General features: G+C 43.2%; 1 protein-coding gene across 2 annotated transcripts; it reads right to left on the reverse strand.

Annotated features, from left to right (window-relative positions):
• Positions 1 to 682: 682 nt before the first annotated feature.
• Positions 683 to 31,864, reverse strand: cdk4 (cyclin dependent kinase 4). 2 transcript variants are annotated; one of them, XM_072566936.1, is made up of 8 exons: positions 31,573 to 31,861; positions 22,410 to 22,652; positions 16,673 to 16,808; positions 15,061 to 15,228; positions 14,365 to 14,474; positions 10,988 to 11,038; positions 10,286 to 10,421; positions 683 to 2,871 (listed from the first exon to the last, which is right to left on the reverse strand). In XM_072566936.1, the coding sequence occupies exons 2-8, from the start codon at positions 22,610 to 22,612 to the stop codon at positions 2,782 to 2,784; spliced, it is 894 nt and encodes a 297-aa protein (XP_072423037.1). In that variant the 5' UTR covers positions 22,613 to 22,652; positions 31,573 to 31,861; the 3' UTR covers positions 683 to 2,781. The 2 variants fall into 2 exon arrangements, with proteins under 2 accessions (XP_072423037.1, XP_072423038.1); XM_072566937.1 differs by lacking the exon at positions 10,286 to 10,421 and having other exon boundaries at positions 31,573 to 31,864.
• Positions 31,865 to 72,089: the final 40,225 nt, after the last annotated feature.

The raw sequence follows: 72,089 nt of genomic DNA on the forward strand, positions 1-72,089 counted from the left end.
GGAAGAAGCAGTTCAAGTCTACAGTATTCTAGGATTTATTAACAGAGGCAGAATATAGGAGGCTATGCTAAATCTGTAGGAGACATTAGACAGACTTCAGCTGGACTACCAGTACAGTTCTGGCCACCACACCTCAGAAAGGAAGTGAGCACATCAGAAAGTGTGCAGAAGCAGTTTACAAGAATGGTTCCAGGAATGAGACACCTCAGTTTTAACAATGATAGATTGGAGAAATTCAGAGGTTTTTTCACGGAGAAAAGACCAACGGGAGATCGGATAAGTTTTGTTTTTAATAAAAGTGAGGATGCTAGGACAGAGCAGATATGAAGAAACTGTTGCCACTCAAATGGATTAAGAAAGCATTGCCTGGAAGTGTGCATGAGGCATGTTGAATTGAGGCAAAAAGAACATCATATGAATTAAATAGAAACCACATCCAGAGTTAGGAGGCAGAAAAAAAAAAGCGTAGAATAGCAGTCAGTCAATGCACACATAATCAGCTGAATTTCCTCCTCTGTGCCATAACAATTATAATACTATGCCATAGTTCTGAAAGGATCTTTACAAAGGCTAGAATCTACTTCACTGAAGTGCTGCTGTCCTTCAGCTGGACTTTTACTTCTGTGATTAGGTGACTATACAATATTGTGCAAAACTTCCATTGAGTAAACCACGGATTGGCTTTCAACGTTCGGACAAAGTTTTTATTCAGACTGTTAGTGCCTATAAATTGGAACAGTCAGGCATTGAGTACTACAAACAGGATCCTTTAATGTGGCCCAAAAGCAACTGATAAGCACCGCTCCCATGCACCAGTAAAAGGCAGAGATTTGGCAAGGTGGTTTTAGTGTGTAAGAATTTCAAAACCATATTGCACAGTCCTATAATCATGGGGAAACTGACCAGTTGATAGGCAAGGAAGAAATAAATGAGTATGGTTGAAAAATACACATCTTGCCAAAGCTTTTCATTTTGCATTCATCAGGACAATATCCTTGAAATACCAAAGCAAATGGAAACAACATTTATACTGTAGGAGAGAAGAATGCTGATTGGTTGACAAGTGGACTCCAATTGGTACAGACAGTATCATGGAGCACGTGCCAGTTAACGAAGACTTGCATTTAACTATCAAACTTTAAAATTTAAACAAAGTCAGGTTGACTGTTTCGCAGGATAATATGTTGATCAAACAAGAGAATGGTGTCAACTATTTTGATGCATTGAAGTAGGCATGTGTAAACACTGTGCTGTATGAATTTCAGGTTTTCACTCCAATTGGTATTCTTGCAAATTGTTCTGATGCGTGCAAGATAAAGAAATTTGACAATGAATACTTCTTCCCAGCAATACTAAACTTCCGTGCTGCCAAATGACAAGTGATCAACTAGTCATAATCAATTATTTCCAGTAGCAATAACCACCTTTAATTATGCTTGGTAAACATACCTCTTTGCTCCTTAGTGTGAAAGGGTTAGACAGCAAACAGAGCTGCAAACCTGCAGGTTTTCCCCAAGTTTTCAAGCCAAGCTACATGGAGGTGGATCAGCCAAAACAACAAATATAACACAAGGATACACTGGATTTACCATATACATCTTTCCACTGGCCGCATGTCCATAACTGCAGGCCATTGTGTGGTAGCATCCCTGTCTGGAAGTCAAAGGTAGCAAATTCAAGCCCCACTCAGATGAGAGTACAAAATCTAGGCTAACACTCCACCGAGGGAATGTTGTCCCAGAGATTGCAGCTTCCAAAAGAGGCTTTAACGGAAGGAGTCTGCCCTCTCAGGGATGCCAGGGCACAATCAGAAGAGGAGCAAGGGGAGTTCACCCTGGTGTCCTGGGGCCAACATTCATTCCCAATCACCGTCCAAGAACAGATGATCTCGTCATTTATCACATCACTATCTGCGGGAGCTTGCCGTGCCAAATTGGCTTGTGTTTCATACACTTCAATTTTTTTAAAAAACTGCAGTTCAAAAATACTTCATTGGATGCTGTAAAGCACTTCATAACCAAAGTTCAAATAGGATTTCAGGATTCATGGGACATGGCTCCTTTGAGAAAGTTTAATGCATTGGTCATTTGTTTTTGGCGGGTGGGGAGGACCATGCAGAACAGAGCAAGGGAGGAAGAGAAGAATTATTGCTGGGCAATGCGGAGCAACCTGCAATCATTTTAATAATAACCTCAGAGGAAGGTCTTTCATTCCTGCCAACATAGAAATGGAGTTGGTTGAAACAGTACTATTGTCTAACCATGCTTTTAAACAAAACCATTAGAGGAGTGGGGGGTTGGAGGGGGTGGAGAGAAGAAAGAAGCTGATAGACAGCATAACGACCTCCTCAAATGGCATGAAACATGTTCAGTGCCAGCTGGACTTCCATGTAAATGGACAGGCAAACTAGTGTACATCAAGAAAATGATGCCATGCATAGAGCAAAGATATGTCATTTTAACCAACTGAGGGCTGCATTGGGGGGGGGGGGGGGGGGGCAGGGAAAGAAGAGATGCCCCAAAAGAGCCACTCAATTATACATTTCAGGCTGCACACACTTTGCCAAAAGGAGTAGGGTTTTACAAATCAACATGAGAAGGAAAAACATTTTGCAGACTATGACAAGCCCTCAGTTGGTTAATGCTCAGTTTTCTGTGAAACACCCCTCCTCCCTCCCTATCCTGAGTGCAAGTCTGGAGGACAGTTGTAACAGTAGCACCCAAGTGATGATTTGCAGACAAAGGCACAGGCAGTTTCTTATCCTCAGCTCACTAATCGATCTTAAACTTCAGGACTTTGGCCTTGAAAATAAGGATGTCGCAGGGCGTCAAAAGCGGAGATTCTTTTATGAGGGCTGAATGCCAATAGCTCCTGAAAAGAAAGCAAAACATCAACGTTCTATCAGCAAGCTCCCGAATATTCACAGTACTAATCTCACTGATGATTTGTCACATGAAATTTGATTCAACAGTACAAAGTCATTTTTTCAAACTAAATATTTACAAGACTCACGATTTACAATAAAAATAAATAAATTTTAAGTGAGTAGGGGAGGGCATTTTTTAAATGCTTTACTGTGATCGGTCTCATGTTTTACATTTTAAAAATCTAATCAAAAGTATTAAGTTATCTTACAACAGTGTTTTTAGAGCAACAAGACTAGGTCTGTAGATTGTCATGGTGCAGAGATGGCCTTTAATGGAGTGATGTGCTCTTCCTGTTGAATGAGAGAGATTAGGGAGAATTTCAATGTTCTTGATCATTATGTCTGTAGGAAATGCATTTGATTGCAAATCCTAATCAGATTGCATGGTTTGGTTGGAGTAGCAGGTAGAGGCAATGAGGAATTTACAGGAACCAGGAGGTGGGATGAATGGCAGTTTCAGGAAGGTAGAAAAACTACAGATAAAGTCAGGTAGATAGGTTACCTCTAGGAAAGGAAGGATAGGCAGGTAGGTGTAGAAGTCTCCTGTGGCTATCCCCATCTTAAACGAGTATGCGGTTTTGGAAAACTGAGGGTGTAATGGACTCTCAGGTGTGACGGATGTAGCACTGACAGCCGGGTAACTGTAGAGACTTTCTACTGTAGTGAGGGGTTATGTCAGGTTCTAAGCGATCAACGGTGATCAGGAACTCTAGTTAAGAGCACAGAGACATTTCTGCAACCAATGAGACATCAGAATGGTGTGTTGCTTCCCAGGTGCCAGGGTCGAGCATTTTTGAGTCATTGGAATTTCTTCTAGGATATAAGTAAACTGTAGAAATGGGACAGAGGTTGCACCTAAATTGGAATGAGACCAATATTCTGGTGGAGAGAGATTTGCTAGCACTACTCAGGAAGCTTTAAACTAGTTTTTTTTTTAAGGGGGCAGAACCCAAAGAGTTAGTGAGAAAGGCAATAAGTCTGAGACTGCTACAGCTGAGAAATGGAACAAATCAAATAGTCAAGGCAAACAAGAACAAGGGAGAAAAATGAGGTAGAACTGATAAATTAAACTTTATTTCGTTGTGAGAGGCCTGCCAGGTAAGGCAGATGAACTCAGGGCATTGTTGGCAACATGGGTCTGGGATATCAGAGACTTGGCTCAGGGAAGGGCAAGACTGGCAGCTTAAATGTTCCAGGGTATAGATGTAATAGAAAGGGGGACAAGAGGGGAGGGGAGTGGCATTTTCAATTAGGGGTAATATTACAGCTGTACTTGGAGGATACATCCAGTGAAATTATTTAGGTGGAACTGAGAAATAACAGAGATGATCACCTTATTGGGATTGTACTGTAGACCCCCCAAATAGTCAGCAGGAAATAGAGAAGCAAAATTTGTAAATATCTCATATCTGTAAGAATAATAAAGCTGTAATGGTAGGGGATTTTAGCTTTCCAAACAGACTGGGACTGCCATGGTGTCAAGGGATTGGAGGGAGGGAATTTTTTAAGTGTGTGCAAGGAAAGTTTCTTACTCAGTATATGGCTGTACCTAACAGCTAAGGAGCAAAACTTGACTTTTGCTTGGTAAATAAGGCAGGGCAAGTGACTGAGGTCAGTAGTGGAGCCAGTGATCATAATTCTATTAGTTTTAAAATAGTAATGAAAAAAGGATCCTAGATCAGACAGTATCAGGCAAGAACTTTCAAAAATTGACTAGGAGAAGCTGTTCACAGGTTTTAAAAAAAAAGGGGAGTGTTGGAAAGTGGAATACTTTCAAAAATAAGATAACAAGAGTCCAGAAGCAGTATGTTCCTGTTAGGGTGAAGGGCAAGGCTGGTAAGGTGTAGGGAATGCTGGGCAACTAGAGAAACTGAGGCGTTGGTCAACAAAAAGGAGGCAACTGGCAGATGTAGACAGCTGGGATCAAACGAATCCCTCAAGTATAAGGCAGGAGGAGTATACTCAAGAGGGAAATCAGGAGGCCAAAAACAGGACATTAGATAGCTTTGACAAATAAGGTTAATGAGAATCTAAAGTGATTCTACAAATATATTAAAGGACAGAAGAGTAACTAGGGAGAGAATAGGGCCCCTTAAAAGATCAATAAGGCCGATTGTATGAAAGCGCAGGAGATATTGGGGAGCATACTAAACGAGTACTTCGCAGCACTATTTACTGTGAAGGAGGATTTGGAAACTATTTATTTACTTTCCCAAGTTCTCTAATGATATTGTGAAGAGTGTGTCCATATTACCGAGGTCATGCTGCTGGAGGTCTTAAAGCGATAAATCCAAGACCTGATCTGGTACATCCTAGAACTTTGTGGGAAGCTAGGGAAGTGATTGCTGAGTCCCTTGCTGAAATATTTGGATTAACAGCCACAGGCGAGGTGCCAGAAGACTGGAGGTTGGCTAGCGTGGTGCCATTATTTATGAAAAGGTGGCAAGAAAAAGTCAGGGAATTATAGACTGGTGAGCCTGACATCGGTGGTGGGCACTTTGTTTGAGGGAATCCTGAGGGACAGGATTTACGTGCATTTGGAAAGGTAAGGACTGATGAAGGACAATCAAAATGGCTTTGTGCATGGGACATGGTGTCTCACTTGTTTTGAGTTTTTTTTGAAATAGTGACAAAGATTGAAGACAACAGAGCAGCGGACATTGTCTATATGGACTTCAGCAAAGCGTTTGACAAGGTTCCACATAGTACACTGGTTATATCACAGAATTCAGAGAGAGCGCTAGCTATTTTGATACAACATTGGCTGGAAGGTAGGAGACAAGAGGTTGTGTAGAAGACTTTTTCAGACTGGTGGCCTGTGACCAGCAATATGCTGCAAGAATTGGTGCTGGGTCCACTGCTTTTTCCTCATTTGTAGAACGGATTTAGATGTGAATATCAGAGATATGGTTAGTAAGTTCACAGCTGACACCAAAATTGGAGATGTGCTGGACAGTGAAGGAAGTTACCTCAGAGTACAATGGATCTTGATCAGATGGGCCAAGGAGTGGCAGATAGAGTTTAAATTTAGGTAAATGTGAGGTGCTGCATTTTGGGAATGCAAATCTTAGCAGGACTTATACACTTAAATGGCAAGGTCCTGGGGAGTGGTTGCTGAACAAAGAGATCTTGGAGTGCAGGCTCATAGCTCCTTGAAGGTAGAGTTGCAGGTAGATAGGATAGAGAAGGCAGAGTTTTGTATGCTTTCCTTTATTGGTCAGAGCATGGAGTACAGAAATTGGGAGGATATGTTGAGGCTGTACAGGATGTTGGTTAGGCCACTTTTGGACTATCGCATGTAGTTCTGGTCTCCTTCCTATTGAAAGGATGCTGTGAAACCTGAAAGGGTTCAAAAAAAGATTTACAAGGATGTTGCCAGGGTTGGAGGATTTGAGCTATAGGGAGAGGCTGAACAGGCTGGGGCTGTTTTCCCTGGATTGGAGGTTTCTAAAAAGACAATGGGCATGGATAGGGTGAGTAACGAAGGTCTTTTTCTCCCCCAGAGTAGGGAAGTCCAGAACCAGAGGGCATAGGCTTAAGATGAGAGGGGAAAGATATAAAAGGGATGCAAAGAGCAGCTTTTTCAGAGTTTGGTGCATGTATGGAATGAGCTGCCAGAGGAAGTGATAGAGGCTGATACAATTACAGCATTTTAAAAAGGCATCTGGATGGCTACATGAATAGGAAGAGTTTGGAGAGATATGGGCCAAACGCTGGCAAATGGGACTAGATTAATTTAGGATATCTGGTCGGCATGGACAAATTGGATCGAGTGGTCTATTTCCATGTTGTACATCTAAATTAATTCATCCTCTGGGTAGCAGTACCACTAGCAAGTCTGGCATTTATTGCTCAGGATCGGTTGCCCTTATACAAATGAGGTAGTTTGCATGACTCACATCAAGGCCAGTTAGGTAACAAGTAGGTTAGACCAGGGGAACCCAGTGGATGTGGTCTATCTGGACTTTCAAAAGGCCTTTGATAAGGTGCCACACGGGAGACTGCTGAGCAAGGTGAGGGCCCATGGTGTTCGAGGTGAGCTGCTGGGATGGATTGAGGATTGGCTATCTAACAGAAGGCAGAGAGTTGGGATAAAAGGTTCTTTTTCAGAATGGCAGCCGGTGACGAGTGGTGTCCCGCAGGGTTCGGTGCTGGGGCCACAGCTGTTCGCATTATATATTAATGATTTGGATGAGGGAACCGGGGGCATTCTAGCGAAGTTTGCCGATGATACAAAGTTAGGTAGACAGGCAGGTAGTACTGAGGAAGTGGGGAGGCTACAGAAGGATCTAGACAGGTTGGGAGAGTGGTCCAGGAAATGGCTGATGGAATTTAACGTGAGCAAGTGCGAGGTCTTGCACTTTGGCAAAAAGAATATAGGAATGGACTACTTTCTAAATGGTGAGAAACTTAATAAAGCCAAAGCACAAAGGGATCTGGGAGTGCTAGTCGAGGATTCTCTAAAGGTAAACATGCAGGTTGAGTCTGTGATTAAGAAAGCGAATGCAATGTTGTCTCTTATCTCAAGAGGGTTGGAATATAAAAGCAGAGATGTACTACTAAGACTTTATAAAGCTCTGGTTAGGCCCCATTTGGAGTACTGTGTCCAGTTTTGGTCCCCACACCTCAGGAAGGACATACTGGCACTGGAACGTGTCCAGCGGAGATTCACACGGATGATCCCTGGAATGACAGGTCTAGCATATGAGGAACGGCTGAGGATACTGGGATTGTATTCGTTGGAGTTTAGAAGATTAAGGGGAGATCTAATAGAGACGTACAAAATAATACATGGCTTTGAAAAGGTGGATGCTAGAAAATTGTTTCTGTTAGGCGAGGAGACTAGGACCCGTGGACACAGCCTTAGAATTAGAGGGGGTCATTTCAGAACGGAAATGCGGAGACATTTCTTCAGCCAGAGAGTGGTGGGCCTGTGGAATTCATTGCCACGGAGTGCAGTGGAAGCCGGGACGCTAAATGTCTTCAAGGCCGAGATTGATAGGTTCTTGTTGTCTAGAGGAATTAAGGGCTACGGGGAGAACGCTGGCAAGTGGAGCTGAAATGCGCATCAGCCATGATTGAATGGCGGAGTGGACTCGATGGGCCGAATGGCCTTACTTCCACTCCTATGTCTTATGGTCTTATGGTCTTATATTTGCATCACATGGTTAAAAAAGGTATTTGGTACGCTTGCCTTCATTGTTTAGTCCTTTGAGTACAAACGTTGGGACAGCATGTTGAGGTTGTACAAGGTCAAAAATTCTCAACATCAGGTTGCAAGAGGGTTATTTGAAAACACTCTCTTTCAGAGCGCTGCTCCTTCATCAGATTCCAAAAGCTAATGTTTTCAAATAAACCTGTTAGACTAGAACCTGGTGTCATATAATTTTTGACCTTGTCCATCCCAGTCCAACACCAGCACCTCCACATCATAGTTGTACAAGACATTGGTGAGACCCTTTCTGGAATACTGTGTTCTGGTTGCCCTATAATAAGCAGCATATTAAGCTGGAGAGGGTTCAGAAGAGATTTACCAGGATGTTGCCAGGTATGGAGGTTTGAGTTATAAAGAAAGGCTGGATAGGCTGGGACTTTTTTTTCCATTGGAACATAGAAGGTGGAAAAGTGACCTGAAAAGGTTAGAAGGTAATGAGGGGTACAGATAAGGGTAGGTGTCTTTTCCCCAGGATGGGGGATTTCAAGACTAGAGGACACATTTTTAAAGTGGAGAGGACAGATTTAGAAGACGACACGAGGAACAATATTTTCTCTTCCAGAGCAGAAGGTTGTTCATGGGTGGAATAACTTAGAGGAAGTGGCAGATTTGGGTACAACTACAACATTTAAAAGACATTTTGATAAGTACAAGGAGGAAGGAAGGTTGAGGGATACAGACCAGGAGTAGGCAGGTGGGACTAGTTTATTTGAGATTATGGTCGACACAGACTGGTCGGATTGACTGGTCCGTTTCCGTGCTGTATGACTATTGGCCCAGACCAGGGAAGGATGGAAGATTGCCCTTCCCGAAGGGCAATCATAAATCAGCTGCATTTTAAAAAAAGTGACAACACAACAGCTTTGTGGTCACGTTTAAAAGGTGCTCACTTGCTTTTTTATGCGCAAAAATCTAAGATGTAGCCCCACCTTTTCTCTTCACTGCTAGCTGACTTGCTGTCTTTCCAGCACAGTCTGTCCCTCACTGGGGACATTCTGCATGAAAAAAAAACAACCAGAACAGAAAGCTCGATAAAAGGATAACCATTCATTGCCTCTCTTAGCTGCCTCTGAAAAACTCAGTATGTCCAGCAACTGGTGAGCTGCAAGCAACAAAGCCAATCAAATACAGAAGAAAACTAGCCAAAGAACAAAGCATAAATTGGAAGAAGCTATGCTCCAACTGTCGAGTGGTCTGGTCAGGCAGCAACCAAGAATTACCAGAATAAACAGGCAACATTCACGCCCTAGCTGCAGTTCAGGAGAAGTACAACGTTGATCTTTTGCACCAAGAGATTGATTTGCGAGGAATGACTGCAGAAACTTGTTTTTGTTTGCAGATGTTAATGACAAACATCAAAAAAAGGTGTATACCAAATGCAGCAGAGAAGGCAAAACAGCAGATAAGTAAACACTGACAATAGGTCAGTGGAAAAGGAATATGTACAGGTTCAAATTGGACAAAGAAACAAATTAAGATGGATCAAACCTATTTCCTCATTTGTATTTATCGTAAAATTATCTGGAGATATTCTATGACATACTTCAGATATCCAGAGTTATTACTGTACAACATAATTAGTGATCCTTATACCAACTGCTTCTCCTCTAAACAGGAGAGGATATTTAAGTAGTCAAAGATGCAGTGGTTTAAGAGACAGGTTAAAAAAAAAACAGACTGGCAAAGGAATCAAGTATTGCTGCACTAACTGAGCAGAGTAGAGTTGTTACACACGCACACACTCCACTGCTGCTCAAGCAAATCTTAGCAAATAGATGCTGTACAGTACCCAGGGAGTGGAAAGGTAATCAGTCTCATGTCAAAAATAGGAATGAGGGGAGCTTGGTTGTCAATATCCCCTCCACCCTCATCCACACTGACTGGCAGATACCACAAACTCTCAAAAATATTTAATTCTCAAAGCCACCTTAAGGTCCATTTGATTGTAAAGCTCAGGTCAACAGGGTCTACCCTCCCATGAACTGCTTTCCTGGGACACAGATTCCAGCTACATTGAGGCTGGAATGAATACTCAGCCAAAAGGTGACAAAATGAGCTGTCCTCTGGATTCCTATGCTTCAAATCCAGAAATTTCATTCTCAAATTGAGAGTTTGTGGATTTTCTGCCCAAGAGTCCTTCTCACCAATAGCAGCTCTGCTCCCAAATCATCGATTTCAGGTACATAGGACTTGACCAATTGCGGAGGATGGTTGGGGAATGCGCTTCGTGGAAGCGTCACATCTTCTGGCCAATCTTCCTCTGCCGGGAGCCCAGTCATGCTGAAAGCAGAGAAGTTCCCATTCTCAATTACCAGTGTACTATAGCCGAGCTAAAACCAGGAACAACCTGAAAATTCAATTTTATTTTAAGATTTGCGCCTTTAGCCAATGCAATGCACCAACTTTCCTAGATGCCAACAGTCAGTTATTTTTCAACAAATGGAGCCAGCAATCAATGAGGTGCAAAGGGCCAAATGTAAATCAGCCAAGATATTTTAAAAAAACTTGCATTTATATAGCGCCTTTCACAATCTCAAGACTTTTCAAAGAACTTTACAAGCATTTTTGAATTCTCGTCTTTATTGCAATATAGGAAATGCGACAGCCAATTTTGCGCATGCAATAATAATAATAAGTCAGTACCACCATACTCTATTCAGCCAGAATCTCCTGCTATCCTCCCCAAAGCACTTCCCCAGGTTGCACTATGAACCACCCCCCACCAACCTCCCTCCACCTGTACCCACCTTCCAGTGAACCTCAGCCTGGTTTAGGGCCCCATCTCTCAGTCCACCCACTGGAAATTGGAAGACCCCCCCCAGCCCGTACACATCAAATACACTTACTCAATAATCTTTCCTAGTTGGTCAAGTTCCGATTTCCCACAAAACAGAGGCCTGTAAAAAGACAGTTTGTCAGTTACACTTCATTTGAACAGTACAAGCCTAAATGGTTCAGCATATCTCCACTCGCAGTATGAAGCCTACAAGTAATGAACCATCTTTAGGAGGAGGAGTTAGAGGAAAAACACTAGCATTTATTTAGCACCTTTCACAAGTGCCCCAAAGCACTTTTCAGCAAAAGTACTACAGTACTTTTGAGGTCTTGTAATTGTTGCAATGCAGCAAAGCAGCAAATACAGCCAATATGCACACAGCAAGCTCCACCAAAAAAAACACAACCTGATAAGTGCTTTATGTTGCAAAAACATCTTTAAATTAATAGATTGGTTGAGATAGTGGGGATAACTCCCCTGGCTCTTCAAAAGTGCTTTTTATTCAATAGAGGGAGCTGATGAAGCCCGACTTAATATCACACCCAAAAGGCAACATTCCCTGATCAGGCATTGGGGTGTCAGTCTGGAGATTTGTGTGAACGAGTCCCTGGAGCAAGATGCAAACCCACAACTTTCTAACTCAGAATTGTCTCACTGACCCATATCTTTATTGAGGGTCATCACTAGAATTCAAAGTGGAGGACATCAGGGTAATAGGGGAAACTGACTTTTGAAACCCATGCAACACTCCACTCTGCTGGGTCCCTAGGACCACAAACAAATGGAAAAAGCGGATGGTTCTGGTTGATGCTTATAGTTGTACAAGGTGCACCACAGAATTTACTACGGCTCTTTCAATACTCCCTTTTCAACAGCACAGGTGTACCTATACCACAGTCTGCAGTTCAAGGTGGTGGCTCACTACCATCTTAGAGGGCAAAGCATGCTGGGCTTACCAGCAACATGCACACCTCATTAAATTAGGGCAAAGAGAAACTTACAGGTTGGGGAGGAAAACAAAGTATCTCATGCCAGTGCAGTAAACGTTTCTCTTGGAGGTTTCAATTATGGTAGTGTTGAGGCAGAGCAAAAAAAGGAGCCTGAACACCAAGCAAACACATGCTACAGTAAACAATTTACAAAAAGCTAGACAGCATGCAGTCAGACAACTTTAATAAATTGAACTAATTATAAAAAAAAGTATTAGTCGATTCAATTGACAGAAACAGTAGCTTTCTAAATGTAAAAGACTTTTTAAAAAAAAGCACTACAGTTATGCAGCCCCATTAACAAAAAAAAAGCAACTTGGCCTCATTTCAGAGATTAAGTAGGGACAACAGTTGCTGCCCTTGTTAAAGGGAAATACACTAGAATTCAGTAAATGACGCAGGTTTCAACAGAGAGTCTTGGCTTCTACACAATAAGGCTCAACATATGCAGCATTAGTTTCAAAACCAGCACAAACTGAAGACCACCCTTCAATGTCAGTCATGGCAAAGCCTAAGGCAGGTCTGTCTGTCTGTCTGTGGCTCCTGCAGACATACCATCATGAGTCAGAAAGGCCACCCAGCATGTCTGACAGTGTTACACTCCTCCTACAATAGTTCTTTTTCAAATTCAACTACAACTACAGCTGCCAAATACTTTTAATTCTCATTATTGGGAGTTCTTTGAATTTCCAGATAAATTTTACAATTTTGAAAAACCGGGTTCCTTCATTAACTAGCAACAGACAGGATCAAAGCATTACCTTGAGATAAGCTTGGGCATGAGCTCGGTGACTAAAAATTTTAAATCAACAACACACCAAATTTCTCCCAAGTTACAGACTATGTATTCCAAGACTGCATTGAAGTAATGGGTGACATCAATCCAAAACCCAAATGCAATAGAACTACAAAGTTTTAAACAAGAACAGAAATGGAGGGAAAAATCTCTGCAGATCTGGCAGCATCTGTGCAGAAAAATCAGAGTTAATATTTTGAATTCAGTGACCCTTCCTCAGAACTGCTTTTTTCAAACAAAGTCTTAAAATTCAATCAAAGCCATCAAAACCAAAATTACAAGACAGATCATACAGGAGCAGAAGACATGCTTACACCTGAACCCAAGTCACATCTGTGGATCTGCCCCCAAGAACCAAATGTAGTACATATATTCGAACTATGCTCTTCTCTATAAGAGCTCGGAGTATTTCTGGGTGGTAGCAGAATTAATCAATCAGACTCCTCCTCCACCCCCCACTAAAAACAGATGCTGCAATTAGCACACTGGAATCATACTGGGTTTGAAGTGGAGTGTGGCTCCTTTCTAGCGAGGCTAGAAAGGGAAAAAAAAAGGATTGATTGCACCAATTTGACATTCATTGTTCCATGTGTGCAGCACAGGTGGATTAATTGTTAGTTTCCTTAGTTCAACACCAAGCAACATGTTCAAAAACAATGCTTAAAATGAAAAGTTACAGCACTTACCTCACTTCCAAAAGTTTCCTGCAAGCTTCAAACAAAACACAAACATCCTCAGAAAATTGCAACCCTCCAGTACATGTGATTTGGAGTCTTCCAGTAAGAGGCAAGACAGTTGCTTGATTGAGATACAGACTAAAAGTACAGTATGGAATTCAACCTGGCTTTAAATGTGAATCTCCTATCCTGTTACACACACCTCCAATTCTCTCCCAGTCACTTGCTCCCTTCCTAAGGAAGGAAGTCCACAGCCGCCCAAGACAATCACCAATCATCATACACAAAGTGCTGGCTGGCTAGCTAGCTATTGAAGGGCTACCACCAACATATGGTCTCCAGGAGGTGTCACTGTTTAGCAACAATCTAAGAAGCTGACCAATTTCTCTCCATTCCCACCAAAGGGACACTGAACATGCAAGGGGAATAATGCCCTCTTTGACATTAACAAATCAGAGCAAGAAATCAATCCTGGCCTCATCTGATTGGTATAAAAACTGGGTGATGAGAATTTGGAGAGGGACAAGAGGGAGAGAGACATGGTCTAAATTCTGAAAGCTGAATCAGAATATAGAGTTCCATGGCCCTCTAATAATGCTCCCGATACAACATTCCTGTTTGCCAAGGCTGCAATACACTAGGGTCTCTGGTGGCAAAACAATCCAGTACTACTGGTGAGAGATACCAAACAACTCAGGACACATTGAGTGTAAATTACAAACCAGATGTGCTGATTCCAGAAGTTAGATAGAATACCATTTTTTTAAAAAATCCATACAGTGATAAATCCTTGCAATCTTGAACCAACTATTCCAAACTGAACACCATATTGCAGCACCAGGACAGTTAAAAATCGCCATTTCATACTAAGTCAATAAACCAAAAAAAAATTAATCTGTAGTGTTCTGATGGACAACATATAATAGTCTGTGCTGTAGCCATTGGCCCTATCTTTGGAATGAATGGTTTGGTTTTTAGTACTGACCTTCGTCGAAACATCTCAGCAAAGATACAGCCTGTACTCCACATGTCAACAGGAGTAGCGTATGTTGCCTGCAATAGTACCTCTGGGGCACGGTACCACAGGGTCACCACCTGAAGAGTTAAATACATCAGATTACAATCAATTATAAAGTAACTTAAACTTATGGGATCTTTCAGGATTCTCAATTCAATGCATTCTCAATTTTTGCTCCCCAACCCTCTCCTCAAAAAGATTGGTAGAAGCTGGGGATGAATTGAAGATTTTAAAAGATGGAAATTGATATTTCAAAATTAAGTAAGGATATGAATAGAATTTGGATAAATTGTGAATTTTGAATCAGAATGATTTAGCACTGAAGGGAGCCAGTCTGCTCATTGTGCCAGTGTCCTTCAAAGGAGCTATTCAACTGAATCCTAAATGGGGTACGCAGTTATGATCAGACTGAATCACAGAACAAGCTAGGGGGGCTCAGCAGCCTCCTCCTGTACTTAGAATTCATGCCAGGCTCTGGCTCCATGGACAAGGGATGCCTGAACAGTACCTTACACCAATAAGTTGCCACATACAGCAAACCATTATCACCAAGACCAGCTCACCTAGCCCAGTGGGAGCAATTGAACTGGTGGCTTTCTTGATCTGAACACCTCAGTGTCCACTCACCTCTTTACAAGGCCTACAGCCCTCAACTGTGCTTACCACTGGAGTGAGGGCCATCTGGCAGCTGTAGATACGAGCCAAGCCAAAGTCAGCCAGCTTCACCTGTCCCCGGCTGGTCACCAGGATGTTCTCTGGCTTAAGGTCCCGGTGCACCACACTCTGAGAATGAAGGAATGCCAAACCATTCAGCAACTGATTCATCAGATCCTGTCCACAAACAAAGAACAAAAAAATCCATGAGGAGACTTTGTATGAAAGGGCCAAGTACAACCTCCTTCCCCCAACCAGGTTATTAAACACTCTGCTGACTGAGTTACTGATGGGTGTTTTAACTCTGTTCTATGATGAAAACAAATCTTTTCTTGGTCACCCAATTTGGTGGTTTGGGATTTTCACTGAGAAATAGGATTAGAATACTAGAACTTTTCTCCCAAACTGCCCATGTACCAGAATTCAATGCTCAAATTTGTGTAGAGACACAATGATTCACACTGCTCATTTCTCTGCAACCTACCAGAGCTTGTTAGGGAATGTTAAGATAAAAAGAAAATCAGGTCAGTGACCAAAAACACCACAACTACTTGTACTTTTATATCATGTCAAAAGGTGCTATACAAGACCTTCAGGTACTTTACTGGAGCAATTACTAAGCAAGATTTGGAGATGCCGGTGTTGGACTGGAGTGTACAAAAGTTAAAAATCACAACACCAGGCTATAGTCCAACAGGTTTAATTGGAAGCACACTAGCTTTCGGAACACCACTCCATCAGGTGGTTGTGCCACCTGATGAAGGAGCGGCTTTCCATAAGCGAGCGTGCTTCCAATTAAACCAGTTGGACTATAACCTGGTGTTGTGTGAAATTACGAAGCAGTAGGAGACATTAGGGACAGGCAGCCAAAATGCAGTCAGAGAGGTTAGTTTTAAGGAGCCTTTAAAAGGGAGGGAACAAGAGCATGCCCAGATAGTTGAAGGCACAGCCACTGGTGGGGGAGTGATTGAAACATGGGAAGTGGCCAGAATGGAGGAGCGCAGGGATGTCAAAAGGGATGTGGAAGAAATTACAGACAATGGGAGGGGAGAGGGTATGGAACAATAAGAACATGAGGATAAAGAATTATAAAATACAGGCATCGTTGGAACAAGAACTAATCTTTACTTACCACAGATCCTAGGAGAAAGTGAAGACTGCAGATACTGGAGATCAGAATGGAGTGCAGTGCTGGAGAAGCACAGCAGGTCAGGCAGCGTTTGAGGAGCAGGAGAATAGATGTTTCGGGCATAAGCCCTTCAGGATGCTGCCTGACCTGCTGCGCTTTTCGAACACCACACACTCCACTCACCAGATGTTGACTGATTTGCTATGCATGTCCAATATTTCTGTTCATATTTCAGTTACTACTTTTTTTTAAAAAAACAAAAAGGAGAATTGGACATTTTTCATTTCAAGTCAATTCAGCAGTGACGTCAAAGTACACTCCCTGAACTCTCAACAGTATTTTTTTTAAAAAAGAAGTCACCTGTCCCATCGGTGGGTCAGCGAACATCACTATAGCCTCATCTGACACACCCTCTTTTCTAGTACATGGCTGAAATAAGGGTCAAAGAAACAGTAGGCCTGCCTCAAATAGTCAGACAGTTTTGCTTTTTACCTTGATCGTTTCAGCGGGTAGGCCAGGTGACGGTGCTTTCTCCAAATAAGTTTTCAGATCCTGGTCGACATGCTCAAACACCAAAGTGACTTTAGTTTCTCTGTCCGCTCTCATTGTCGCACACACATCAAACAACCTGCAGCAACAAGGAAGGACAGGCAGTTACAGCAAGGGGTGATGCATAAATATAGAAAACTCGAAGTCAGTATCGAAGGTAGAGTGTACATAGTCAGGTCAAGGCATAAGGGAGCAAGGCTTGGTGGCCATTTATTGTAATGCAAGGAGCCTTGTGAATAAGGGAGATGATTACACATGGGAATATGGTATCATTGCTATAACAGAAACATGGTTGACTAAGGACTGACAGTTCAATATTCCAGTGTATAGAATCTTCAGGCAAGGGGCGTTACAATATTGATCAAACGTCTTTTAGAATGTTGTAATCATACCAGCCTCCTCCACTTCCTCTGGCAACTTATTCCATACACACACCACCAAGAGACAGAAAAAGTTACCCCTCAGGTCCCTTTTATATCTTCACCCTCATGCTAAACTTATGCCCTCCTATAGCAGGTAGACCAGACTTGCATACAGTATTCCAAAAGTGGCCTAACCAATGTCCTGTATAGCTGCAACATGACATCCCAACTCCTATACTCAATGCTCTGACCAATAACAGCAAGCATACTAAACATGTTCTTCATTACCCTGCTATTCTGTGATGCCACTTTCAAGGAACTGCGTACACAAACCCCTAGCTCACTGTTTAAGAGCACTCCACACGGGCCTTACTATTAACTCTTTTTGGGGGGGGGGGGGGGGGGGGGGAGCGTGGAATGTGAGTGGACAGGGTCAGGGCAGGCAGGTTTGGGATGCAGATGCTTGCTCGCACACAGTATAATTTTTGCTTAGTCTCCTGAACAGGGAGCAGACCACAGAAAACTCCAAGCCCCAGAGGCGACCAATTAACCGAATGAAATATATATAGAGTCTGCCCATCTCGTTTGGGATAGTCGAGGTTCCTCTGTACTAGACTGCCATTTGGGGTACCATCAGCTTCGTCCTTTTCCAGCAGACCACAGAGAACATTCTAAGGGCTACCCCAAATTGCCATTTACCTGGATGATGTGCTAACAACCAGAAAGAGCAATGAAGAGAGAACTTGGACATAGTGCTTAAGCATTTCTCCCAAGTGGATGTATGCCTTAAAAATAAAAGGGAAAAGTGTGTGTTCCAGGCACCCCAAGTGACCTACTTTGGTTACAGTCACAAAACTAGGTTACACTTGTTGGAAGTTAAAGTGAGGGCAACCAAAGGAACCCTAGAATTATTATGGAAAATGCATACGTAACCCGACCTCCATCTTGGCACCCTTACACCTGCTATTGAAAAAGGGTCAGCCTTGGAAATGGTCACGTAGCCAAGTAGTAGCAGTCAGGGAAGTGAAGCAGCTGCCATCTGAGGCCCACTACAACCTGAAGCGAGAGGTAGTGCTGTACGATATTAGGGAGGTATTGACTCACCAGTGGCCCAACAGTATATGCTTCCCAGACTTCAGCTGATGCTGAATGTAAATATGCCCAGAGAAGGTAGATTTGGTAGTCATTTTGTTGTGAAGTAGTTCTAACAGTACCTTTACAGGCAGGAATTTATTACAGTAACAGATCACAAACCCCTGCTAGGGCTACTGAAGACAAAGCTGTGCCACCCACAGTTTCTGGTAGAATTCAGCGTTGGGCCCTTGTTCTCAGCACATAGAACTAAAGTTAGAACAGTCCAGGAAGTCAAGTGATGCCTTGAGCTGCCTCTCACTGACAGTTACTCCACTGGTGGTGTCATCACTCGAAGAGTCCATTCCAGTTTTAAACTTTCTGAACACTCTTCCAGTCATCACTGACAATATCAGACGGTGGACACAAAGATCCAATCTGAACAAAATTAAAATAGCTGGTTGTAATGGGGCAGGTAGCGGGCCATCACAACCAAGATTAAAAGTTTTCTGGATCTGGTGAAACCAGATCACCAGAGAGGTTGACATATTACTTTGGGGAGCAAGGGTGGTTATCCAAAGTGAAAGGGTCACTGCCAGATACTGGCTGAACTCCATCTTGGAAACCCCTGGTGAAGATGCTAGCAAGAAGCCATGTCTGGTGGCCAGAGTTGGATGCCAACATAGGTACATTGGTGGGGCAGTGCCCAGATTGTCAATAAAGGATAAAAATTGCCACCAGCAGTGGCCCCACATTTATGAGAATGGCCGGGTAAACCTTTGACTTGATTAGCTATACTGGTCCTTTCATGGGCTCAATGTTCCCAGTCATCATGAATGCCCAAAGTGATTAGATGTGCATAAGGTCCACTCAGCAAACTCAGGGATAACTATGGAGAAGCTGCAAGCATAATTGGCAATACACTGACTCCCGGAAGTATTGAGCATGGACAAAGGGATATCATTTGCCAGCAGGGAATTTGAGTATTTCCTGAAGTCGAATAGTTTTTGGCACAAAAAGGGCAGTTCCACACCATCCATCATCCAATAGTCTAGCAGAAAGAGCCGCCCAAACGTTGAAAGCAGGCTTAAAGCAACAGCCTATTGTGTCACTTGATACCAAACTGTCTTGGTTCCTGTTCAATTATAGGACCACCCTCACACAACAACAGGGATAGCTCCAGCAGAATTGTTGATGGAAAGACTACTCTGCACCAGAGTAAAGCTGATATTCCTAGAGCAGGGGGGTGGGTGGTGGTTGTGAAACAACATCAGGAACGCTAATACTGGCCACATGCCTCCTCTAAGCCTGAGAAACAATTTAATTCGGGGTGAACCAAGTTTGGTGCTGGAACCATGAAAACAGCCCTGTGTGGGTATGAGGCAAATGAGAATAATGCAAGTCAAAGAGTGCGGTGCTGGAAAAGCACCAGTCAGGCAGCATTTGAGGAGTGAGAGTCAACGTTTCAAGCATAACCCTTCAGAAATTATTCCTGATGAAGGGCTAATGCTCGAAATATTGACTTTCCAGCACTGCACTCTGATCTCCAGCATGTGCAGTCCTCACTGTCTCCAAGATTAATGAGGTCAGGTCCCATGACTTACAAAAATTCAGGTAGGCAAAGTAGTCCTAAACAAACTTTATGTATCACTTGAAAGCTGTTACCTCGCAAACTGTGCGGGAGCGAAACACATCTGCCCCCTCCGAACAGCCAGAAGGACTGTTGGAAGCCACAGGTTCTCCACCTCCATCTAGCGTCAAGGAAACTTCGGAGTCAGAGATGGATGCAGCCTCTATACGCTGCCAGGCAGGGGAGGAAACTCTGAGACACTCCAGACACAAGAGACAGACTACAGTCCAGCCAAGGCGGGCAAGAGGAGTGGAGAGAACTTAGTCGCCTGAACCAAGTGAATCGTGTTGATTACATGATCCTTGATTGGGGTTGTTAACCTGGGACAATCAGGAAGCCCTGGCTGAACAATGTTAACAGGGGACTGAGAATCTCTTCAATTCAGGGGGGTAACTCAGAGCTGGCTGACCACAGCTAGTATACTGTACACAAGTAAACAAAGGATGCCTCTGTGCCTAGTAGTACATCAGTTTACTTCAGGGGAAATTAGCTGGTAAGTAGCTAGCTAGCATAAAGTATAATTTGTGTAACAAGTGAGACTGTCAGTCAGACAATAAGCATTCTATCATTTCAGGCTGATGTACACTTAGGACTCAGGTTTTAGTCTTTAGTCAGCACACTGCTAGAACAAGACTGGAGTGCACCAAATAAAATCAGGAAGTCTTTGACACAGATTTCTTCTGTGTCAAAGTGCCTGTGCAAACTGCTTTGGGATTTGGCAGACCATCCCAAACAAATTCACCTGATTTGACAAAAGTGGAGAAGTTTGGAACAGGCCTGCAATCCAAGTGTTCCTGGGTCATGGCCCACAACACAGGCCCAACATTGTACCGTGGGCCAAGTTAGCAACCTCCATAATGCCAGATGACAACTGGTGACAAAGGACTTTTAAATTTTACAGGAGTCTGAAGGACATTCTCTTCCTCTGCCACGCCCTGACAAGTTAACATACCATTTCTCTGGATTGATAACCAAGCAGTGTATGATGCAACACTGGACAACTGGATGGGAAATTGTGTCTGTTCGCCTACACTGACACTTCCCGACAGCAGTTTTTTCATCTCAATCGGCACATGCAATGGGCTCCTAGATATAACAGGTTTGTGAAAGTTCTGAGATTCTCAAAAATGAAATCCCTCTTCAGAGTCCCATGCAGTATCCCAGGAGGAGGAGAAGAAATGTGTCCACTCATTGCAGCATATCTGCCAATGGTCAGATGACACTGTACAATTGGTTCTCTCCCTACTATTACCCACCAAACTTGAAAACTCCAGTCTTGTTTAAAACATTTCTTCACCTACCACACACACACAAAGCAGAAACAACAATGATACAGCATCAAAATGGCATATACCAATGTGCTACCAGCACGCCATAGTAAGTACACACTGGTCAGATTCCCCTAGAGCACCAGCCCCCAATCCCACCTGGTGAATTAGGTACCACCACAGGCTGCACAATGCCAGAGCGTCAAGATCCAACAGCCGTATCACAGAATTGCTCCAAGACCTTCACATCCTTCAAACATGCAAAACAAAAACTGTCTAGAAAACAACTACATTCCAAATGCCTGACTCATCGGGCATGATAGACAGGCACAATCCCATTGCCTTAATGGCAGGCATAAACATTTGATTTGAAATGCATTAACAGGATGAGAATTCAAATCAGTAACTTTTCACAATCTACCCAAAGAGGAAACAAGACATTTACACAGTCAGCGTTCAATGTGGCCCCTACATCCCACTTCCTGAGGAATGAAAGCTTAAAAGTAGTTCATTCAGCTCTGTAGCAAATTAATTTCTTAATTACAGCAAACACAGGAACTTGCAAGACAACATAAAAAGGTATGTGTTTATAAAACACCTTGCAAAAGGTAAAGATATCTCAAAGCATTTTTTGCAGCTTCGTCACTGCTGTGGTGTAGGAAAAGTGGTGACCAAATAGTTTGCAGCAAGCTCCCACAAACAATGTATACTGCATTGGGAGCGGCAGCCTAAATTTTTGTGCTCTGTATTCAGAGTGGAACATTAACCCAAAAACTTTTGACTCACAGCAAGTACAAATCAGTAGAGGTGATCAAAAACAATAAGTGGTCAGCTCAATGGGAGAAATACTGTGCACAAGTATCAGAAGGTGGAAGCTTCCGCCTCCAATCTGGGTTAGCTAGAATGCAATAAGTGACCAGAATTGAGAAGGGGACATATGGTCAGGACCTCCACTGTCAGTCACTATCCAGTGATTTTGTTGAATATATCAACTATTCAGCTTGGATTTTGATGGTGCCCCCAACAGCCGAACACACACTTGGCTAAAACAGGGGGGAGGGGAGCAGGAAACCATGAATAGGAGAATGGGAGAAATAAATAAAACCTCCCACACTCCTAGCAGCTATAGGGTAGGATCCAGTAATCTGATATTTGTTTAATAAATGCTGACTGGTATTTTGAGGTAGACCATGTTGTGTGAATCAATACCCTGGATATAAGGCGTTGAGACACAGTGAACACGTGTATGACAAAGCCTAAGGCGATAAGATGTCCAAAGGCACAGTGAGGTGGCCGCTGTCAGTCAAACTAAAAGATCAAACCCAAGCCCCCAATCTTAACACCCTCACCTTACAACGTTGGGATGGTCAAAATGCTCCAGCCGCTTCAGAAGGGCCACTTCCCTCACAGTCGACGGTGGCAGGCCATCTTCATTTCTTTGAACCCGCACATTTTTTAGAGCAACAAATTTTCCACTCAGAGAGTCTCGTGCCTTGTAAACAGTACCATACGCCCCTTCTCCAATCTCTGCCACAGGCTCATACTGCTGCATTTTGCCACCACACACGCGCTTGTTCCCGCCTCACTATCACCTGGGTAGATTGAAAAGAAACATTTTTTTTTTTAAAAAGTCCTACTTTTGCTTTTCACAATTCGCCAAATATCTATTATTCACATATGAATTGCACAAGTATAAAAGTTAGTCAGATGAAACATCATAACCCCAACAAAACCACCCACACTCAAACCCCACTGTCTAAAGAATAAGGACGTTAGGCACAGGGGAATAAGAATTTTCAAATCTTACAATCTTAACCTAAACATACCAGCATTTCCTTCATCACTGCTCAGTTAAAATCTAGACCTCCCTCCCTAACAGTACTGTAGGAGCACCTTCACCACAGAAACCTCAAAGTTTAAGATGGTCATTAACCTTCAAGAGACAATTGGGAATGATATCCATATCCTGAGAATCCCCAACACATGCTAAGTGTCCAAAGAGCCTGGGATTTGACTCAGGTAACTTCCTGGGTGGACCCAAACTCAAGACATCTTACACAACTAACACTAGTGCTCTTTGATTAAAAGAAAAGCTGCATTTATAGAGTGCCCTTCACAACCTCAGGTTGTCCCAAAACCCTTTACAGCCAAAGTACAGATAGTCTGTCATATCTAGGCAAATGCAGCAGCTAATTCACACACAGCAAGGTTCCACACAGAAATACAAAGACCAGATATTGTGTCTTTTTGGTGCTGCTGTTGGGTGAATATTGATTGGAACTCCGCATTCCTTCTCAACTAACACAGTGACTTCTTTAATGCTCACCTCATTAATCAAATGGGACCTTGGTTTTACTGTATCAAAAGCCACCCAAACCTACTTCTCCTATTCACTGGTCAGCAGAATTCAACACCCAGAGTCCTACACTGCGCCAAAACACCAATAGCCTCCAGCATCTACACAGTGACACTGCACCAGCAAGCTTGTGCATTGATCTCAGCTGTGCCATTGTTTGGTGGGGCAAAGGGAAGCTGGAAGAACAGTCAACTACATCAGCTAGTGGCTCCTTTCCAAACCTTCCCTTCTTCCTGCAATGAGGTATTGCTGTCAGAGATGGGAGTAGTGAAAAGGACAGTTCCTTCCAGTCAAAGTAACATTTAAAAACTAAGAACTCCACTACTCTGGTTTCACAGACACCCCTTAATATACAGTAGTAAACCAGCTAGTCTAAAGGATTCTCAGTCAATATTAATTGAGCTAACTCCAGGCATTAGGAGCACTGTGTATTTATGGTCTTTGCATCTTCAGAAATAATGAATTCCCAGGATGCATCATTGGCACAGCTGGCATTTATTGCCCATCCATAGCAGCTCTCAAGAAAGTAATTGCACAACTGGGTAATTTATCAAGTAATTTCAGAGAGCAGTTAAGAAATTAGTTGGTATTGGAATAGGAGTCTTATATAGGTCAGATAGGGGAAGAAAACAAACATCTTGACGCAAATGATTATATGACCAGACGGGCTTTTACGACAACCCAATTGCTTTGTGGTCATTTTCACTGAAACCTGATGTTTATTTCCAGATTTTTAATGACATCTATTGAGAATTTGAACTCTTATCAAATTGTCATAGCAAGAAATTGGGACCCACATTTTATGTATTAGGCCAGAAACGTAAAACACTACAGTACTATCTAGCACCTGAATATTATGAGAAATTGTGCAAAACAAAAAAACACACAGGGATAACTAAGGCTTCAACTCCATACTACAATTCAGTTATCACTTCTAAACACAAAAGAGGTGTAAACAGGATCAGGTTCAACGGCGATACGGTCTATAAATCAAATTACCTGCCCAAAAAACTTGTAATCATCATCCAAGATATTGATGTTTCAGTAGAAGTAATGAAAAGCAAGGACAATGATAGTTTGTTTTCTTAATGAGAAGTGGTTTGACAGAAGGATCAGTTGTAGTGGGAGGGAGAAGGTTATAGAGGCAAAAAGAAGGGGAGATACCGGGTGGGATGCAAAGTTGGAAAAGTTTGCAGACTCAAGTGGATTATCATCTGCAGATGACTAAAGAGCTGTTCAGCCTTATAACCAAGAATACAGACCTAAAGAAAATAATATAAAAGAACAGACACTGTCTAACAAAGTTCTTCAGCAATGACCACAATCTGCCTAGAAGCTGGTTAACAGCTAAAGTGCAGTTTGTATTTTACATCATTGATCACAGAGGAGACAGCCATCATTCACCTGGTGCTTCACTGCACTATTAGGAGAATGAGACATTAAGAGAAGATATTAGGTGAACATGAAAAGGTTCCTTGACACTTGAAAAGCAAGGAAGTTCTTCCCAAGGTCTTCAAGCCAATGATCATCCCTCAAGCAACAGCATATATAAAAAAAACAATAATTTTATTATCAACTTACTGTGTGGGATCTTGCCCTGAATTACTTAGCTGCCCTACTTCCTACATCACAAGTGTGATTATAATCTCAAAAGTACTTTGACCATAAAGTATTTTGGGACACCGAGGTTAGAAAAGGGAAAAGTTGAATGCACGTCTCTTTCATTTCAACTTTATGACACTTGTAATACAACGTAATAGCACAATCAAGGTGTTTGTTTAAAGTTAAGGTGTTTGGTGGGGACAAAAACAAACAAAAAAGGTGAAGATTCAGAAGCAAAGCTTCAATCTACAGGTGAGTATTAAGTACCCTATGAACCAGTCACAGACTTTTAAAAGAAAATGGCTTCAATTCTCAGACGAAACAGAATCATACAACATACTCAGCTACTCATGCCTCTGAGTTTGTGCCAGCTCTTGAAAGAGTTGCATTAGTTGGACTGCCTGCTCTTTCCCAACTTCCCTGCAATTTTTAAGAAACCTTTTCAAATAAATACAGGTTTTATGTATAAAAGTTATTAACCTCGCATCCAGCAGCCAATGCCATCACTATGACAACAGCTGTGTCTGTTCCGTTATCAACTGTTCATTGCCTCAGGCAACAAAAGCTGCACTGGCAGATTCTGCTCAATCCTGAGGTTTAATTTACAGGGGAAAAAAACCAGCAATTTAAGAATATTTTAGCAGATTTTCCAGTGAAGTCTTTGTTTTGATTTCTCCAAATCTGGTATGTGTACTCTGTGCTGAATGGAAGCCAGAGGGAGGGGTTGAAAGCAAGAAAGAGGAGAAAGTTGACAAGAGACAATGGGCTGAATGGTCTCCTCTTGCACAGTAACCATTCCAGAATTCAGAGAAGCGTGTCAAAGCTGCAAGCAATGCTCACTGTTTTGTCTCCATTTAATGCACTGTCTTCAGCTTCCTAAGTCAGTCAAATTTGGATACAAAAGGGTCAAGGTCCAGCAGCTTGGATTTTCCTCAAGATTACAAAAAGAGTTCGATTGCACATCAAGGCAATAGAGTCAGAGATGTACAGCACGGAAACCGACCCTTCGGTCCAACCCATTCATGCCGACCAGATATCCCAATCCAATCTAGTCCCACCTGCCAGCACCCAGCCCATATCCCTCCAAACCTTTCCTATTTATATACCCATCCAGATACCCCTTAAAATGTTGTTATTGTACCAGCCTCTGGCAGCTCATTCCATACACGTACCACCCTCTGTGTGAAGAAGTTACCCCTTAGGTCCCTTTTATATCGTGCCCCTCTCACCCTAAACCTACGCCCTCTATTTCTGGACTCCCTCGAGCAGTCATGTCACGGCCATACAGGACATCGGTTAGGCCACTGTTGGAATACTGTGTGCAATTCTGGTCTCCTTCCTATCTAAAAGATGTTGTGAAACTTGAAAGGGTTCAGAAAAAATTTACAAGGATGTTGCCAGGGTTGGAGGAATTGAGCTATAGGGAGAGGTCGAATAGGCTAGGGCTGTTTTCCCTGGAGCATCAAAGGCTGAGGGGTGACCTTATACAGGTTTATAAAATCATGAGGGGCATGGACAGGATAAATAGACAAAGTCTTTCCCCTGGAGTGGGGAGTCCAGAACTAGAGGGCATAGGTTTAGGGTGAGGGGGGGGAAAAGATATAGAGACCCAAGGGGGCACTGTTTTCACACAGGGGTGGTACGTGTGCAGAATGAACTGCCAGATGAAGTGGTGGAGGCTGGTACAATTGCAACATTTACAATTGTTAGGAGGCTGTGGGGCCCCTGCTCAACTTGGTCAGTTAGAATGTAATACAGAATAAATGTCAAAAGCACAGGTTCAGTCCTCTGCAACAGTGGTTCATGGAATCCCTACCTACTCAGCTTAACCCACATTTCACAGCAATGCCTCTCAAGCTATAGATAGTTTTAACATCAACCTGTTCAGAGTCCAGGGCAGGTAGAACACTCACTGTACCACAAGAACCCCAACTCATTTCTAGATGTTTTCTAATCAACCTGTTCAGATGTGGAGCACCCTCTGGGGCACACTACTGGAACAAGTGGGACTTGAACCTGGATTTCCTAGCAGGGAAGTCGGGATACTACCACTGCACCATAAGAACACCACCCTCCCACAATGTATGTGTGAATATAGGAGGAATTTGTAGCAAGTTTGCAGGTGACACCAAAATTGGACTTTGAAGAAGTTTATCTCAGAGCACAATGGGACCTTAAATCAGATGGGCCGAGGAGTGGTAGATGGAGTTCAATTTAGATAAATGCAAGATGTTGCCTGTTGGCAAGGCAAATCAGGCGAGGGCACATACTCCAAGTAGACCCTGGAGAATGTTGCTGAACAGAGACTCCGGAGTGCAGGTTCATAGTCCCTTGAAGGTGGAGTCAAAGGTAGACAGGATAGTGAAGGTGGCGTTTTGTACACTTAACAACATTGGCTAGTGTAGGAGTATAGTAATTGGCAGATTATATTGCAACTGTACAGGACGTTGGTCAGGCAATGTTTGGAATTCTGCGTTCAATGCTGGTCTCCCTGCTACAGGAAAAAGGTGTTGTGAAACCTGAAAGGGTTCAGAAAAGACTTACAAGGATGTTGCCAGGGTTGGAAAGTTGGAGTTATAAGGAGAGGCTTAATAGGCTGGGGCTATTTTCCTTGAAGCATCGGAGGCCGAGGGGTGACCTTAGAGGTTTATAAAGTCACGAGGGACATGGATAAGGTCAATAGCCAAGACCTTTTTCCCCACAGCAGGGGAGGCCAAAACTAGAGGGCATAGGTTTAAAGGCGAGAGGGGAAAAGATTTTAAAAAGTGACCTAAGGGCAACTTTTTCACAGAGGGCGGTGCGTGTATGGAATGAGTTGCCAGAAGTGGTGGGGGCTGGTACAATGACAACAACATTTAAAAGGCATCTGGATGGGCATAGGAATAGAAAAAGGTGTAGAAGAATATAGACCAAATGCAGGTAAATGGGAGTAGATTAATTTAGGATATCTGGTCAGCATGGACGTGTTGGACCAAAGGGTCACTTTCTGTGCTGTACAATTCTTGACTCTACATAACCAACTGTCTACCCAATGAAGACTGATGGCAATTACCTTTATGAACTACGGCTAGTTATCTAAAATGAGGCAAGGGAATTTAAAATGGTATCAACTCTGACTCAGTGGGGTAAAAACAATGACTGCAGATGCTGGAAACCAGATTCTGGATTAGTGGTGCTGGAAGAGCACAGCAGTTCAGGCAGCATCCAAGTAGCTTCAAAATCGACATGTCGGGCAAAAGCCCTTCATCAGGAATAAAGGCAGTGAGCCTGAAGCGTGGAGAGACCCCCCCTTCAGGATCACTGCCTTTATTCCTGATGAAGGGCTTTTGCCCGAAACATCGATTTCAAGTTACTTGGATGCTGCCTGAACTGCTGTGCTCTTCCAGCACCACTAATCCAGAATCTGACTCAGTGGGGAGCAGTAAGGGAATGCCATTTTTCAGCTGAGCACCAAGGCCCCATGTACACACAGTTGGAAAATATCCCATGACTATTTTAAGGCAGAGAAGAGGAATTATCCCTGGTACTCTGACAAACATTTGGCCAGTTTATGTGATGTTTATTATCTGGACATTATCAAATTACAAAGTTACATCTTTCTGACAAAAGGTCATTAATCTGTAACATTAACCATTTCCTTCTGGAGATGCCTCCAAACGATTTTGATATTTTCCTCTTAGTAGGGAGTGACAAATGTCAAAGTGGGGAATATCGTTCAACATTTAATTTCATAACTTAGCTGAGTCAAATGGGCAACTCAAAAGGGTCAACTGACTTATAATTGAGCTGCGAGTTTCAAAATCAACAGTCTTTGCCATCTTCTTCATTTCCCTCTCCCCTCACTTTAGAAGTGATCTGAGTGAACTCCTTCCCACTCCTGAGGAGCCTTGGAGAAATATGAGGCAGGAGACGGTGGATCAAATACATCAAGGCTTGCATAATCAAAGCAGTATCTGAAACATGACTGACAAAAAGAACTGCTCCAACAAAAAAAAAAGCAAAATCCTTGGTTTGATTCAAACAAAACCCAACATATAGCTCCAAGTAAAAGAGAAATTGGAGATACTCGGCAGATCTGGCAGCATCTGTGAACAGAAAACCAAGTGAATGTCAGAGCTGCATTTGTCCAGAAATTTCTGCTCATTTCAGATCTCCAGCATCTACATTACTTTGGTTTTTAAATTACAGCAAAAACTTCATCTAATTGGCACTCATGTTTCCATTCGAGCACTATTAAGAGTGAAAAAAAAACAGGGGCAAGAGGAAAAGCAAATTAAAGTTGCAGGATGATTTGCTTGGAAAGTTAACAATTCACAGAACAGTCTCAAAAGGAAAGAAAAAAAAGAGCAGAATCTCAAATACTCCAGATATACACTTAACGAAAGCACCACTTTCACTAACGCTCTGCACCAGACTTGACAATCATATCATTTATAAATGTATTTCAGGAACACCAAATCAACAGTTCTCCAACCTATGCCATCTCCTCAGATTACACAAACACAGGAGCAAGCAACAGCACAATCATAAGTCCACAATCTGAGAACCCCACAATGATGTGCATCACCCATAAGAATGTCAATGAGGTAAAAACAATGACTGCAGATGCTGGAAAGCAAATACTGGATTAGTGGTGCTGGAAGAGCACAGCAGTTAAAGGCCACCTCCAGCTATGGTTAGGGTCAACGAGACATCAGTGGCAGTTCGCTGTCTTTAGAGACACTGGAAAAAGTTCATGAATTTAGAAGATCTGGAGATAAGTGCACAAATGCTCCAGCATCTTTTAAAAAAGAAAGGCCTTCTTTGACTGAAGGCAAACACGGTCTGTGGTCTCAATTTTGTATAGCTACTGTCCATTGTCATTCACCATCTCACTAAGGAATTTAAAATAAAATATTTTTTGCCAATCACACATTCCCTTGTCAACTCTTCCTTTTTCCTCCATATTTTTTTCTCCACTCCAGCCCCAACCAAAAAAAAACTTCCTCCCACTTTGGGACTGGAGATAGCAATGGTAGCAATTTTAAGAGCCACCTGAAGGCACTTACCATTGCTTCAGCTTCCACTCAGCCAGTGTCACCACAGCATGGTTTCAGACTTTCAGAATGTCAGTGGGCAACAATCACAACCTCACCTCCTGTATCTCTCCACATTTGCCCCATCCTCTTTACAATCGCCAGCTGCCTTGGACAGCAGGGGGGGACTAAACCCACCAACTCGCAAACAGACACACAAACCAACCCAGACACTACAGTTGCTCTCTGATTTCAATGGCATGACCTGCCTCCAGTCCCAATCACTCCTCCTGAACCAACGACCTCCCAACTCCAAATTCACTCTCAAAACAAACGTGGGCTCACCATCTTGATTTTATCACTCTTTTCCCAATTCTGAGCCAATGCCATGAGTACTTGAGAATCTGAAATTACACTACTGTACTCATAAGGCACAATCTATACAGTACTACATAAGGAGTCACCTGACCTGGGTGAAAGGTCGAGAGCACATGGAGCAGCAGTCAGGTTAAACCTCCACCAATTTTTTTTTTGTTAATTTGGGACATGGATATAGCTGGCTAGCATATATTACCCGTCTATACCTAAACGTTGTTCTCCCCACTTTTAGCAATTGTTCTTGCTACAACGCCACCCCTCCTCTCATTTGCTGAAGAGCTTCTTTGAATGAAGTCCGACCTCAGCCTGTAAATTCGGTGCGCCCTTCCCTTCAGACTCATTTTGCAATATAGTAGCACTACGGAAGCGTTAAGTGAGCAAACAGCGACCACTTTATCTGTGTTAAATAAAAAAGTTCTTGTTTAAGATCTTAATAACCACAACCCTAAAAAGAAAGTTAGTTTTGATGGCTGTGTCAGATCCGAAAAGCGATTCGTGTTTTAAACAAAATCCAACCCTAAGCACACGCATTGCTGCCATCTTAGCCAGAGCTCATGCACAATCCTCCCCAGCAAAACACCGAGCCACTGCGGGCAGGGCTTCCTTGGAGGAGAAGGCTTTAATTAATTCTCAAATCGTTTTTGATTGAACGATTCGGCGTTGAGATAATAATACTTGTTATAGACTGTGAAAAGGTGAATCACCTTATTGGGGAGGGAAGGAATAGGGAGACTTCTCTCTCTCTCCCCTTGTGTCAGAATAAAACGAGACATGAGATATTACGCTGAAATTTTAAAACGTTTGATTAAATTCTCTGTTTATTTGACAGCAAATTCGATAAACCGACGTTAGACCTCTCGCACGTGGCGGCATTAAGCAATCCTTTTGTCGCCCTTCCAGCAGACCCTTAACTGCTGCAAAGGGAGAGGACTCTTCTAAAAAAATACATACACTCGACAAAAATTACAATTTATGGTGGAAATCACGCATTTCACCATAACTGTCTATTTTAATTAACACTAATATCCTTTCGCTTTGGCGGGCGCGAGCTCGCGAGGTAGCCATTTAGAAATCACTCCGGCGGTCACAAACTGGTCCCGTTCGCCTTTTCAAATCGTCTCATTTGTAATGTAATTGCCCAAAGTCCATCGAGATACTTACAACGTGTAGCAAGCTTCTAGTAAAGTATTCCAAGATTTCCGAAAGAATAATCATTCAATAAAAATCATAATCTTGCCAAGTCTTAAAATCGCCTGGTGCTACAAACTGATTTTAACAATCGCCTACGATCAATAAATATCTAAAACGTTATTTTAAAAAGTTAACTAAACCTTTAAAAACTCCTGCTAAAACTAACTAAAGTTTGTCAGTCACATGAGGTCATTCCCAGAGCATTGTCCTTCCGCCTGCCATAATTGACGGCAGGAATCCACTCCTTTCTGCTTTTGCTTATTGGTAGAATCCAACTCATGGCAGGTCTCTCCTTTGCTCACTGGCTGGCCAGTTGCCGCTATTTTTACATCCTTCTGAGCTGATAGGTGGAAACTAGTTATAATTGTTGTCATTCTCAGTTTCTGGAGGACAGTTGTTCTAAAGGACAACCATTTTTATTTAAACCATACTCTGGTGGAGGAAAAAAACTTAAAAGAAAACTTCACATACTGTACAATGAAATGCAATATCTGTTCTGAAATCTAAAATATACCAACATGCAGGAGCTAATTTGAATGCAGTATTTCTGTCACAAAACGACAATGAAATAATAAGTAATTTTAGATAAGGGATAAATATATAAAATAACAAATAAAAGATCATTCTCTGTTTTAAATAGTTCAATAAGATCCATCCGTGAGGGGACATGGGGCTTTTAGTTAATGTCTCATCTGATACTGCAGTACTTACTCAGAACTGTACCACCAGTTTTAGATCATTTTAAATCAACCATTTCAGACATGTTATAACACATCTCTTGGACAGGTGGGTCTTAAATCTGGACCCTTTGGCCCAGAGATAGAGACAATACCATTGCATCACAAGAGCCCCTTCAACCTGGATTATACACTTGGAGTCACAGTCTTTGACTCAAAGCAAGCACTATTAGTAACCAAGCACAATGTAGTGATGTAAATCCTGATTTTCCAGTATAATCCTCTAACTTGGTGGCCATTGTGTCATAAGTGGTCTTTTTCCCATGCCAGACATTTTTCCATAAAACCATGCTAATAAATTCCACTTGAAACAGAAGCTTTTTCTTTTCCCCAAAATACTCCTGTAATATACGTTTACCAATTTCAGAATGATATTAGTGGACGTCGGGTCCTGTCGGGCTGTTTCACTGACTGATTGATTGTTCATATGGATCTGAGCTCATTGGTTCTTCATCTCACTTGGGGTATCTAGGACAGATTCTTCTCCCTTTGCTGAACAGAGGAGTCAAAAACAACAACTTGCATTTTATATTGCATCTTTTGTTTAGTAAAACATCCCAAGGGACTTCACATTGATGAAAATTGACACGTGGAAAGATATTAGGGCAAAGAGTTAGGCTTTAAGGAGCTTCTTAAAGAAGGAAAGTAGAGTTGAGAGGCTAAGGGGGGATTTCCAGAGCTTCATGCCTATATGGCTCGCTGTCATCCTCAATAACTCACGAGTTCACTGAGGAAATTCCGTATCATCAGTCATGGGTTCTGTGCATCCTTGTGTGGCTGATGAACCCAGTCCTACAGCCATATCTCTGACCACACATTTCGCAGGTGTTTCTGGGAGGTGGAATTGGTCCTTGGCCTCGACATCACTGGCATTCCTTTCTTCGATTCATTTTCTATACTTCCTCTTTCTGGTGAGTGTTCTTAAAGAATTGTTGCCCTTCATAGAGGTGCTTTTTGCAAGTCAGGTTCTTCTGAAGGAGGTCTCCCATACATTGATGCCTATATTACATTTCTTGAGGGAATCCTTAAGGGAATCTTTGAAACATTTCCTTTGTCTTCCCCTCATTCAAGTGTCTTCCTTGATCTGGCCAAACATTTTCATTGACAATCAGAACTCAGGCATCTTAAACATGTGGCTGGCCCAGTGAAGTTGGCTTTGGATTATCATGGCCTCGATGCTCGTGTTACTGGTTGCTTCAGTGGCTCATGTTAGTATGCCTGTCCTCCCAATTGATGCAGAGAATCTGTCTCAAACAACATTGATTGTTCCTCTCAAGGGCTTTGAGGTGGCATCTATATGTTGTCCAAGTTTTGGATCCATACAGAAGAGTTCAAAGGGTGATTGCCATATACACATGGATGTCATGGTCATGAAAGACCCTTATCCTTAGGCGTCCAAAGGCAGCGCTTGCAGATAGGTTGCAATAATGAATCACTGCATTAGATGGGAGCAGCTACCCAGGGAATGGTCCACCTTAGGGAGAATTTCTCCATTGATCTTAATGTTGAGGTGGACCAGAACTTGTCCTGGAACAGGTTGGTAAAAGATTTGTTTTCTTGAGGCTACATGTCAGTCTCGATTATATTCTCAAGTCCTGGAGCTAGGGCTTGCCTCCATGACCTTCTAATTTGGAGGGAAGAGTGCAAACCTTAAGACAAATTCACACTTGAAGATGACATGAGAACATTCAAGAAAACTTGTCATTATACGTTATATATATAGCACCCTTCAAAATCACACAGGACATTCCAAAGTACTTTACAGTTTAGTGCTTTTGACATGTATTCACTGTTATGATGTAGGAAATGTAGCAGCTAACTTGCACACAGTAAGATGTCACAAATGGTAATGTGATAATGACCAGACAACCTGTTTTTGCGATATTGGTTGAGAGATGAGGGATAAATATTGCTCCCGGGGCACCAAGATTAACTCTCCTGCCCTTCTTTGAAATCCTGCTTCGGGATCATGACATTTATTTGAGAGGGCAGATGAGGTTTAACACCTTATTCAAAGGCAATGCCTCCAACAGTACAGTAGTCCCTCAGTACTACTAATAGTAACAGTTAGCTTTAACTTTTGTGCTCAAATCTAGGGAGTAGTATTTGAACCCATGATCTTCTGGCTCTGCGATAAGAGTGCCGCCTTCTGAGGCACAGCCAACGTTGAAGGATGACACTGAAAAAATATGAAAATAACAAAAATACCTTTGGTGGCATGCTGGCTCAATGGTTAGTACTTTTGCCTCACAGCGCCAGGGACCCAGTTTCGATTCCAGCCTCAGGTGATTGTCTTTGTGGAATTTGCACATTCTCCCTGTGTCTTCATGGGTTTCCTTTGGGAGCCCCCATTTCCTCTGTTATGGACTAAGCCAAACCACTCAAAACATTCTTAAGCAGGCAGCTCGGACCATAACGTTGCAATTTGTTTCGGTAAGTGTACAGCTAAAATTACCCAGATTAAGTTATCTAGGTTGACTACTAGATTTTAAAACAGACAAAAATGTATTCACAGAATTACACAATGAAACACAAAGAACAGAATAAAGAACCCCTACAGAACTCAACCTATCCAACTGGACTTAATTATGCTGTTCCGAATATACACAACAGTCCCAAGAAACAAAATGCCTTTAAAAACCAGTATAAATGGAACACATGCTTACAGGTTGACGTTGAAGGGCAGAAAAGAGAGAGTTTCCATACAGCTCCCTGTTAAACGTCCAACAAATTCAAGACTGAATTAAACTGCTCAGCTCAGCTAGATACCTGACCACTCTCCTTTGTTTATACAGGTCACTTCTAAAACATGACCACTTTAGCCTGAAGTCTCATCTGCTTACATATAAACAAAAGGCCTTTCAAAATCCTTTTCATCTCTGTTCCAAATCAGACTGATTGAAGCCTGGCCCGGTTTATTACCCCTCTGAAAATATCAAGGACTGAGTCTCCTTGAGCCAAGGAACAATTCTGAGAAAAAAAAGGGACTAGCTTTGTGACACCATCCCCCCCTTAAAAAAAAATGAACCATCAATACCAAAAGATGGCTTCATTTTTAACCCTTCCAGATCCGGTTAGGAGTCTAAACACATATATAATCTATACTAACTGTAAACATGCAAACGTACAAATACATGCAAATTCAGGCCGTGGTACAGCCACTACCGAATGCCTCCGTATCTCATTCGTGTCTCGATAATGCATCAGCAATCCCGTTTTTGTGACCTGCAACATACACAGTTATCAAATTGAATAGCTGCAACAACAAGCTCCATCTAAACAGTCTGGCATTTTTGTCCTTAAGTTTTTCCACAAATGTCAATGGGTTGTGTTCTGTGTGTACAATTGTCTCAAATGCGTTGCTGGTAATATAAACACTGAAATGTTGTAATGCTAACACCAAGCTTAAAGTCTCTTTCTCTACCATTGAATATTTCTGTTGATGAATGTTCAACTTCCTGGAAAAATACCCAACGGGTCTTTCTATTCCTTTGTCATCCTCCTGCAGGAGCACCGCACTGACACCTTCATCACTGGCATCGATAGCCACCTTGAAAGCCACCTTGTAATCCGGTGTGGCTAATATCGGAGCAGTGGATAACACAGATTTTAGAGGAAAGTGAGTACTGCAGATGCTGGAGATTAGAGTCAAGAGTGTGGTGTTCGGTTAGGCTGTCAAATGCCATTTGACAGTCCACTGTCCAATGAAATGTCTTGCCCTTTTTTAACAATTCGGTGAGTGGAGCAGCCACACTGTTAAAGTTCGGCATAAACCTTCAGTAAAATCCACTCAGACCCAAGAACCGTAGTACAGCTTTTTTCGTCGATGGTATGGGAAATTCCCCAATTACTTTCATTTTCGCATCCTGTGGGGCCATTTGTTCATGTCCAATAACATGGCCCAGGAATGTGACTTGGGTTTTTGGCAAATTCACTTTTAGCTAGGTTTACTACCAAGCCTGCCTTCCAAAGTCAATTGAACCAAGTCCAATAAATGCTGTAAATGTTCCTTCCATGAGTGCCTAAAAATCACCAGCTCATCAATATATTCCACACACTTGGGTAACCGGCAATGACCTTGTTAGTCAGTCTCTGAAGTGTGGCTGGAGCGTTTTTCACACCACATGGCATGACCTTGAATGGATATAGTCCAGTTGGTGTTATGAAAGCCGAAATTGCCTTTGCTCTCTCTGACAGAGGTACATGCCAGTAGCCTCTGAGCAAGTCCAACTTAGAAACATAAGTTGCTTGTCCCACTTTTTCGACACTGTCCTCCAACCGTGGAACTGGATATGCATCAGTCTTTGTAACGGTGTTGACTTTGCGATAGTCCACAGATAACCGTTGGGTACCATCTGGCTTTGGCACCATGACTTTGGGTGAGCTCCAGTCACTGTAACTCACTTCGATTATGCCATCTTGGAGCATGTGCTCTATCTCCTTCTGAACCTGTGCCAACTTTAGAGGGTTATGCCAATAAGGATATTGTTTAATCAGAACAGCATCTCCTACATCTACATCACGCACAATTAGGTTAGTACTTCCCAGTTTATTTCTGCATATCTTTCCATGTGATAGTAATAACTCTTTCAGGTCATTTCGATTTTCTTGTGGAAGGTAACTCAATAATTTATCCCAATTTTTGACAATTTCCTCATTGTCCAATTTGATTTGAGGAATGTCCAATTCAGAATCCTCTGAACTTGGCTCTTCCTCCTGTGCTGTAATCATGAACACCTTCTCCTCTTGCTTTCCTTCCCTATCAGAATAGCTTTTGAGGACATTCACATGACACACTGTGAGATTTCTTCCTGTCTGGAGTCCTTATCAAGTCGTTCACTTCACTCAATTTCTTCTCAATTTGATAAGGTCCACTAAACCTTGCTTTTAAAGGCTGACCTGTTACTGGAAGTAACACCAATACCTTATCCCCAATTGCAAAATTGCGAATTTGTGATTTCTTATCTGTTTCTTGTTTCATTGTATGCTGTGATACTTTTAACTACTGTCTAACCAACTCTCCAGCTCTATTTAATCGTTCTTTAAAATTTGACACATAGTCCAAATGGGTGGTCTCTGAATTCTGACTTATTAATTTCTCCTTAATCAATTTTAACTGTCCTCTTACTTCATGCTCAAAAATTAATTCAAACAGACTGAATTTGGTCAATTCATTTGGAGCATCTCTGATCGCAAAAAGTACAAACGGAACTCCCTTATCCCAATCATCTGGATAATCCTGACCATGAGCCCTTAACATGATCTTCAGTGTTTGATACCATCTCCCTAGCATTCCCTGCGATTCTCGATGGTATGCAGTAGATTTGAATTGCTTTGTTCCCAAGTTATCCACAACCTCCTTGAATAGTTTGGATGTGAAGTTTGATCCTTGATCTGACTGGATCTCTATTGGTAGTCTGTATCTAGTAAAAGATTTAAGTAGTTCTTCTCCAACCCTTTTAGCTGTGATGTTGTATAATGGGATTGCCTCTGGAGATCTAGTTGACACATCCATTATTGTTAATAAATACTTATTCCCACTTTTTGTTTGAGGTAGGGGACCTACGCAATCAATCAAGACTCTTGTGAAAGGTTCCTCAAATGCTGGAATAGGTATTAAAGATGCAGGTTTTATTACTGCCTGTGGTTTTCCGATTAGCTGACACATATGATACATCTGGCAAAATTCAAGTACATCTTTGTGTAGTCCAGGCCAGTAAAAATGTCTTTGTATTTTAGCCTGTGTTTTCCTCACCCCTAAATGACCTCCAAGTGGTAGCTCATGCATCACTCGCACCATCTCCTTTCTATACCCTACTGGCAAAGCAATTTGATGAATCTCTGCCCATTTCTCATCTGCTTGAATGTGTGATGGTCTCCTTGAATGTGTGATAAAGACATCATTTGTAAAGTAATAACACACAGGAATGCATTCACTTTCAATCTCAGTAAGTGCCTTTTGATATAACTGTTTTAAATCCTCATTTTCTGCTGTAATTCAATCAGCTTAGTAGAGCTCAAGAAGCTTGCATGTTTACCTATTTGTTCCTTCTCTGTTCCACTTATCTGATCAAAGAAAGTTTCAGATAACATTATGTCAGCTTCCTTATCTGTGCCTTTTGGTCCTTCCTGCTTCAGCTTGTGCCCCTGTGATCTTGTGATCACACAATCAGGGAAAATTCCTGGATAAACATTCTCCATGTTTTCAGTTACCTACGTCTCCACTGGCTTTTCAACTAGATTAGGCAGCACGTCTACTGGTGAATCAGCTATATCATTTGCAAGGACAAATTGTATCCCTGGAACTGAGAGTCTGTCCAGTTCTCTTTCCACAAATTCTCCCCTCTTCTCTGGACTCTCTAGCCTCACTTTACATAACTGAGCACTTTTTGTCTCACCATGAATTCCTGTTACCAGTACCTTTTCTGGCAATAGTCCCTCAGGAGTGTATATCTCCTCATCCTTCAGCATTACAGACTGAGAGGATCCTGTGTCCCTTAATATTGTAACCTCCTTACCTATTACTTCTGGCGTATGTGGATAACTTTTACCCTTGCATGTGTATTTTGTAAGCAAATCTGGCACTTCCTCCTTGATCAACCTCTGAACATCTCGTACACTCTGAGGCATTTGTCTGAGTTCCCCTTGTGCTTTTTGTTACCAGTCCAACAAAACTTCCAGACTTCTCTGGTTTTCTGACATCTGCCTTTCTCCTAGCCCACCAACATTGTGATTTTGTGTGGCCCACTTTATTACAATGAAAACACTGGAGCTTTTTAATTTCTTTGTCCCCCTCAAGGTTTCTTTTTTTATCCCTGTGGTAAGTTATCCATATGATTTTCACTGAGATCTACCTTTCCCTTTCCACGTGAGGATTTCTCTTTGCCCCAGTTTCTATCCCTCATGGACTGAAATTGATTCTGAAGCCAAACCGTGGTTTATGGACCAGCTCATAACCATCAGCCCCTTCAGCTGCTAACCTTGCTGTTTTAACTCTCTGCTCTTCCACATGAGTTCACACTACTTCAGTCAATGAATTTTTGAATGCCTCAAAAATAATTACCTCTCTAAGGGCATCATAGGTTTGCTCTATTTTTAAAGCTCTTACCCATCTATCAACATCACTCTGTTTGATCCTTTCAAAGTCAATGTAGGTTTGACCAGGGTCCCTCCTTAGATTGCTGAAACGTTGTCTATAGGCTTCTGGTACAAGCTCAAATGCACTTAAAATGGCTTTTTTCACCTCCTCACACTCCCCACATACCTCCTCTGAGAGGGACGCGAATATCTCACTAGCCCGGCCTCCAAGTTTCGTTTGGATCAACAAAACCAACATTGCCACTGGCCACTGCATTTGTTTAGCCACCTTTTCAAATGAGATGAAAAAGGCTTCCACATCCTTCTCATCGAACTGAGGAAATGCTTGAACATACTTAAACAGTTTCTCACTAGGCCTCTGACTACCAGGGGCTTGCTCATCCTCACTAAGCCTACCCTCAGCCTTTATCTCCAGCCTTTTAAGCTGACTTTCCTTTTCAAGTGTCAGTTGTTAAAGTTCAACAGCTCTCTCTTTTTCTTTCTCTTCTGCTTTTAATCGTAACTCAAACTGTTTCATTTCTGCCGACCTTTTCTTATCTCTTGCCTCTAACTCAAGCTGCTTCATTTGCAATTGAATTCTTGCCATCTCTATAGATTCTGATGGTTTCTCCAGCAAGTTTAAATGCTGAGCTACTGCTGTAGTTATCTCCCCTTTCCTCACAGAAGCAGGCAGTTCCAATGCCAACTTCTCTGCTAATTTTTGCAACTTGGTCTTATTCACTTTTTGCAAAACTTCCAAAGTCACTGCATCCACATCCAGAAAACTTCTGGCGACTGAAAGAGCCATTACTAGCCTGAGCTTTGTCTACCCAACCAAACCAACACCCGAAATAAATACGCTAGCAACTACGACTCGCTGTTTACAATTCCACAAAGAGCCCCCGGTCTGTTATGGACTAAGCCAGACCACTCAATACATTCTTAAGCAGGCAGCTCAGATCATAACTTTGCAATTTGTTTCGGTAAATGTACAGCGGAAATTACCCAATGTAAGCTAGCTAGGTTGACTACTAGATTTTAAAACAGACAAAAATTTATTCACAAAATTATACAATGAAACACAAAGAACAGAATAAAGAACCCCTACAGAACTCAACCTATCCAACTCGACTTAATTATGCTGTTCCGAATATACACAACATCCCTTTAAAAACCAATATAAATGGAACACATGCTTATAGGTTGAAGTTGAGGGGCAGAAAAGAGAGAGAGAGAGTTTTCACACTGCTCCCTGTTGAACTTCCAACCAATTCAAGACCAAATTAAACTGCTCAGCTCAGCTAGAGAGCTGACCACTCCCCTTTCTTTATACAGGTCACTTCTAAAACGTGACCACTTTGGCCCGAAGTCTCATCTATTTACATATAAACAAATGGCCTCTCAAAATCCTTTTTATCTCTGTACCAAACCAGTCTGATCGGAGCCCAGCCCGGTTGATTGCCCCTCTGAAAAAAGTCAAGGACAGAGTCTCCTTGAGACAAGGAACATCTTTTAGAAAAAAAAGGGACTAGCTTTTGGACACCTCCCACAGTCCAAAGGTTAAATGGATTGTCCATGTTCAATTGCTCATAGTATCTAAGAATGTGAAGGCTAGGTGGATTAACCGTGTGGAATGCAGGGTTATAGGGTAAATGGGTGGGTCTGGGTGGGAGAGGGTCAGCAGGATTCAATGGGCTGAATGGCCTGCTTCCACGGTGTAGGGATTCTATGAAGCAGTACAAACAAAGCCGATAGATTAGATTAGGTTCCCCTACAGTGTGGAAACAGGCCCTTCGGACCAACAAGTCCACACCAACCCTCTGAAGAGTAACCCACCCAGACCCATTTCCCTCTGAATAATGGACCTAACACTATGGGCAACTTAGCATAGCCAATCCACCTGACCTGCACATCTTTGGACTGTGGGAGAAAACCCGTGCAGACACAGGAAGAACATGCAAACTCCACACAGACAGTCACCCAAGGTTGGAATCAAACCTGGGTCCCTGGCGCTATGAGGCAGCAGTGCTAACCACTGAGCCACCATGCCACCCAATCACATCCAAAGGTACATTCACAAATGTGCTGGTGAAATATTGGAAGAGGAAAATCCTTGCCATTTAAATCTATCAACCAAAATAAAATAAAGTGTCAGACTGTGAGTTGTAATTGGCACAAACTGAGCTGTCAGACCTGAGACTGTGCTGTTACTTGCATATCCACCATTCATCAATTGTTAATACAAAATACACACCAATAATATACTAGTCCAGTCTAGAGTTATTGGTTACACACACTGGACCTCAGTATTTTTGACAAGGCAGAGCGTCTGTGTAGAAATGTATATAATCTAAAAGTAACAGCTCTTGAATGATGGGCCAAAGCAGAGAAGTGGGTAAACGGGACACAGTCTCGCTTGTTCAGTTGTGTGTCTTGAATCATTTAAGGATATCAATTAGTTTCATGCAAGACACCAACAGAATATCCTAAATATTACTAAACCTCTTTATTTTTTGTAAAGTAATCAAATTGCTTTATTTTGTCCCTAGTTACCCATTTAAATTATGAGATTTTTAGGTTTTTATTCCCTCAAATATAGAATGATTAAGGAGTGATCTGATTGAGGTATTTAAGGTGATTAAAGAAGTCGATAGGGGTGACACAGAGAAACTATTTCCTCAGGTTGGGGAAGTCAGACAAGAAAGGTCATTGATGAGGATGATTGAGCTGAGGACAATTCCCTGAGGAACTCCTCCACTGATCCCCAGAGACGAAAGCACAAAGATTGAGGCTGGCACTCCAGTGCAGTACTGCATAAATGCTGCACTTCAGAGATGAAAGATTCCCTACTTCTATTTCAACAAAGAGCAGGGGAAAATCCTTGGTGTCCTGTCAATATTTATCCTGCAATCAACATTATAAAACAAATTTTCTAACCATTATCACATTGTTGTTTGTGGGAGCTTGCTGTATGCAAATTGGCTGCTGACATTCCTGTATTACAACAGTAAGCACACTTCAAAACTGTTTATTTGGCTGTAAAGCACTTGGGATATCCTGTGGCTGTGAAAGGTGAATGCCAGTTTTCATTCTTTTCCTTCCCTTCCTGTTTCCATTAAAGATACCAAGAGGCAATACCAGACTAAGCTAGAGACCCAAACTAAACACACGGACACCCGCCATTTATGGCAAGGCCTACATGACATAACGGGCTCCAAAGCAAAGCAGAATGGAATAGGGGACAAAAATACATCCTCCCTGGTGTGCTCAATGCATTTTACGATTGTTTCCTCAGAAAGTCAGTGAAACAGTGTCACCCACCCCGACAGCCTCGAATGCATTTGTTCCCTCAGTTACCGCTGCAGACATCAGATCAGCCTTTTTGAGAGTGAATCCACAGAAAGTAACTGGCCCAAATGCAGTCCCTTGCTGTGCACTCAGATCCTGCGAATACCAGCTGGCGGGAGTATCTGTTGACATCTTTAACCTCTTCTTATTATAATCTGAAGTTCCCACCTGCTTCAAGACCACCATCATCCCAGTACCAAAGAAAACTCATATAGCATGCCTCAATGACTACTGCTTCAAGAGGTTAGTCATGGCTCATATCAACTCTAGCCTCTCAGCCTGCCTTGATCCCTTGCAATTCATCTACCGTCGCAACAAGTCCATGGCAGACGCCATCTCCCTGGCCCTACAATCATTCCTAAAACATCTAGATAAAAAGAATACCTACATCAGACTCCTACTTATTGACAACAGCTCCACCTTCAACACTATAACTTCACCTTAAGAACACTTCAACTATAATTCCAAACAAACTAATCTCCAAATGCTGAGACCTCGGTCTCTTCTTGGCCCTCTGCAACTAGATTCTTGATTTCCTGATCCGCAGACCACAATCAGTCAGAATAGGCAATAACACCTCCTCCACGATAATCCTTAACAATGGCAACCTACAAGACTGTGTTCTCAGCCCCTTACAATACTCCCTGCACACTCATGACTGTGTGGCCAAATTTTGTCCTAACTCTGTGTACAAGTTCACTGGTGATACCACCATTGTAGGCTGGATCGCAACAGCAGCAGGAGAGGGAATATTCCTTGTCATGATCTTGAACAATAAATTGGCTCTATCTTTCACCCTGACAAGTGTCTAAAACTGAACCAGACTACTCGCAACCTTGGTGTTATATTTGATCCCAAGGTGAGCCTCCAAGTATATATCCACATCATTACGAGTACCATTTTGTTTCCACTGCCATGACATCGCTCAACTCTCTCTGCCTTATCTGTTGCTGAAACCTGCATCGCAGTCTTTGTTAGTTCTAGGCTGGACTATTCCAACATTCACGTGGTCAGCCTCCCATCTTTTACGCTCCACAAGTGTAAGTTCATCCAAAGCTCTGCTGCATGTACCTTAACTTGCACCAGGTCACATTCACTCAGGTGCTTGCTGATCTATATTAGGTCCTGGTTAAACAACATCTTTGATTTTTAAATTTTCACCCATGGCTTTTCAGTTCCCTTCAAGGTCTCCTTACTTAGTCCCAAGCTCTGTAAAGTCCTGCCAGGCTGACATCACTTCCAAACATTCAGACTCTTTCGTTCTGGCCTCTTGCACATCCGTAACTTTAGTTGTTTCACCACTGGTAGCCGTGCATTCAGCCTCCTAGGCGATAAATTTGAGAAATCCCTCCCTAAATCTTCTTTGCCTCTCTTGCCTTCTTTAAATAGCTCCTTAAAATCTACCACATTTGCCCTAAAATGTATGTTACTCAATGTCAAACGAGCCTGTGAAGCACCTCAGAGGTTTTACAATGTTAAAGGTATTATACGAATGCAAGCTTTTTCAGTAACCTACAGTCATTGCTAAACAGACAAAATTTTAATTAGACCATTTCTGAAGCTGCAGTGTCGGATTACAGCCAGCCAAAATCCTACTCCTTTCTGTCGCAGGATTCTATCCTTGACCATTGTTCTGGATTGCAATCAACCTGGAACTTAACTGGTACCATCGTGGTTACTTTGTGCACTTCTCAGTTACCCCAGCACACAGCACTCACATCTGACTTCAATGCATTGAACTTTCAGAACATTGCAGGTGTTCCACCTGTCTGGCCTTGTCCAATCCATTTCCTGCATGTTTGGTCTCACCCCTTCTCTTCCTTCCCACAACAATGGGGACCCCTTGGTCCTCAATATCGACCCCTTGGTCCTCAATATCCACCCTGCTGGCCCCTGCATCCAAAGGATCATAAGCTGCCACCTCCAATGGGACGATACATATTCTGCTCCCCTCCATTGTCAGCATTCTGCAGGGATTCCACAGGGATTCCACATTTCTGAGGAAGGCTCACTCAACCCGAAATGTTAACTTTGATTTCTCTCCACAAATGCTGCCAGACCCACTGAGTTTTTCCAGCAATTTCTATTTTTGTTTCCACAGAGGCGGCCAGGTGGCCCAGTGATTAGCACTGCTATCTCACAGGGCCAGGAACCTGGGTTTGATTCCAGCCGTGGGAGACTATCTGTGTGGAGTTTGCACATTCTCCCCATGTCTGCGTGGGTTTCCTCCGGGTGCTCCGGTTTCCTCCCCCAGTCCAAACATGTGCAGGTTAGGTGAATTGGCCATGCTAAGTTTTCCCGTAGTGTTCAGGGATGTGTAGGCTAGGTGCATTGGTCAGGGGTAAATATAAGATAATAGAGTAGGGAATGGGTCTGGGTGGGTTACTCTTCAGAGGGTGAGTGTGAACTTGTTGGGCCAAAGGGCCTGTTTCCACACTGTAGGGATTCTATGATTCTATGAGGGAATATTCCCTCCAGAGTACCCAGGTCCACTCCTCCTCCACTCCCAACACTTCCCCACTTTTCCATACAATCACTTGCCTGCTTACTACCTCCCTCCTCACTATCCAAGGCCCCACACACACCTTCCAGGTAAAGTAACGATTTACCTGCATTTCACTCAATCTATTCTACTGTATTCCTTGTTCCCAATGCAGCCTTCTCTACATGGGGGAGACAAAACACAGACTAGGTGACTGCTTTGCGGAACACCTATGTTCTGTCCATAAAAATGACCCCCAGCTTTCCGTTGCCTGCCACTTCAACATGCCACCAACACATTTCTGTGTTGAACCTGTTGCACTATTCCAGCGAGGTTCAGCACAAGCTAGAAGATCAGCATCTCATCTCCCACTTGAGGACCCTGCAGCCTTCAGAACTCAATATCAAATTTAATAATGGTAGAGTCTGAACACCTCCTTCCACATCCTTTGTTGAACATGTTTGCCATGCCAGTTTCAGCATGCTGAAGGTGATTGCCCAGGATTCTCAAACTTAAACATTGCATTGTAGTTTTTTCAATTCACTTGTTGGGTGTGGGTATAGTTGGCTGGCCAGCATTTGTTGCCTTTTCTAAGTTGCCCTTGAGAAAGTAGTGATGAGCTGCCTTATTGAACTGCTGTAGTCCATGTGTTGCAGGTAGATCCACAATGCCCTTTGGGAGGGAATTCCAGCATTTTGACCCAGTGACAGTGAAGGAAAGCCAATATATTTCCCAAAATACCAGAGAACTGCAGATGGTGGAAATCAGAAACAAAAACAGAAATTCCTGGAAAAACTCAATAGATCTGGCAGCATACATGGAAAGAAAGCAGACTTAAGATTCTGGGTCCAGTGTAACCTCTTCAAAACCATTCTGAGTAACAGTCACCAGACCTGAAATGTTAACTCTGCTTTCTTTTCACAATATATTTCCAAGTCAGGATGGTCAGGGGAACTTGCAGGCAGTGGTGTTCCCATGTATCTACTGCACTTGTCCTTCCAGATGGAAGAGGTTGTTGTTTTGGAAGGTGCTGTCTGAGGATCTTTGGTGAATTTCTGCAGTACATCTTGTGGAAAGACACACTGCTGGCACTTAACATCAGTGGTGGAGGGAATGGATGCGTGTGGATGTGGTGCCAATCAAGTGGGCTGCTTTGTCCTGAATGGTGTCAAGCTTTCTTGAGTGTTGTTGGAGCTGCACTCAACCAGGCAAGTGGGAAGTATTCCATGACACTCCTCACTTGTGTCTTGTTGATGGAGGACATGCTTTGGAGAGGCAGGAGGTGAGTTACTCCCTGCTGTATTCCGAGCTTCTGACGTGCTCTTGTAGCCACTGTGTTTATGTGGCAGGTCCAGTTGATACATCTGTTCATAACAGTATCAGTAAGAGTGACCACTGCACAGTCCTTATGGAGATGAAGTCCTGCCTTCACATTGAGGATAATCTCCATCGTGTTGTGTGGCACTATCAGATCTAGCAACTCAAGACTGGGCATCCATGAGGCGCTGTAGACGATCAACAATGGCAGAATAGTACTCCAACACAATCTGCAACCTCATGGCCCCCCACATCCCCTATTCAACAAATACCATCAAACCAGGGGATCAACCCTGTTTCAATGGAGAGTACAGGAGGGCATGCCAGGAGCAGCACCAGGCATAAGTAAAAATGAGGTACCAAGCTGGTGAAGCTACCAAACAGGACTACTTGCAAGCCAAACAGCATAAGCAGCAAGTGATAGACAGAGCTAAGCAATCCCACAACCAATGGATCAGATCTAAGCTCTGCAGTCTTGCCACATCCGATCATGAATAGTGGTGGAGGAGAGATCGTGGAGGAAGAGGCTCCCCAAATATCCCTATCCTCAATGATGGAAAAGCCCAACATATCAGTGCAAAAGATAAAGGTGAAGCATTCGCAGCAATCTTCAACCAGAAGTACTGAATGGATGATCCATCTCTGCCACCTCCAGTGGTCCCCAGCATCACAGGTACCAGTTTTCAGCCAAATTCAATGCACTACAAGTAATATCAAGAAATGGGTGGATGCACTGGATACGGCAAAGACAATGGGCCCTGATAACATTCCGGCAACAGTACTGAAGACTTATGCTCCAGAACTTGCTGCTCCTCTGACCAAGCTGTTCCAGTACAGTAATAGCACTGGCATCTACCCAACAATGTGGAAAATTGTCCAGGTATGTCCCAGACACAAAAAGCAGGCAAATCCAACCTGGTTAAATTCCACTCCAGCAGTCTACTCTCAATCATCAGTAAGGTGATGGAAGGTATCATAAACTGTGCTATCAAGCAGCACCTGGTGAGTGCTGCCCAGTTTGGGTTCTGCCAGGGCCACTCAGCTCCTGACATCATGACAGCTTTGGTTCAAACATGGATAAAAGCACTGAATTTCAGAGGTGACATGAGAGAGACTGTTCTTGACATAAAGGCTGCATTTGACTGAGTGTGGCATCAAGGGGCCTGAGAAAAACTGGAATGATTGTGAATCAGGGGGCAAGCTCTCCACTGGTTGAAGTTATACCTGGCACTTTGTAACGGTTGTGGTTGTTGAAGCTCAGTCATCTCAGCTCCAGAACATCTCTGCAGCAGTCCCTCGGGGATATGTCCTACGCCCAACCATTTTCAGTTGCTTCATCAATGACCTTCCCTCCATGATAAGGTCAGAAGTGGGGATGATTGCACAATGACTCCTCAAAGACTGAAGCAGTTCATGTCCAAATGCAACAAGATCTGGACAATATCCAGGCTTGGGCTGACAAATGACAAGTAACAATCGCACCACACAAATGCCAGCCAATGACAATCTCCAATAAGAGACAATCTAATCACTGCCCCTTGACATTCAGTGATGTCACCATCACTGAATCCCCCACTATCAACATTCTGGGGGTTACTATTGATCAGAAACTCAACTTACCATATAAATACAATGGCTACAAGATAAGTATATAAGTTTGCTTGCTGAGCTGGAAGGTTTGTTTTCAGACATTTCATCACCATACTGGGTAACATCATCAGTGAGAGTCTCCAGTGAAGCGCTGGTGGTATGTCCTGCCTCTCTATTTATAGGTCTTGGTATCTTAAGGTGGGTGATTTCATTTCTGTTTTTTTTTGAAGGGAAGGTAGATAAGATCTAAGTCGATGTGTTTATTGATGGAGTTCTGGGGACAGAATGCCATGCCCCTAAAAATTCTCATGCGTGTCTTTGTTTTGCCTGTCCTAGGATGTGTGTGTTATCCCAGTCAAAGTAATGCCCTTATTTGTCCATATGTATAGAAACAAGTGATAGTGGGTAGTGTTTTTTGGTGGCCAGTTGGTGTTCATGTATCCTGTGGCAAGTTTCCTGCTAGTTTGTCCAATATAGTGTTTTTTACAGTTCTTGTAATGGTATTTTGTAAATGAATTTAGTTTTGCTGGTACTATCTAATGGATCCTTTAGATTCATTAGTCGCTGTTTAAGTGTTTTGGTAGGTTTGTGGGCTACCATGATGCCAAGGGATCTGAGTAGGAAATCATTTCTGATATGTCTTTGATGGCTACAAGAGTTAAGTTACTCAGGCTCTTCTTGGGCAGTTTTAACTGCCACACTCACGCTCCATTACAGAAGGCAAACACAGTCTACATGTCAGTTAAACAAATTCATACCTTGGTTTGCCAGGTTCCAAAGTCCTGTCTGAGGATGCTGCAGAGGAATTCATCCTTTGGAACCCCTCATTAGCAAATATTCTTCAAATAAATCAATAAATCTAAGTGGCATTAGCAAATGTTGATGGTCGATGCAGTTCATTAAGTTTGACTCATCATATATCGGGGGCCCTGGCTGATATTTGTGCTTCATCATTAGCCACAGTTGAAATCCCAGAAGACTGGAGGGTAGCGAATGTTGTGCCATTATTCAAGAAGGGCCGCAAAGAAAAGCCTGGGAACTATAGACCAGTAAGCCTAACATCTATAGTAGATAGGTTACTTGAGAAGATTCAGAAGGATAAGATATACATGCATTTGGAAAGCCAGGGTTTGATTAGGAACAATCAGCACGGCTTTGTGCATGGGAGAACATGCCTCATAAGTTTATTAAAGTTCTTTGATGAAGTGACCAGGAAGGTTGATGAGGGCAGGGCAGTAGTCCATATGGATTGCAGTAAGGCCTTTGATAAGGTTCCACATGGTAGGCTGCTTTGGAAGGTTAGATCTCATGGAATCCAAGGTGAGCTGGCAAATTAGATACAAAATTAGCGTGCTGGTAGGAAGCAGAGGGTCATAGTGGAAGGACATTTGTTGGACTGGAGGCCTGTGTCTAGTGGAGTGCCTCAGGGATCATTGCTGGGCCCATTGCTATTTGGTATCTATATCAACGATTTGGATGAGAACGTACGAGGCATGATTAGTGAGTTTCCTGATGACACTAAAACAGGCGGTATAGTGAGGAAGGTTATCAGAAATTGCAGCAGGACCTTGATCAGCTGCAGAAGTGGGCCAGGAAATGGCAATTGAAGTTTAATATGGATAAGTGAGAGGTGTTGCGTTTGGGAAAGTCAAATAAAGGTAGGAGTTTCATGGTGAATGGTGGGGCCTTTCGGAATGTAATGGAACAAAGGGATTTTGGAGTTCAGGCTCACAGTTTTCCGAAAGTAGAGTCACAGACAGACAGGGCATTGAGTATAGAAGCTGGAAAGTTATATTACAATTATACAGGAAGTTGGTGAGGCCGCACTTGGAGTATTGTGTTCAGTTTTGGTCACCTTGTTGTAGGAAGGATGTTATTAAACTGGAAAGGGTGCAGAAGAAATTTACAAGAATGTTGCCTGGACTCAATGGTCTGAGTTATAGGGAGAAGTTGGACAAGCGAGGACTTTTTTTCTTTCGAGCGTAGGAGACTGAGGGGGTACCTTATAGAGGTGTATAAGATTATGAGAGGCACGTATAGGGTGAATGCACTCAGTCTTTTTCCCAGGGTTGCGGAATGAAGGACTAGAGGGCATCAGTTTAAGGTTAGAGGGGATTTAATAAAAGGGAACCTGAGAGGCAACGTTTTTACACAGTGGGTGGCACACATATGGAATGAACTGCCAGCAGAAGTGGTTGAGGCGGGTACATAACAACATTTAGAAGGCATTTGGACAAATACATAGATGGGAAAGGATTGGAAGGAGATGGGCCAAGTGCAGGGAAATGGAGTTACTGTGGATGGACATTTGGTCCACATAGACCAGTTTGGGCTAAAAGGCCTGTCTCCATGCTGCAGCACCTATGTCTCTGTGACTCTATGACATCATTCTTTTCCTGCAAAGTTCTACAGTCAGCCTGATTAAGGGCTTATGCCCGAAATGTGAATTCTCCTGCTCCTCGGATGCCGCCTGACCTGCTGTGCTTTTCCAGCACCACACTCTCAACTCTGATCTCCAGCATCTGCAGTGTTCATTTTCTCCTAGTCAGCCCTATAGACCTCTACTTACTAATCTGTACTTCAGTTCTCCCCAAATGTTTTCCCTCATATCAAGGACTGACAATTGTCATGGCTCTTTGGTAAAACCTGAGAAGTGCGAGGAGAAAACCTAGCAAAGCAGAGGTGTGGTAGAGAAGACCGGTGAGAGTGGGGTAAAAAGGGGGTGCTAGCCATTGTGATCGCAAAATCTCAACTCACAAACTCACCTTGGAGTCCCAATGCCCAGTTTGAGAAGTCTTGCCATATTTTGTGAAGCATTTGGAAAGTAATTTTGTTTGCTATTGGGTATCCTATGAAGTATTAATGCCGGTGCCATGGAATGTAATCTTCTATTTTTAATGCATTACATCTTTAAATGTTTCCTTGTGCTGTCAGCCTGTAATTTTCATTGGGTCATTACCCTGTGATGATTAAATTCAGATATGATTAGCATCATCTCTGGTACCTCCATGTACAATGCAGGTTTTTACTTTTCCATGGTTTCTGTAATTTTTGAAAATTCTAGATATTTTTAGCCTTCTGTATTTATGACTGGTTGCATATTTCCTGAAGAGATGAATATCAAATTAATTCCTTGCATGCATAGTGACGGAAGGGAGAAATTAAAAACTTGTATTTCTATCATGTCTTTCGTTATCTCAGGATATCTCAAAACATTTTGCAGCCAATGAAGTACTTTTCAAGTGTGATGTTATAACGTAGGAAACACGGCCGTGAGGTAATGTAGGAAACACCACAGGAAATGACATCACCAACCCAAGGAACCCAAACACATAAATAGAAAGTGGGCCATACCACCAGCGCTTCATCTAAAGGCTCACTGATGATGTTAGGAGAAAGTGAGGTTTGCAGATGCTGGAGATCCAGAGATGAAAGTGTGTTGTTGGAAAAGCACAGCAGGTCAGGCAGCATCCAAGGAGCAGGAGAATCAATGTTTTGGGCCAGAGCTCTTCATCAGGAATGGATTCCTGATGCTGAATTGCTCAGGATACCAGGAAGAACATTTCTCCATTTCAAATAAGATCTTTTATATGACTGGCAGAAGGCAAATAGGGCCTTTGTTTAATATTTTATCTGACAGATAGCACCTTTGACAGTGCAGCACTCCTTTAGTACTGCATTACGGCAAAGTTTAGATGATATGTTTATGTCACTGGAGTGGAATCTGAATCCACTATCTTCTGACTCAGAGGCAGGAGTGCTACTTATGCAGTCACAGCTGACATAAAAGATGTTTTTTGGCTTATTTGAATAATTATTGATGGATCCTATGTGGTCATGTGATTCCCCCAATGCTAACTAACTTCGGCTGTCAGAATAGTTGTGAACTAGATGGAACCAAAAAAGAGAAAATGCTGGAAAAGATACAATAAAATTACAGAGCAGAATGAAAACAGAGGGGTCGAGATGGGATAATCATCTGAAGTTGTTGAATTCAATGTTGAGACCGGCAGGCTGTAACGTGCCTAGTTGGAAGATGAGGGGGGGGAGCAGGATTGTGTGTTGAAGTGGCAAGTTGAAGGTCCAGGACCTGATTGCGTACAGACCAAAGGTGCTCAGCAAAGCGATCACCCAGTCAGCATTCTGTCTCTCCAATATAGAGGAAACCACATTGGGAGCAAAATTGAAAGAGGTACAAGTGAAACGCTGCTTAATCTGAAATGAGTGTTTGGGGCCTTGGATGGTGAGCATAGAAGAGGTAAGGGGGCAGGTGTTGCACCTTCTGCGATTGCATGGGAAAGTGCCGTGTGTGATGGGAGAGGTGTTAGGTGTGATGGAGGAGTGGACTAGGTTGTCCCGGAGGGAACGGTCTCTGCGGAATGCAGACAGGGGAGGGGAGGGAAGATGTGTTTAGTGGTGGCGTCGTGTTGGAGTTGGCGAAAATAGCGGAGGAATATTCTTTGCATCTGGAGGCTGGTGGGGTGAAAGGTGAGAACAAGAGGGACCCTATCCTTGTTCTGGGAGGGGAGGGAGGGGGTGAAGATCGTGGCGCCGGAGATGGACCACACACTGTCGAGAGCCCTGTCAACAACTGTAGGTCGGAAGCCACGGTTGGAGAAGAAGGAGCACATATTAAGAGCACCACTTTGGAAAGTGGCCTCATCGGAACAAATGCAGTGGAGGCGAAGGAGCTGAGAGAAAGGGATCGAGTCCTTACAGGACGTGGGGTGAGAAGAGCTGTAGTCCAGATAGCTGTGGGAGTCAGTGGGCTTGTAACGGATATTAGTGGATAGACTATTGCCGGAAATGGAGACAGAAAGGTCAGGAAAGGAAGGCAAGTGTCGGAGATGGACCAGGTGAAGGTGATGGAAGGATGGAAACTGGAAGCGAAGTTTATGAATTTTTCCAGGTCAGGATGAGAGCATGAAGCCGCACTGAAATAGTCATCGATGTACCGATAAAGCAGTTGCGGGAGGGGAACCGGGTAGGCCTGGAACAAGAAATGTTCCACATACCCCATGAAAAGGCAGGCATAGCTAGGACCCATGTGGATATCCATTGCTACATCTTTGATTTGGAGAAAATGGGATGAGTTGAAGGAGAAGTTGTTGAGAAAGAGAACAAGTTCAGCCAGGCAGTGGAGAGTGGTGGTGGATGGAGATTGTTCGGGCCTCTTTTCGAGAAAGAAGCGAAGAGCTTTCAAGCCGTCTTGGTGTGGGATGGAGGTGTAAACAGATTGCACATCCATGGTGAATAGAAGGTGGTTAGGGCCTGCGAATTGAAAGCTGTCAATGTGTCGCAGAGCATCAGAGGAATCCCGGATGTAGGTGGGGAGGGAGTGAACCAGAGGAGTAAGGATGGAGTCAAGTTAGGAGGAAATAAGTTCAGTGGGGCAGGAGCATGCTGACACAATGGGCCTGCCGGGACAGTCCTTCTTGTGGATTTTGGGGAGTAGGTAGAAATGGGCTGTCCAGGGTTGGGAGACTATAAGGTTAGAAGCTGTAGGGGGGGGAGGCATCCGGAGGAAATGAGGTCAGTCACGGTGTTGGAGACAATGGCTTGATGCTCGGTGGTGTGGTCATGCTCCAGGGGGAGCTAGGAGGAGGAATCTGAGAGTTGGCGCTCAGCCTCTGCGAGGTAGAGGTCAGTACGCCAAACGACAACAGCACCCCCTTTGTCAGCAGGTTTGATGACAAGGTTGGGGTTGGACCTAAGGGAGCGAAGGGCAGAAAGTTCAGATGGAGAGAAGTTGGAATGGGTAAGAGGGGCAGAGAAATTAAGGCGGCCAATGTCCCGTCGATAATTGTCAATGAAAAGATCGAGGGCAGGAAATTGTCCTGACGGGGGTGTCCAGTTAGAGGTGGAATGTTGGAGGGATGTGAAAGGATCTGTGGAGCGGGGGGAGGACTCTTGCCCAAAGAAGTGAGCACAAAGGTGAAGGCGACGGAAGAAGAGCTCAGCATCATGTCGAGCCCAGAATTCATTGAGGTGGGGACGTAAGGGTGCAAAGATGAGTCCTATGCTGAGTACAGCACGCTCAGCCTCAGAGGGGGAAATGTTAGAGGGTATGGTGAACACACAGCAAGGGCTGGGGCTGGAAGAGATGGGATTCGAGGGATTGGGACTGTTGGAAGGTGAAGGGTGGGCAGGGGTGCGGATGAGAAGTTGAAGCTTGCGTTCCTTAACATATGCAAGAAACAGGAAAAGTTTGGAGTTAAGGTGTCGAATAATACGCAGGATGAAATGAAACTGTGGACCAGCACAGCTTTGAGAGAGAGTAAGTCAGTGCTGCTGGAGAGACATGTCGAGTGCTTTCATGTGGCGGCGCACGGTCCTGAGTGTGGCTTTTAGGATGCAGCGAGAACAGCAGTTGGAAAAATATTGTATATCATGCAAGTACCTGTAATCCTGGAGGCTGCATGCAGGGTGGGATTTGAGTTGAAATCCACGTGGAGTAAGTCGGAGGCAAAGACTGGCACTGAGGAAGGAAATATGGCTGTGGAAGTGAGTCTCAGTATATATCTTGTCTAACACTGAGAGAGGAAAGGAAAGCAGTGAAGGTGGATAGGGGGAGAGAGACAAACGAAAATCCTGTTGGAGAGAAGAGCAGTACTTCTTCAGGGTAGGCATTCCTGGAAGAGAGGGGGCAGTGAGTTAAACACTGGATAAAAGCAAATTACTGCAGATGCTGGAATCTGAAACCAAAAAAGAGAAAATGCTGGAAAATCTCAGCAAGTCTTGCAGCATCTGTAAGGAGAGAAAAGAGCTGACATTTTGAGTCTAACTGACCCTTTGTCCAAGCTAAAAAAAAAGAAGAAATAGGGAGGTATTTATACTAGGCTGAGAGAAGGTGAGTCATGGCTCCAGAAGCAAAGGTAGCAATAAAGAGGTGATAATGACAGTGCATAGAGAGATTATAGGGAGATCTCTGTGAATGACCAAGGCTGAAGCCAGTGGTATGTGACAAAATATGTGGGGGATGGGGGGGGGAAAATGGGTGAAGCAGAGGCAAAATGGAAAACAGGGGAGAAAGGTAGCAAAGGGGAAGAGGAGAGGAAAAAGGTGATGAGAGAGTGGGGAGCGAGAGAAAGAGAGACAATCAAGAAATAAGAGGTACAGAACAGTGAAAGAAATGTATATATATAAATAAATAAATAAAATTATGGAGCAGAATGAAAACAGAAGGGTCGAGATGGGATAATCATCTGAAGTTGTTGAATTCAATGTTGAGACCGTCAGGCTGTAACGTGCCTAGTCGGAAGGTGAGATGCTGTTCCTCCAGTTTGCGTTGAGCTTCACTGGAACATTGCAGCAGGCCAAGGACAGACATGTGGGTATGGGAGCAGGGTTGTGTGTTGAAGTGGCAAGCCACGGGAAGGTCTGGAACCTGATTGCGTACAGACTGAAGGTGCTCAGCAAAGCGATCACCCAGTCGGCGTTTTGTCTCTCCGATATAGAGGAGACCAATTGGGAGCAACGAATGCAATAGACCAAATTGAAAGAGGTACAAGTGAAACGCTGCTTAATCTGAAATGAGTGTTTGGGGCCTTGGATGGTGAGCATAGAAGAGGTAAAGGGGCTGGTGTTGCACCTTCTGTGATTACATGGGAAGGTGCCGTGTGTGATGGGAGAGGTGTTAGGTGTGATGGAGGAGTGGACTAGGTTGTCCCGGAGGGAATGATCTCTGACGAACTAGATGGAGTTGGTCTCAAACGTTTGCTTACCAAATACCTTTTATTACCAAGCAAGAGAGTTAGTGAATTGGAGCTCTGACAAACTCAGTATTTTTGCAATAATTATTCAATTTACCCAGCTCCTCAAGTGATAGAAAACAACAAATAGTTCCCAGCTGCTGTTTTAAATATGACATAAATAATATTCTGCAGCTCTTCCTTTCCTTTTCTCCTCTATCTATGGAAGCTGTCTATCCTGCCTATCCTCTTTGAAAGGCCCTGAAAGACTCTCAAATTTCAAACAGTGAGGCTGATAAATAGTTGGCAATTTAGTTAAAAATGTGGTAAATCAGAAAGTTGACTTCAGCGTCTGCTCTGAAGGCATAATCTAAGCTGACAACCTCAGTGCAGTGCTGAGATGTCCTGTGGATGAGATATTCAACTAAAGTCTGGACTGCCTATTTAAGTCGATGTAACAGGGCTCGTGGGCACTGTTTGAAAACGAGCAGGCTGATGTCCTGGAGCCAACTTTCATCCTTCAGCCAGCCAAGAAGAAATAATCCTTCACAGGTTTGCTCTCTATAGGACTCAACAGTGTCTAAATTGGCTGCTATGTTTCTTACATAATAATAGTGACTGCCCTTCAAACTAATTTATATATCTATATCATATATCTACCAGTGCAGGCACGATGAGCTGAATGGCTTCCCTCTGCGCCATAACACTTTTGTGATTCTATTATTCTCTGAAACAATGCCATTGGGCCTTTTTACATCTCCCTGAGAAGGCCGCTAGGGCTTCAATTTAATACCTTATCCAAAAAAGCCTCTTAGACAGTGCAGCACTCTATCAGTAATGATCTAGGAGTATCAGCCAAGATTTTATGCTCAAATCTCTGGTATTAGATTTGTACCTAAAGCCCTCCAATTTTCCATGCTATGTTACACAATCACACTCACTTCATTGCTTCTCTCTGGGCCAATGCGCCTTTACAGATTTTAAACATTCATGTAAGAGGCAATTGGCAGATGTGTGGATGCCAGAGTTATCTGAATGTACAGATCTCCGTGGGTTGTAGGACTGAAGGAGGTTATGAAGATTTTGGGGAGGGGCACTTAAGGCATGGAGGGATTTGAAAAGGAGAAGGAGATTCTAAAAGTGACACATTACTGGATTGAGTACCAGTGTAGGTCAGAGAGCACACAACCACAGTCAGTTGGTGCTTAAATCCTGACAGCAACACAGGAAAGTAATGCACCACAAGGTGGACCTGTCTCAAAATAAAACTTGGACTTCAGAAGAAATCACTTTGGATTAAAGGTTCAAATTGAGACAGTACAGGAGATGTATTAGAAGCATTAATCTGACAGGATGGTATTATACTCCTGAAAATTGTGTGAATACATTTTGTCCATTCACTACAGTTAAATATTTAAAACTCACTCTGTGGCATAGCTCAATGTTGTCAGACCAAACCGCTTTTGCATGGATGTCCTGAGGAACAAGGAGGAATATGAGAGTCATAGAGTCCTTTAGCCTAAACTGGTCCATGCTGACCAAAATGTCCGTCCACGCTAACCCCATTTCCTTGCACTTGGCCCATCTCCTTCCAAACCTTTCCTATCCATGTATTTGTCCAAATGTCTTTTAAATGTTGTTAATGTACCCACCTCAACCACTTCCGCTGGCAGCTCATTCCATATGCATGCCACCCTCTATGTAAAAAAGTTGCCCCTCAGGTTCTCTTTTATTCTTTCCCCTCTAACCTTAAACTGATGCCCTCTAGTCCTCCATTCCCCAACGCTGGGAAAAAGACTGAGTGCATTCACCCTATCCATGTCTCTCATAATCTTATACACCTCTATAAGGTACCCACTCAGTCTCCTACACTCTAAAGAAAAAAGTCCTCGCTTGTCCAACCTCTCCCTATAACCCAGACCATTGAGTCCAGACAACATCCTTGTAAATTTCTTCTGCACTCTTTCCAGTTGAATAACATCCTTCCTACAACAAGGTGACCAAAACTGAACACAATACTCCAAGTGCGGCCTCACCAACTTGCCGTATAACTGCAACATAACTTTCCAGCTTCATTACTCAGTGCTCTGACTGGTGAAGGCCAGTGTGCCAAAAGCCTTCTTCACTGCCCTGTCCATCTGGGACTCCACTTTCAGAGAACTGTGAACCTGAATTCCAAGATCCCTCTGTTTCACTACACCCCTTAAGGCCCTACCATGGGGCCAGTGATGAACATACATTTTCTTCATCCTGTACAACCTGGCTACTAAATCCCAGTCAGTGATTGGAGGAATAACAGCTTGAACTGGTAATTATGGGGTAGACATTCAGGTTGGATACTGAATAGGCCAATGTCAATCATGTGCCTGTGATGCCCACCTACGGAGAGGCCCGGACCACTTTCAGGTTCAGGGCACGATAACATTCTCCTGGTGGGCTACAGATGACAAAAGGACAAGTGCTGTGATCTGGGATCCCCTTTCAATATTGACGCACTCCCAAAGAATCTCTTTATTTCCTGATACACTCTGTGGGTTTCCCATTGAACAAAAATATACTCCCAAGAACCCTTATAAATATTGGCACACAGCCAGGGAATCTCTATAATGACTGACACACTGCAGGGGAGCCTCTCTAAGTACTGATGTCTTCTGAAAAACCCCTAATGATACTCACACAGTCCCCCACCCCACAAACTTGAGAAACTGAAAGTCATCCTGACCAAGTTTGCAAGCATTTTGTTGTTATATTTATCCCTTTTAAATGATAACAGTCCTGGGATCAGTCTGCAATCATTGATAGCCTTGGGAAACAAGCAAAACAGCCTCTAACCTTCTCATCTTGTGGAATTTAGTTGAACTGATATGCATGTTGCTATTTTTTAATCAACAGATTTGAGGTTTTTCTGAAGTCTTCACCTCACTCCACCTTTGATTTGCCCATGGGACTAGGGAGGGAAGGGGAAAATATCAATTAATTTAGAATTAATCACGATTTGGAGGAGGTTGCCTTGCCCTATTCAAATATTTTATATCATTAAGAACTTCAGAAATATCCATGCAACGAATTTGCTCTTTTCTGCCTCAGAGATGGTTTACTGATGGCAGTAACTGATGCCAACTCTGGGGTGAAAAGGTTAATGATGGTCACAGCAATGCTCCTTAGTGAGGTTTGCTGCATGCAATTTATCGTCACATTATATTATTTTTGTTATCAACGGTGCAAGAAGAAGAATTAAATTAAACCTAATATTGATTAATGACAACCCAGAAAAAAATATTAAAGACACCAAGAACTTCAAGTCTGCCAGTGATTTTCACCTTGACTTACAGTCATGTGGTAAATGACAGTCCATGTATTAAAACACATTTGGTTGCTATTGGGGCTGTTTCACAGATTGCAGTTCATTTAACATAATGGTAATCACTTATACTAGTAGGCTGCAAATCAGTTAGACTGGATGTAGGATTCTCATCCTCATACTTAAATGCCTCCATTGCCTTGCTCCCTCAATTTGGACTACTTCAGCATTCTGCATTAGAAGGGTTGCATTCAGTACAGCTCATCCATTCTCTCCTACTGTTTACTCGTATTATCACTTATTCAGGGTTGCTTCTGTCTTAGCCTGAAGAAGGGCTTATGCCCGAAACGTCGATTCTCCTGCTCCTTGGATGCTGCCTGACCTGCTGAGCTTTTCCAGCAACACATTTTTCAGCTCTGATCTCCAGCATATGCAGTCCTCACTTTCTTCTGTTCTAGCCTGCTATCCTTAATTGTCTTATTTATCTCTCCTCCCCCCTCCCCCTCCTATCTCTCTCTCTCTTTGGCTCCATCTCCATCTATCTGCTCACTTACCCCACCCCCTATCTTCACCTTCAGCATAAATATCACTTTTTCTGAGCTGCTAATAGTTCTGGTGAAGAGTCACCAGACTCAAAACATTAACTCAGATGCTGTCTGACCTGCTGAGTTTTGCCAGCAATTTCTGTTTTTGCTTTAACAAGGTACTGTGGTACAGTGGGTAGCATTCCTGCCTCCTACTTCAGGACTTAATGGACAAGAAAGGTGTATTCATAATATGACCAGTTTGATTTATCAATATGGGAATCCTACCAGCACATGCCAATGGCAGGCCATAAGAACGGGAGAGATTCTTGGTCAGCCATATGATGGAAAGAAAATTGGAACCTTTACCATCATTCTCTATAGCTTCAGACTATTTCACACATGTTGCCACAGCACAGGTAGTATATAAATGCAAGTTGTTGTTGGTGTTGTAAGTCCATTTAGCTTGAACTGTAATTGCAATTGTAAATACTGTACTATCAGTGGAAGAAGGGGAGGGCTGCAAGAATATAATAGAGGGGCAAACAGAAAGAAGACTATCAGCAAGTCTACAAATATTATTACTGAATCCCCCTCTTCTGGTTGAGTAACAACATTGTCGGTGATTGGATTTCAGAGACCTGGAATTGGCAAATGTTTGACAGTTACCCCTAGGTTACATTCACGAGGTTGACCTGGCCACTTGAGGCACTTGGAGTCACTATTGAGAGCTGGATGAAACGTTAGGACCAACTAAGTAACACCACACTTCTTGGTATGGTTGTTTGTCACACAGATCTGTCACCTTTTGGGCTTACCAGGGAGACCCTGGGAGTCAGTTGGCCCAATATCTTGGGCCTATCAGAGAAGTACATATTCAGATGCTGCAAGGAGGCTCTATCCTGTTGTGGTATTGGCTGTGGATTTAAAGGAATCAGAGATACTTATTGCCTTCAGCATCAGGTAGCAGACATCACTATTATAATTAAAGGATTCCTTCAAACATAGGAGGTGGAAATCCCTGCTGTTGTGTCAGGCATGGTTCAATGGACAGCAAAGCTCTAAGTTGGAAGATTGTGGGTGGAATCTTACAGCGGTATGAACGACCTGGGCTATATTTAGATGTATGGCAGAATCAGGAGACAAGTGAAGCGAGGCTCATCTCAATGTTGAGATTTGCATTGAAAAGCTGCATCGAGACATTTTGTGCTCAGGGACAGGCACCCAGCTCACGACTGGATTAGGTTGCAACTCAGGTATAGTCACTTGCTCTCTGAGTGCTTACTCATTTAGCACCTATCTGCTTGTTCACAGAATCCCTCCTTTACCTGGCCTTGCCATGCCAATTAGCACAGATAGGTAGCTAGGCCACTTGCGTCGATGCGAAGCAGTCCTCAGCCTTGAGTACATAATTGTTGTTGTATGGCAATGTGCTACATCAATCTCACACTTGCTCCGGGGGCCCGAAGCTTACATGGCAAACACACGACATATGCAGCAAATAGGCAGTCATGTATCCAATTCAATGGGGAATCATCGTCAATGAAGTCCACAGAAGCATGCATAAATCAGAGGGTCCCAATCAAGGGGAGCTTCTGATACCCATCAATGGCATTCAACATGCTCAGACAGATGATTAGGGGTGTCAGAGGTGTTTTCATGGGGTCTATACCTTTGCAGTCAAGGAAGTGGATCACAGTAATTCCATTGGTTCTGTAGCAGCAAAACCAGAGGATAGGGCTCATGAGAGAGATGCATGGACACCATTTAGGAGTCTGGGTATATCTTAACTTGGTCTGTCCAATCATATCAGTCAGGGGCATGGGACATTCAGTCCATTGGGTCCACCCACAAAAACTAAGAGGAATGTTGTTTAGTATTCGGGACTAGGTGCTGCAGGCTCTGGGCAAGGGAGCAGTGCACTTGTGAAGATGGGCAGCAGGACTTTGAAGGGAGTGATACTGTAAAACCTGGCCGATAAGGGAGTAATGCAGGAGGGGAAGTTTGTCCATTCTCAGAAGCACCCTGATGTCAAGCACCCAGGCACCCAATGTGACACATATGCATTGTTCTCCCTGGTTGCAGATGGTGCAGTATGCTGTCTGTGCAGACCCACATGCATTAAGGCTTGTGTATGGCCATGAACTGCAGTCTGACACTTACAGCGCGGGACTGAGGGACTGCTGCAGTATCAGAAATGCTGATTTTCAAATAAAGCATTAAAATGAGGTCCTATCTGCCCTTCTCAAAAGATTGCATGACACGATTGCAAACAAGAACAGGGCAGCTCTCCCTGGTGTCCTGAGCCAACATTTATTCCTCAAATCAACATCACCAAAAACAGATTATCCTTTTTTTAAATTCACTGATGGTGTGTGGATGTCTGTCGGAGAATTTAGCCCAATTAATCAGAGATCTCAAACACACAGATCAGACTGAGAACTGACAAGGATTTATTTAACAAACAGTGATATTGAGGAAGAGACTTGACCCCACTGAAACAGTCACTGACAGGCTGTTCAGAAGGAACCACAGCTTCTTCCCCGAACAGAGAATACAGTGGTGTTTTATACCCTTACAACAATGAAGGATGAGTTATGACAATGGCATGAGTTGTACAACAAAGAGAAATAAAGTTCATTCATTGAAAAGATTCAAGTGTCTGTTGTCTGACAATGAGTTTCTTAATTGACTCAGGAGATTCCGATCCTTGGCTGGAGTAGGTGTTAGTGGGTTTCATCCTGGTACCAATGTGTTCGTATTGTTGAGGGGGCAAGCGAAGTACCTTTGGTGCCTCCTTGTCTGGGTACCCTTTGTGAAGGCTTGACTCCTAGTGGGAGCTGCTGTGCCCTAAGGACATCAGAGGTGCTGGGCCATTGTGGAGTGGAGGTTCATTATCAGTTAATCTGAAGAAGTATATTCTCTTGGTCTAGGGCTGGATGAGCCATGTCTGAGGTATGTGTGATGTCTGGGGCAGCTGGTTTGGCCAATTTGAGGCATTGTGGATAGGCTTAGTGGCTAAGTGCAGACACTTTGTGTTGTCTGTTTTGAGGCCATGTCATGGGGAGGCCGGGATCCATATTTTCTCCCACAGTGTCGCTGGCTGGATCAGCATTTATTGCCTGTCCCTAGTTGCCCTTGAGAAGATGGTGGTGAGCTGCTTCCTTAAATTGTTACAGCCCCTGTGCTGGAGGTAGACACACAAATGCTCTTAGGGAGGGAATCCCAGAATTTTGTCCTGGTGATACTGAAGAAACAGCAACATATTTCTAAGTCAGGATGATGAACAGCTGCCATTGTCCTTCCAGATGGAAGTGGTTGTGGGTTTGGAAGATGCTGTCTCAGGATCTTTTTGTGAATTTCTGCAGTGTATCTTACAGATGGTCCAGATTGCTGTGCACAAATTCTCTGCTGTGTTTCCCACACAACTATAGCAACAACACTTCAAAAAGTACTGAGAGTCACAGAGTCATAGAGATGTACAGCATGGAAACAGACCCTTCAGTCCAACTCGTCCATGCCGACCAGATATCCCAACCCAATGTAGTCCCACCTGCCAGCACCCAGCCCATATCCCTCCAAATCCCTCCTATTCATATACCCACTTGATTGGCTGTAAAGCTCTTTGGGACATTCTGAGATCAAGAAAGGCACTACATAAATGTCACTCTTTTTGTCAGCCCAGCTGAACAATGGAGAACTTGGCAGTGGCTGAGCAATGAATCTTGGGACAGGGGACAGGTTTGTGACGGATGTGGATTCATGACAAGGCATTCTATGTTTGAAATATTGTACTGTTGTGTAGTGAGGGTATGAGGTTGGCCGTTGATGGCTACTACAATTCACATATTTTGACTGAGGGCTGCTATTTTGAGGACATTTGGACACAGCAAAGTCCTCAATACAACTTCATAGTCAGCAGTAAATTTAGAAACAATTTTGTAAGGAGATTTCAGTTATCTGTCGGAATAATAGGGTAGTTATGGTAGGGGATTTTAAGTTTCCAAACATAGACTGGGACTGCCATAGTGTTAAAGGTTTAGATGGTTAGCAAAGTTAGATCTCATGAAATACACGGAGAACTAGACATTTGGATACAGAACTGGCTTTAAGATAGAAGTCAGAGGGTGGTGGTAGAGGGTTGCTTTTCAAACTAGAGGCCTGTGACCAGTAGTGTGCCACAAGGATCAGTGCTGGGTCCACTGCTTTTCGTCATTTGGATGTGAACGTAGGAAGTATAGTTAGTAAGTTTGCAGATGACATCAAAATTGGAGGTGTAGTGGGCAACGATGAAGGTTACTTCAGAGTACAATGGGATCTTGATCAGATGGGCCAATGGGCTGAGGAGAGGCAGATGGAGTTTAATTTAGACAAATGCGAGGTGCTGCATTTTGGAAAAGCAAACCAGAGCAGGACTTATACATTTAATGGTACAGTCCTGGGGAGTGTTGCTGAGCAAGCAGACCTTGGAGTGCAGGTTCATAGTTCCTTGAAAGTAGACTCGCAGGATGATAGGACAGTGAAGGAGGCATTTGGTTTGCTTTCCTTTATTGGTCAGAGTATTGAGTTCAGGAGTTGGGAGGTCATGTTGCAGCTGTGCAGAACATTGGTTAGGCAATTTTTGGAATATTGCGCGCAATTCTGGTCTCCTTCCTATCAGAAGGATGTTGTGAAACTTGAAAGGGTTCAGAAAAGATTTACAAGGATGTTCCTGAAGAAGGGCTCATGCCCGAAACGTTGATTCTCCTGTTCCTTGGATGCTGCCTGACCTGCTGCGCTTTTCCAGCAACACATTTTCAGCTTTACAAGGATGTTGCCAGGTTTGGAGAATTTAAGCTATATGGAGTGGCTGAATAGGCTGGGACTGTTTTCCCTCGAGCATCGGAGGCTGGGGGGTGACCTTATAGAGGTTTATGAAATCATTAGAGGCATGGATAGGATAAATAGACAAGGCCTTTTCCCTGGGGTGGGGAGAGTCCAGAACGAGAGAGCATAGGATTAGGGAAAGGTATAAAAGGAATGTGAGGGGCAACGTTTTCACACACAGGGTGGTTCGTGTATGCAATGAGCTGTCAGAGGAAGTAGTGGAGGCTGGTACAATTACAGCACTTAAAAGGAATCTGGATGGGTATATGAATAGGAAGGGTTTAGAGGGATATGGGCCAAGTACTGGCAAATGGGACTAGATTAGGTTAGGATATGCGGTTGGCATGGACGAGTTGGACCGAAGTGTCTGTTTCCGTGCTGTACGGACTCTATGACTCTATAACTCTAATGATCACAACTGGGCTTTGGCCAGGAAACTGTCAGGAAAGGGGTTATAAAACATGCAAACGCAACTGAAGAAACCAATGCATTGATGATTCATTTTCAATGCAAAGTATTTGTTGCTACTCATCCAAGCAGATACTTGGGAATTACTAATCTTGCAGTTCCTTTACAAGCAAACTGCAATCTCATCATCTCCAGTCTAATACCAAGTACTGCCTTTCAATTAATAATCCGCATAGTCAAATTGACCTGCAAGTCACAGCTTCCCCTGTTTCCACTCCATTATTGAGAAGAGAAATCCAGTGTGAAGAAAGAATCTATTGTTTTCTATGTTGGGACAGAGCTGTTCCCCCAGTTGTAAGTCCAGAATTGTTCCCTTCTAACAGGTGGCACTGCATTTGTAGGCAAAGCTGGCGTTTTGTGCAGTAACCTGTTAACAGTGAACGAAGGAGAAAAGATCCTTGTTTGTAAAGGTTGTGCTATAGATAGCTCCTTCTTTCTGTGTGTAAATTACAGAGGGAGGCAGTTTTTTCAGTAATTAAGGATAATGACAGGATGTCACACTGTGAAGTTGAAACATTGCATTAAGAATCCACAGAGCATTACGTTCTTCAGTAGCACTCTCCCCCTCCGTCCTCCTCAGTTTAATGGAGTCCAGTTTCACAGCTGTGTCTGCCATTCTGTCCCTCATTTAAGGAGCAAGCCTTTGTGCATGAATCCTCACAGTGATCTTTGACAGGCTATTATGCCACCAGGGCCACTGCAGTTGAATATAATTCTGTTCTTATTTGATACCCATATGTACGCAGTGTTCAGCCATAGATTTGTGTTTGTCTCCTAAATTTGATTGCCACTGCCAACGACTTGCATTTATATAGCCCCCTTAACACAGTAAACTATTCCAAGGCATTTTACTGGAGTTTTATGAAATGAAAGTTGACACTGAGTCACAGAGAGAGATATTAGGCCAGGAGATCAAAAGCTTGGTCAAGGAAGTAGAGTTTATGCTTTGAGAACACAGAGAGAGGTGAGAGGTTTAAGGGGGGAATTCCAGAGCTTAGGGTGAAGTGGTGAAAGTCAGGATGCACAGGAGGCCAGAATTGGAGAAGTGCAGAGATCCCAGAGGTTGGAGGGGGGTACAGAGCTAATAAGGGTTCAGGTCAGAAAGGAATTTGAAATCAAGCATGAGATTTCTAAATTTAAGGCACTTTTTAACGAGGAGCGAACGTCGGTCAACTAACATAAGGTTGAGAGGTGATCAGGACTCGGAGTGAGTTGGGAGACAGGCAGCGAAATTGCAGATGACCTCAAGTTTGCAGAGGGTGAAAGATGGGAGGTCAGCTGTGAGTGCACTGGAACAGTTAAGTCTGGAGGTAATGAAGCTATGCCTGAGGGTTCAGACAAGAGGCTGAGGTAGTGGTGGAACAGGTAATGTTATAAAGGTATATTGTTGCTATCCAATTGCCATCCTGTCAAAAAAAATCAGTTAACATAAGACAACTGAAGGATAGAAACCTCAGACCTTCCTGTTTTTGAATGTCATCGTACCACACTGAGCAGTACATTTACCACAACCTCATTAGGGAGAATTTCACAGTTTATTTTCAATGAGAGGTCACTCACTGAGAACATGCAGCAATCTTTGTGACCTTTTTCCCTTCAAATTCCTAATGTTCTTTTGCCATTTACCAACATTGTGTTAATTAAAGTGGTGTGTTACATACAGGATTTTAATGATTGCCCTTATCATTGAAAAACCATGAGCAAATAATAATTATATTTGAATTTGATCTTTGTGTACAAGGGGCAGTGTACAGAGCACAGGCATTTTAATACTCATAAACATAAATTCAGTTCCAGCTCCTCCAGCATATGTTTTGGTGTTGTTTAAGCCTCAGTTAAATCAAAAATAGTTTAGGTGGTTCCAGGCAATAGACATGCAAGACCCTGGATTATTGCTACTTAATTACAAAGACCCTAGCTTCCTCAAATCAAATACATGATCTGGACCATGGTTCCTCTTGTCTCAAGTAGACCCTGATTCCTCTTGTCTCAAGTACAGACCCTGGTTCTTCTTGTCTCAATACAGACCCTGGTTCCTCTTGTCTCAAATACAGACCCTGGTTCCTCTTGTCTCACGTACAGACCCTGGTTCCTCTTGTCTCAAATACAGACCCTGGTTCCTCTTGTCTCAATACAGACCCTGGTTCCTCTTGTCTCAAATACAGACCCTGGTCCCTCTTGTCTCAAGTACAGACCCTGGTTCCTCTTGTCTCAAATACAAAGCTCTGGTTCCTCATATCTTATGTACAAGTCCTCGGTTCCTCTTGTCTCAAGTACAAGAATCTAGTTTCTGTTGACTTAAATTCAACAACCTGAGTGCTTACTCGCTTAGTGCCTACCTGCTTGCTGACAGCATCCCTCCCTTACCTGGCTTGCATGCCAGTTAGTGGAGACAGACAACTAAGCAGTTTGTGTTGTTGCAAAGCGGTTCTCAGCCTTATGAGCATATAGAGTCGTACAGTCATACAGCACTGAAACAAACCCTTCAGCCCAACTCATCCATGCCGATCAGGTATCCTAAATTAATCTAGTCCCATTTGCCAGCATTTGGCTCAAATCCCTCTAAACTCTTCTTATTCATATACCCATCCAGATGCCTTTTAAATGTTGTAGCTGTATCAGCCTCCACCACTTCCTCTGGACGCTCATTACGTTCCCTTTGTGTGAAAAAGTTGCCCCTTAGGTCCCTTTTAAATCTTTCCCCTCTCACCATAAACCTATGCCCTCTAGTTCTGGACTCCCCCACCCCAGGGAAGAGACTTTGTCTATTTATCCTATCTATGCCCCTCATAATTTTGTAAACCTCAATAAGGTCACCCCTCAGCCTCCAACGCTCCAGGGAAAACAGCCCCAGCCTGTTTAGCCTCTGCCTATAGCTCAAATCCTCTAACCCTGGCAACATTCTTGTAAATCTTTTCTGGAACTTTTCAAGTTTAATAACGTCTTTCCTAGACTAGAATTGAACACCATATTCCAAAAGTGGCCTAACTAATATCCTGTACAGCCGTAACATGACATCCCAACTTCTGTACTCAATACTCTGATCAATAAAGGCAAGCATACCAAATGCTTTCTTCACTATCATGTCCACATGTAAATCCACCTTCAAGGAGCTATGAACATGCACTCCAAGGTCTCTTTGTTCAGCAACACTCCCCAGGACCCGACTATTAAGTGTATAAATCCCGCCCTCATTTGCCTTACCAAAACACAATACCTTACATTTATGTAAATTAACTCTATCTGCCCCTCCTTGGCCCATCAGTCTATCTGACCGAGGTCCTGTTGTACTCTGAGACAACCTTCTTCACTATCCAGTACACCTCCAATTTTGGTGTCATCTGCAAACTTATGAATTATTCCTCCTTTCTCACAACTAAATTATTTATATAAATGACACAAAGCAACGCCACTGGTTACAGGCCTCCAGTCCGAAAAGCAACACTCCATTACAATACTCTGTCTCCTACCTTCAAGCCAATTTTGTATCCAAATGGAGAGCTCTCCCTGTATTCCATGTGATCTAACCTTGCGGAACCTTATTGAACACCTTGTCTGATTAGATTAGATTCCCTACAGTGTGGAAACAGGCCCTTTGGCCCAACCAGTCCACACCAACCCTCCAAAGAGTAACCCACCCAGACCCACTTCCCTCTGACTAATGCATCTAACACTATGGGCAATTTAGCATGGTCAATTCACCTGACCTGCATATCTTTGGACTGTGGGAAGAAACTGGAGCACCCGGAGGAAACCCACGTGGACACAAGGAGAACGTGCAAATTCTACACAGACAGTCACCTGAAGCTAGAATCGAACTTTGGACCCTGGTGCTGTGAGGCAGCAGTGCTAACCACTGAGCCACTGAAGTCTATTTGGACTTCAGCAACACCCACCGCTCTGCCTTCATCAATCTTCTTTGTCACTTCTTCAAAAAACTCAATCAATCAGTGAGACACGATTTCCCACACATTAAGCCATGTTGACTATCCCTAATCAGTCGCTGCTTTTCCAAATACATGTAAATCCTGTCCCTCAGAATCCTCTCTGACAATGTTGCTATATGGCAATGTACTCTATCAATCTCAAACCTGCTCCATGGGCCAGCAGCTTACATGGCAAACACACTACATAGACAGCAAGCAGGCAGCCATGTAGCCAATTCAAAGGGGAATATTTGTCAATGAAGTCCATAGAAGCATGCGAAACTCAGAGGGTCCCAATCAAGAGGAGCTTCCCATATTACTCAATGGCATTCATCATGTTCAGTCACCTGGGTGGGGGTGTCAGAGGTGTTTTTGCATTGTCTATACCTTTGCAGTCTAGGAGGTGGGCCACAGTCACTCCATTGTCTCTCGAGCAGCCAGACCAGAAGGGCTAATGAGGGAGATGTGTGGACACCATTTAGGAGTCTGGGTATGTCTTGACTTGGGCTGTCCAATCATATCAGTCAAGGGCGTGGTAAATGTTCAGTCCATTGGGTCCACCCACAAAAACTAAGAGGAATGTTGTTTAGTATTCGGAACTAGGTGCTGCAAGCTCTGGGCAAGGGAGCAGTGCACTTGTGAAAATGGGCAGCAGGATTTTGAAGGGAGTGATACTGTAAAACCTGGCCGATAAGGGAGTAATGCAGGAGGGGAAGTTTGTCCATTCTCAGAAGCACCCTGATGTCAAGCACCCAGGCACCCAATGTGACACATATGCATTGTTCTCCCTGGTTGCAGATGGTGCAGTATGCTGTCTGTGCAGACCCACATGCATTAAGGCTTGTGTATGGCCATGAACTGCAGTCTGACACTTACAGCGCGGGACTGAGGGACTGCTGCAGTATCAGAAATGCTGATTTTCAAATAAAGCATTAAAATGAGGTCCTATCTGCCCTTCTCAAAAGATTGCATGACACGATTGCAAACAAGAACAGGGCAGCTCTCCCTGGTGTCCTGAGCCAACATTTATTCCTCAACTCAACATCACCAAAAACAGATTATCTTTGTTTTAATTCACTGATGGTTGTGGATGTTGCTGGCTGGATCAGCATTTATTGCCTGTCCCTAGTTGCCCTTGAGAAGGTGGTGGTGAGCTGCTTCATAGAACATAGAACATAGAAAAGTACAGCACAGAACAGGTCCTTTGGCCCACAATGTTGTGCCGAGATTTAATCCTAATGTAAAATATAGTAACCTAACCTACGCATCCCTCAACTCACTGCTATCCATGTGCATGTCCAGCAGTCGCTTCAATGTCCCCAATGACTCTGCTTCCCCCACCACCACTGGCAACGCATTCCATGCATTCACAACTCTCTGCGTAAAGAACCTACCTCTGACGTCTCCTTTATACCTTCCTCCTAATATCTTCAAACTATGACTTTGCGTCCCAGTCAATCCTGCCCTGGGGAAAAGTCTCTGGTTATTGACTCTATCTATTCCTCTCATTATTTTGTACACCTTGATCAGGTCTCCTCTCTTCCTCTTTCTCTCCAGAGAGAAAAGTCCAAGCTTATTCAACCTTTCTTCATAAGGCAAGCCCTCCAATCCAGGCAGCATCCTGGTAAACCTTCTTTGCACCCTCTCCAAAGCCTCTGTATCTTTCCGATAGTAGGGCGACCAGAACTGGACACAATATTCCAAGTGTGGTCTCACCAGGGACTTGTCGAGCTGCAGCAAAACCTTGCGGCTCTTAAACTCGATCCCCCTGTTAATGAAAGCCAAAACACATATGCTTTTTTAACAACCCTATCCACTTGGGTGGCAACTTTGAGGGATCTATGTACTTGCACACCTAGATCCCTCTGTTCCTCCACACTGCCAAGAATCCTGTCTTTAATCCTATATTCAGCATTCCAGTTCGACCTTCCAAAATGCATCACTTCACATTTATCCAGGTTGAGCTCCATCTGCCATTTCTCAGCCCAGCTCTGCATCCTGTCTATGTCGCGCTGCAGCCTGCAGTAGCCCTCTATATTATCGACGACACCTCCAACCTTTGTGTCATCTGCAAATTTACTAACCCACCCCTCAACCTCCTCATCCAAGTCATTTATAAAAACTACAAAGAGCAGAGGCCCAAGAACAGAGCCCTGTGGGACCCCCCTCAACACTGTCCTCCAGGCAGAATACTTTCCATCTACAACCACTCTCTGCCTTCTGTCAGCCAGCCAATTCTGAATCCAGATAGCCAAATCTCCCTGTATCCCATACTTCCTGACTTTCTGAATGAGCCTACCATGGGGAACCCTATCAAATGCCTTGCTGAAGTCCATATACACTACATCGACCGTCGTTGATCTGTCTTGACACCTTGTTAAATTGTTACAGCCCACATGTAAGAGGTAGACACACAAATGCTCTTAGGGAGGGAATTCGAGGATTTTGGCATGGCGATACTGAAGAAACAGCGACATATTTCCAAGTCAGGATGGTAAGCAGCTACCCTTGTTTTTCGAGATGGAAGGTGCTGTCTAACAATCTTTAGTGAATTTCTGCAGTGCGTCTTGTAGACGGTGCAATTGCTGTTTGTAAGAGATTGCTGTGCACAAATTCTCTTCTGTGTTTCCTGCACAACAACACTTCACAAAGTACTTGATTGGTTGTGAAGCTCTTTGGGACATTCTGAGGTCAAGAAACGCACTATGTAAATGTCTCTCTTTTTGTCAGCCAGCTGAAAAATGGAGCACGTGGCAGTGGCTGAGCAATGAATCTTGGGACAGGGGACAGTTCTGTGAGGGGGGTGGATTGATGACAAGACATTCTATGTTTGAAATACAGGACTATTGTGTAGTGAGGGTGAGAGGTTGGCCATTGATAGCGACTACAATTCACACATTTTGACTGAGGGTTGCACTTTGAGGAACGTTGGACACAGCAAAATCCCCATTACAATTATGACAGTTGGGCTTTGGCCAGGAAACTGTCAGGAACAGGATTCTAAAACATGCAAACGCAACTGAAGAAACCAATGCATTGATGATTCATTCTCACTGCAAAATATTTATTGCTACTCATCCAAGCAGATACTGGGGAATTACCAATCTTACAGTTCCTTTACAAGCAAACTGCAATCTCATCGTCTCCAGGCTAATACCTA

Source organism: Chiloscyllium punctatum, chromosome X, assembly GCF_047496795.1.
Source record: "Chiloscyllium punctatum isolate Juve2018m chromosome X, sChiPun1.3, whole genome shotgun sequence".
Classification (NCBI taxonomy): Eukaryota; Metazoa; Chordata; class Chondrichthyes; order Orectolobiformes; family Hemiscylliidae; genus Chiloscyllium; species Chiloscyllium punctatum.

Coding starts and splice junctions, on each gene's coding strand:
- cdk4 (XM_072566936.1), bottom strand. CDS start 22,612: ATGCAGCAGTATGAGCCTGTGGCAGAGATTGGAGAAGGGGCGTATGGT. Junction 16,809..22,409: donor GACCATCCCAACGTTGTAAG/GTGAGGGTGTTA, acceptor TTGTTGCTGCAG/GTTGTTTGATGTGTGTGCGA. Junction 11,039..14,364: donor GCTGAGATGTTTCGACGAAG/GTCAGTACTAAA, acceptor GTCTTTTTACAG/GCCTCTGTTTTGTGGGAAAT.